General features: G+C 45.6%; 1 protein-coding gene across 8 annotated transcripts; it reads right to left on the bottom strand.

The window, feature by feature from the left end:
• Positions 1–15,931: 15,931 nt before the first annotated feature.
• Positions 15,932–61,354, bottom strand: Trit1 (tRNA isopentenyltransferase 1). Of its 8 annotated transcripts, XM_039110307.2 has the most exons (13): positions 61,083–61,354; positions 59,174–59,964; positions 34,156–34,218; positions 32,071–32,211; positions 27,339–27,437; positions 26,490–26,635; positions 23,960–24,102; positions 22,356–22,467; positions 21,902–22,014; positions 21,617–21,694; positions 18,778–18,887; positions 18,367–18,484; positions 15,934–16,761 (listed from the first exon to the last, which is right to left on the bottom strand). In XM_039110307.2, the coding sequence occupies exons 2-13, from the start codon at positions 59,345–59,347 to the stop codon at positions 16,592–16,594; spliced, it is 1,467 nt and encodes a 488-aa protein (XP_038966235.1). In that variant the 5' UTR covers positions 59,348–59,964; positions 61,083–61,354; the 3' UTR covers positions 15,934–16,591. The 8 variants fall into 8 exon arrangements, 6 of the variants coding, with proteins under 6 accessions (NP_001102146.1, XP_038966235.1, XP_006238866.1 ...); XM_006238804.5 differs by lacking the exon at positions 34,156–34,218; XM_063287985.1 differs by lacking the exon at positions 61,083–61,354 and having other exon boundaries at positions 59,174–60,070.
• Between the last annotated feature and the right edge of the window lie 10,528 nt (positions 61,355–71,882).

Below are 71,882 nucleotides of genomic sequence, written 5' to 3'. Positions count from 1 at the left end.
AGGGGAGTTCAGTAACTCTAATCCCCTTTTCTGCAGGAAAATCTGTCATCTCTATGTAGGCACCCAGTATGACAGGATAAACTGGGGAGAGGGAGCCCCCAAGGCTCGGAAATAACTCTCTCCCCCCCCCCCGTCCCTCCCTCCCTCCCTCCTCTCTCCCTCCCTCCCTTAGCCTCCCAAGTTCTGGGCTTACAGGTGTGAGCTATGAGAGATAAATTAATATTAACCCATCCAATCTTCTGAGCTCCAGGCAGGCCTTGGTCCCAGCTAAGGTATCCTTTTCAACTCCCTGCTCCCCCTTTCCCTGCCCCCTCTCCTCTCATTCCCTCCCCTCCCCTCCCCTCTCCTCCCTTCTTCTCTCTTCCCCTCCTCTCCTTTCCTCCCCTCTCCTTCCTCGATTTCCCTTTTATTCCTTTGCTTGCTTGTTTACTTACTCTTTGACACTCAGTACGTAGTCCTGGCTGGTCTGAAACCTGCTATATAGACCTAGATCAAACTAGCCTTGAACTCACAGAGCCCTACCTGCCTCTGCTTTCCAAGTACACATGCCACCACGTTGGCCTCTGGTTTACTTACTGGTTTGTTAAGGTAGGGTGTCATTTTGTTCAAACTCTCTGCCCTCCTCCTTAGCCTCCCAAGTACAGGGAACCGGCGAAGGCATCAGACCTGGCTCAGACTCATCCTTGACTCATGGGTCAGGTTCTATTCTTCCACTAGGCAAACAAACAACCTAAACAGATTCTTGCACTCCTTCTATTGCAACTGAACTAAAATTCAAACTACGTCCTACAACCTACCAGGCTTTTCCTGAATCTACACAGAGACCCGGAGTCTGCCTTTGACAAACTCCAGCATCCACACTGGTCACTGTTCTCCCTTCCTTCCTTCCCTCCTTCCTTCCTTCCTTCCTTCCTTCCTTCCTTCCTTCCTCTTCCCTCCCTCCCTCCCTCCCTCCTTGAACTCCTTCCTCTGGAAGAGCAGCCAGTACTCTTAACCGCTGAGCCATGTCTCCAGCCCCTACTTTCATCTTTCTATTCCTTGACCACACACCAAGATCGTTCCCACCTGAACACTGCCATGCCTACAGTTCCCTGTGCTCTGTGCTACTGTGTGGCTGATTCTTTGTCCGCGCTGACTAAGGCAGTGGCATTTCCTCACAGGGTCTTCCCCGCCTGTGCCTTCTGAGGTAGAAACAGCAACACACCCTGGCAGCTCACTGTCTTCCTGGCTTCTCCAGTTTTGCCTCCCAGGACTTACTGAGACAGTCCTGATTGTTGACCTGCATATTCTCCCTCCTCTCCATTGGAAGAAAGCACTGTCTAAGCAGGGGCCTAGCTGTCTCACCCTTTGGTGTTTTCCCAGCAGCAGAACTGAGTCTGAGCGACACAACCCAGCACCTCAGAGTAAGGCTTCCCACCTTCTACCCATGCAAATTCATGCACATACGGCTTCTCTGTGCTTCGTTCTCACCACATGCAAGACTGGGAGGATACAGTTCTTACCCTGTGGTGCTGTCACAACTGACCATGTTCTAACTTGTCATGGAGCAGGCACTCAAGATATGTGTATCATCTTGTTCATTATTAGTCAAAATCCATCCATAGACAGTTTCTTTTTTTTTCTTCCTTCCTTCCTTCCTTCCTTTCTTTTTTTTTTTTTTTTTTCAGAGCTGGGGATCGAACCCAGGGCCTTGTGCTTGCTAGGCAAGCGCTCTACCACTGAGCTAAATCCCCAACCCCCTTCCTTCCTTCCTTCCTTCCTTCCTTCCTTCCTTCCTTCCTTCCTTCCTCTTTCTTTCTTTCTTTCTTTCTTTCTTTTCTCTTTCTTTTTTTCTTTCAGATTTGTTCATTTTATTTATATGAACACACTGCCATTGTCTTCAGACACACCAGAAGAGGGCATCAGATCCTATTACAAATGGTCGTGGGACACCATGTGGTTGCCGGGAATTGAACTCAGGACCTCTGGAAAAGCAATCAATGCTCTTAACCGCTTTCTCCAGCTCCATTTATGGTTTTTTAAACTGCATTTCCCATCATTGTCTCCTTCTAATTCTTTGTAGGTCTTGTTTTCAAACCTTTCTCAGTTTTACTCGTGGTGGAAGACCACATGAGTCCATGTTATTTACGGAGTCTGTCTGCTCTGTTCTTTGAGTTTGTCTGTCTGTCCATTCATCCAGCCGGTCACTGCTTCCATGTGATCTTTCCATGTTTTTTCTTTAGTAACCACCTCCCTACTGCCTTCTAATCCTTAGTCCATTTGTCTACTCTTGCTTCTAAGTTAATTATGTAGCATCTTTCGAACCCTACTGGAAATCAGTCAGGTTTGTCATCTGCCCTTTTCTTCTGTGGCAGGTTTTTCTGAGGGAAGTAGCTGCTTAAAACCTTCAGGGAAGTCACTCATTTTGAAACTCTAAAGAATTCCTATCTGGTCTATAGTGAGGGCAAGAAGCCATCTTACTTTGCCCTCTCTGAGGGGTTTCCCAGACTTCAGTCTTAAAACCAGACAGTGGTGGGAAGAAAAGAGGATGAGTTGATGAGCCCACTTTCTACCTACAGGCAGCATCAAGGAACAGCTTGGGCCTTTACATCTCTCACAAAAGGAGGAAACCACATCGAATAGCTGTCACCAATAGCTCCTTCCAGTTCCATTTAATCTTAGGGAAGTCTCAGAAACAAAGGAAAAACTTCCTCTGACCCCAAGCCTCTCCTCTTCCCTTCCGGACTTCAAAGACACCGTCACCACCTCTCCTTTCTCTCTTCAAGCCACTGAAATGTGGCCACTGTTTTTCAACCCTCAGCTAGCCCTTCTCTACTCAAGGTTACTGCTGATGTCCTTGTCTCGAAAACCCTTATTATACTTGGTCTCTCTCCAGCCTCTTCCTTGCTGACTACTCCCCTCTCAGAACTCTTTGAGATGTTGTGTCTTTGTTCAAGGTTCTCCCTGGATGGTTCCTCCCCTCTCTATGCCCCCTGTTTTAGTGACCTCACCTTTCACAGCTCCAGATACAGTCAATCCTGCTGACTCACAGACATATCTCCAGATCAGAACGAGACCTGGGCTCAACCTGAATATCTGGTTCCTTCCTTCCTTTTGAAGATTCTCTCTTTCCTTTCTTTCTTTCGTGCTGGGAATTGAACCCAGGACCTTGCACCTGTGAGTCACTTGGCTAATGAGCTGCATTCCCAGTCTTACCTGCTAAGTACCTGAACTACCTACCTACCCCTTGCCTCTGGTGAACTCTGCCAATCTGTTGTCCACAGAGCTTCAAGTTATTTCTCCCATAAACCCAACTGGCAGTTGTAATCGTCTGACAGATGGCCTAGAGAACGCTCTACGACTGGTTCCTGCAGGCACTTTTCTACCTGGCTTGCTCCCAATATGTCTTAGATGCCATTTCTTAGGGAAAGTCTTCCCAGACTCCTCTACACAGGTCAGGTAAAGCCACAAGTGTTCCCTGATAGCCTCTCTTTAGCATTTATCACTGACAACCTCTCCCCACCCCCAAATAGTACAGAAGGCTGGAACTCTTTGAAGACAGGAATGGTCTTGTTTTTGACTGTCTAGCACCCAGAATGGTGAACTGCAAGCACTCATTAAGTCTGCTGAATACACAACACATTCCTAATTAGAAAGCTTTTATCTGTTTATTAGGTTAGACTCCCAGAATCCTCTACTCACCTCCGTGCTAGTTCAGTACAAATTAAGACACTATAGAAGAAAAATACCTTTGTTGGAGATTTATTCAAAAGATCCAGAGAAGTGGCACCATACAGTACAACATACATACATGCATGCGCACGTGCGCGCACACACACACACACACACACACACACACACACACACACACACACGCATGGCCAGGGCTCTGCACTGACTTGGTTCTGCTGTGGATGAAGCATCTGATCTCTCAGTGAAACTCAAAATGTGTCCCACTGGGGAGGTGACCAGACAGAGGGTCCTGGAGACCAAGATCCAAGTTCTATATAGAACAGTGGAATTCATCTGTCTTCTTATTAAAGGACAAAAAGCAGGGTGAATCTACAGATAAGAGAAGTCTAGATTTGGGGCCAGCAAGATGACTCAGTGGGTAGAGGAGCTTGCCACCAATCCTGATGACCTGAGTTCAATTTCCAGAACCTGAATGGTAGAAGGAGAGAGCCTATTCTGGAAAGCAATCCTCTGGCTTTCATATGAGTGTTAGACACAACCTCCCTGCCCAATGAAACAAATAAATATGCTGGGCATTATTGTGTCTGACTTTAATCCCAACACTTGGGAGGCAAGTTAGCTCAAGTGAGCTCAAGAGCAGCCTGGTCTACACAGTGAGCTCAAGAGCAGCCTGGTCTACACAGTGAGCTCAAGAGCAGCCTGGTCTACACAGTGAGCTCAAGAGCAGCCTGGTTCTACATAGTGAGCTCAAGAGCAGCCTGGTCTACATAGTGAGTTACAAGAGCAGCCTGGTCTACATAGTGAGTTACAAGAGCAGCTTGGTCTACACAGTGAGTTACAAGAGCAGCCTGGTCTACATAGTGAGCTCAAGTGCAGCCTGGTCTACATAGTGAGTTACAAGAGTAGCCTGGTCTACATAGTGAGTTACAAGAGCAGCTTGGTCTACACAGTGAGTTACAAGAGCAGCCTGGTCTACATAGTGAGCTCAAGTGCAGCCTGGTCTACATAGTGAGTTACAAGAGTAGCCTGGTCTACATAGTGAGTTACAAGTGCAGCCTGGTCTACATAGTGAGTTACAAGACAGCCAGGGCAACACGGTAAGACTGATTCGAGAAACAATAGTAACCAAAACAAAACAAAAAATAAATAAATAAATGCAAAACTTTAAAAAATTTTAAATGTGTGTTAAAACGACAACAAAAACATATCCGAAAATAACTGAACTACATTCTCAGTTCCTTTACGCACTGCCGTGGAAACACTGCAAGCTGTGAATGCTTTGAAGGAGAACAGTTTCTGAATTTGTGTGGGTTGTTGTTGTTTGTGTTTTTGAGACCGGGTCTCACTGTAGCCTCTTCTGTCCTGGGATTAAAGCCATACAGCAGCCTGCCTCACCTCAGAGAATGCAGTTTCTGAAGTATAAAGTTTGCTTGTACCCAGGAATGGTTGGTCCTGGCTGCACTGAAGGCCCCAAGGCAAGAAAATGCCTGGAGACCAGGAGATACGCTGGGACAATAGAGTGGGAGTGGGGCACTGACAGGAAGGAAAGGAAAAAACTGAAGGGAGAGAAGGGAGGGGTGGGAGGAGAGGATAAAGAAGAGAATAATTCTGGTTATAAAGGCTTAGAGAGAGTGGGGTGGTGCTTGTGTGTCAAAGGGAAGCCACCAGTTCCCATCCAACTTCACCTCATACAGATTAAGCAGAACAGACATTTTAGTTTTCACTAGGACTGGTGACTGATCCAACCCAGGGCCTCTCCAGACAAATTCTCTACCACTGGGCTAAGTGCTCAGTGTCTGTCTGTTTGTAAATTTTGAAATAGGTTCTCACTAAGTTGCCCAGCTGGCCTTGAATCTATTCTGTAGTCATAGTTGGCCATGATCTCCTGCTTCAATCTCGCAAATAGCTTGGATCATGGCCTTGTTACCACCAGGCCAAACTAGAACAGACATTTTTGAATCTACAAGTAACATTCATAAGGGAGTTTATGTCCCTCAACTCCCTTGGATTAAATACTGATGCTCAGACAGAAAACATGGGCATCAGGAGCCTTCATTATCCCATTTTTGGTGACACAAAGTCTGTCCCCAGCTTCATACCAATGATGCACTCTCCCGGGGCATGGCAGAGACGGAGTAAGCCATGGTAAACAAACCCCAGCTAACATGTGTTACCAAACCATGCATCTGTGACACCCGGGCTTCATTCTGTGTCACTGCTGTGGTGAGAGATCCAATCTCTACCACACTCAGAAAACTTCCCTCAGCCTCATTCTCATCAGTTACCTTCAGAGGGAGGTAATTCATTCTCATTCAACAGGCTTTCCCATTTGATCCCAATGGGAAGAACAACCCACACCTCTCGAGTTTAACCAGGGATGGACTTGGGACTCAGAATCCTGTGGTGGATGCAAGTGCTGGAGCTCTGTGGCCTTTGGGGCAACACTGGTTTGCATGGAGGGAAAGTGAAGCAGACAAACAGACACAGAGCAGAGACAGAACGGGCAGTGTCTGAGTCCTTGGTGGCAGTTGTTCTAAAGCCCAGCTGCATCAGCTGCCCTTGGGGAGGTGGGGGGACTTAGATGCCTCATTGGTCTTTGGATTCCATGAGTCAATAAATCCTCCTTTATACATAAATTTGTTCAAAGTGGCCTTTGGTTCTTCACAAGAAATAAGGCCAGCCCTGTTAAGTCGCTTAAATGCGGACTCTAGTTCTTCGTTTACACAAAGGTTTTTTGGGGAAGGGCTTGGGAGGTGAGTTGCTCTGTGGAAACACTACTAAGCCATACATTTGTAGGGAGTGATTATTACAGATATCTGATGGAGACACAGCAGAGCCGTCTACATGGAGTTTGAGTCAGCTTAGGCCCAGCACTGCTGCTAGACAGCAGGTCATATGCTCCCAGGTCACGGACTCCCATGCTCCCTGCAGACAGGGATTCAGCGGAGGTAGCCATTGGATCTAGCACCCTGCCCACTCTTCCAATCCTACGCACCCGCTAGAAATGACTGCAAATCTACTGTATTCATTTGGTTTCCGTGGGAGCTGCCTCATTTTTTTACAAATCAGTCCCAGCTTGGACCCTCTCCCTTCAGCTCCCCTCCCCTCACACTCTTCCAGAGAACCTGGGTTTGATTCTCAGCAGCCCCATGGTGGTTCACAACTGTACAATCCCAGGGGATCCTAGGCCTTCTCCTGGCTTTCTCAACCATTGCACAAGTGTGGCACATGTGCGTGCATTCAGGCAAAACATTCATACACATAAAATAAAAATCTTTAAAAAGTCTGGGATGGGGTGGGGGGACTTACCAGTTATCGTCTCAACCACTGGTAAGGATGATCCAGACCATTTAGCAGGTTGATTTTTGTGCAACCAACATCTAGCACTTTTTGGTTCTGCAAAGCCCACGTTCTATGCTATTAAACAAGTCCTCTCTGCCTCTTCCCTTGGACCCTGGTAGCCATCAGGGTCCTCCTGCTTCCACACTCCAAATACCTAAAGCGGAACAGTCTCCAGTCGTCTTTTATCGGCTGTCTTATTTCCATTCGCAGCATGTAATCAAAGTCCATTTACTATGTAGCGTATGTCAATACTTCCTCTGTAGGCTAAATATTCCACCATACATATACTCCATGTTTTTGTTTATCCATTTCCGAACCCAAGGGACACTTGGGCTGCTGCCTCTCCTGGCTCTTGTGAATGCTGCTGCTATGAAAGCAGATGTATGACTAACTCTGAGACCCTGACTTGGGGTTCTGAAATACATATTTGCAGTGGAGATGCCGATCAATGGTAATTTTTTAATAATATGTATGATATTTATGTGTGGTGTATATGCATGAGGGTGTACATGCCCGTCTACCAGAGCTGGAGGTAGGGTGTCTCCCTCTAGTGCTCTCCACTTTATTGAGACGAGCTCTCTCACTGGACAGTTTGTTGTTTTGGTTAGGCTGGCCCCCAACACTGAGTCATGGGCAGATGGACCTATCCCATTTTCACTCGGGTACTGGGGGATTTTAACTCAGGTCCTTACGCTTGTACAATAAGCCTTTACCCAGTAAGCCATCTCCCCGGTCCACAATTGTTTCTAATTTCTAAAGAGAGATTTGTTTGTGTTCATGCAGATGAGTGTCTACCTGTGCGTATGCTTGCCTGGTTACTATGGAGGCCAGAAGAGTGGGTCTCCTGGAGTTGAAATTACGGACAGTTGTGAGATGTGGGTGCTGGAAAGGGGCCCTGGGGCCTCTGTGAGAGTAGCAAGTGCTTTACCCATCTCTCTAGCCCTTCTGGCTTTGACTTCTTGCACAGCAGCTGTACCGTTTCACGTCCTCACTAACAGTGTACAAGCTTCCATTTCTCCACGTCCTTGTCAACACTCCTTTTTGTCAGGACACCGGGAACCCCAACAGGTATGAGGACTCTCTGGGTACCCAGAACTGTTAAGAGGTGAAGCCTAGGTTTGTTACTAGCAAACCTGCTTCTGCCCAGTAGAAGAAGCCTGTTTGAAGAAAAAGGGTGAGCAGATGGGTGAGGACATCTCCACAGCCATGAACTGAGTAGTGCGAGTTGTGTCTGAACAAAGTTGTGACCAAGGAAAGTTGTTTTTTCCTGGCTTTGACTTTATTGTAGCAGGGAGGGTCTTGACACTGGTCTCATTCACTGGGACCCAAGCTAGCCTCAAACTTTTGTCATTCCTTCTGCCTGAGGATCTTGATCGCCAGGACTAAAGGCACGCACAACACCAGACATGTTAGTGGCCCAGGGATAAATTCACCTCCGTACCTGAGCTTGAATTGGGGCTTAATTTGTAATCATGAGTCTTAATACAGTTAGTGCTCTAGGAAATTTTGTCATTTCTTCTCTTGGTTCCTTCTTAAAAGTAGATGCAGTGTAAATGATTTGTACATTAAAAAAAAAAAACAACCCAGGAGGGGAGTGGGGGGGGCGCTCTTATAGAAGCAGGGGGAGGGGATGGGATAGGGGGTTTCCAGAGGATAACATTTGAAATGTAAAAAAAAAAAAAAAAAAAAAACACCCTACAGGAACATGCTTAAAGAAGTACAGCGAAGTAGTTAGGACATGAGTTTGCCATTAGCCTATTCTGGCTTCAAATCCTAGTGCAACAAATGTTACTGGATGTTAAGTAAATGAATTAGGCATTTCGTAATATATATCTAATCATTGTTACATATCTTAAATATATAGTTTGGTCAGTAATACTCAATGAAGTTACAAAAATGTAAAGACTTGTTTAAAGCAAAAATAATTAAAAAACAAAAAACAAAACAAAACCTATCGGTGCTGGCAGCCGCCAATCATCCTAGTCCTTGGGAAGCCGAAGCAGGATCATCATGAGTTGAAGGCAGACCTCAGATGCTTGGTGAATTCTAGCCTGAAGTCACACAATTGCAGAGAGCCTCCAGCAGCAGACAGTTGTGGGGGCCTCGCCCCTAGAGCTTTTTCTAGTACCCAGCCGGTACTCTGCCAGCTTTCTCTGCTTGCTCATTCCTTTGTATGGTGGGGAACAGCACAATGGCTGGTCTGTTTAAGGGAACATTATGAAGTGCACATGTGTTTAGCCTACAACGCCTGGCACAGTGAGTGTTCAATGAAGGGTAGCCATGACTAGTGAGGCATGCCTTGCAGGATCCAGCCTGGCTATTTACTTACTGACTGACCACTACTGTTGCAGGTTGGTCTTGAGATAAGGATTCACAGCCGGGCAGAATTTCCAGTCCAGTGGGAGCAAGACAGTACAGGTGGAATGTGTCACAGTAGAACAGGGCCGCTGATCAGACTGGAGATGCTCACCTCACCTCAGATCCCAGCCTGCCCTTGACTGCTTCCCTCAACTGTAAAGCCAGTAATAGCAGAGGCTCCTTGGCTCCTTAGGGCTGGTGTGAAGACTGGGTTAGTTTGTGTAAAGATATTCAGGGTGGCGCGGGTGGTGCCTGGCAGCCAGTGCTATGTCAGTCCTTCCTGGTGTGCCGTGTGCTGTCTAAGCTGCTAGCTACCACACAGTGAGGGAAGATCATGCCAACAGTCACGGGAGCTTTGCTCTGAAACCTTCTGGTGTGTGTGTGTTTGTGTGTGTGTGTGTGTGTGGTGTGTGTTTGTGTGTGGTGTGTGTATAGTGTGTATGGTGTGTGTGTGTGTATGTGGTGTGTGTGTGTTTGTGTGTGGTGTGTGTATAGTGTGTGTGTGTGTGTGGTGTGTGTATGGTATGTGTGTGGTGTGTATAGTGTGTGGTGTGTGTGGTGTGTGTAGTGTGTGGTGTGTGTAGTGTGGTGTTTGTGTGTGTGGTGTGTGTAGTGTGTGGTGTGTGTAGTGTGGTGTGTGTGGTGTGTGTTTGTGGTGTGTGTGTGTGTGTGTTTGTGTGTGTGTGTTTGTGTGTGGTGTGTGTATAGTGTGTGTGTGTGTGGTGTGTGTATGGTGTGTGTGTGGTGTGTATAGTGTGTGGTGTGTGTAGTGTGGTGTTTGTGTGTGTGGTGTGTGTAGTGTGTGGTGTGTGTGTGTGTGTGGTGTGTGTTTGTGGTGTGTGTGTGTGTGTGGTGTGTGTAGTGTGGTGTGTGTGTGGTGTGGTGTGTGTGTGTGTGTACATATGAGCACATGTGCCCTTAGAAACCAAGGCTGTGGGTCCCTCTGTATAGGCTATATGGAGTTATAGGCAGTTCTGAGCTGCCTGGTGTAGGTGCTGAGAACCGAACCTGGGTCGTCTGTAAGACAGCTCTTAACTGCTGAGCCATCTCCACATCCCAAAGAAGCTTTTTCTCTAAGTAGAGGACAAGATCTCAGCCTTCAAGTGTGCACAAGTGCTTACTAGGCAGAGTAGGGGGCGTGGCACATCAAGTGAAACATAGCCAGAGCCATAAGCTGAGTGAGACAGGGAAGAAAACAGACCTATTCAAACGAGCAACCTAAGACACTGACAACCAAACATGGGAGGTAAGATGGAGGCACCATTTTTGGCCTTAAAGTGTTCAGTTGGCAAGTGAAGAGTCTGCCCTGATTGGTACTGAGAACTAACGCCATTTCCTAAGTCAACGTGTTAGCAGCATTCACAGGTTTCCTCCATAAAGCAGATAGATTTAATTCATACCTACTTCTGCTGGATGCTGAAGGGACAAGTGCCTGTGCTACCCACAAAAGGACTTCACTTAATTCTTCTGGTGCACCTTGGAATAGAGATAATTCCACTGTGTATATGAAGAGGCTATGTAACAATTATATAGAGAACAGATCAGGTAAGAGTGCATTCAGTTACAAATACGGTGTGGTTCCCCACCTTAAATGAAACTTGGGGTGGTCAAACAACAGCTCGGTATCCATGCCCCCCCACATTCCCTTCAGCACTTTGGTGGTTGACCAAGAACTTCACAGTCCCAGAATGACTTCATTATTCTACCAGCCAGAGATCAGAGATCAGCTCATGGGGCCTGTAATTTGACAAGTAAGAACAAAAGAGGAATGGAGGGCGGGAAAGGAGGGAAGGGAAGGGTGGGAGGGAGGAAGGGAGGGAGAGAGAGAGAGAGAGAGACAGACAGACAGACAGACAGACAGACAGACAAGAGACACAGACAGACTGGTCCCTAGCAAGTTACCAGAGCCAACTCACTGAACAAGCCTGGAGTCTAGTGCTGTGACACCGGTTTAGTGATGGCTACACACCAACTACCCAAACTTGCACTCCTCAGTTCTTGGCTTAGGACCTGGCTCATTTCTTCGGTGATTAAATGTGGCCATGAGTAAGTTCTAGCCTGTGGATAGCCGGGAGCAGCCTGGTAGGGGACCCATCTCCTGCCTCCCCTCCTCTTTTCCTTCCTCCACTGGTCTGGGACCAGTGATGACTGGCTTCAAGGACACAGATGAGGACAGTGTTCCAGAGGATACTGAAGCAACATGATACAAGGTGCCCGTGTCCCTGAATGACCATCGGGAGCAGAGCTGCTCCACTAACCTGGTCTGCACTCTTCAGAAAGGCTGCCTCAGAACCCAGAGCTGTTACATGAGAAAGAAAGAGCATGTTGTTCTTTAAGCCACTGTACTGCTAGTCTCTTTGTTACAGCAGCTTAGCCTTACCTTAACTAATACACTATGCCCCTTCCTTTGTGAGTACTTAGAATGGCTTTACAAACCACAAGTCAACATTGTAGAAAAGTTCCTGCCAGTGGCTACCACCTCAAGACTTCCTCAACTTGTATAAAGACCATTTAGTAACTGACCACTTACGTTAAGGCTTAGTCTCTATGCACCTAGCTCAATAAACATTTGACTATTTCTCCACGCTGGGGTCATAGTCACTGAATTCACAAAAGGTTAGTGTGTGTGTGTGTGTGTGTGTGTGTGTGTGTGTGTGTGTGTGTGTGTGTGAGAGAGAGAGAGAGAGAGAGAGAGAGAGAGAGAGGGAGAGAGGGAGAGGGAGAGAGAGAGAGAGAGTGTGTCTGTTGTGTTGTTGGCTTTTAACATGTTATGACCTTTTGGTTTTGTTGTGCTGTAGATCAAACCTGGGCTTCAAATACTGGGCAAGTGATTCCAGTAGCACACCAGACTCCACCCTTGTGTGGTTGTGCTGTTTAAATGGGAAATTCTTCTTTGTTAACTACAGAAGACTTGTGTAAAATAATTATTGAGCATTACCAAGGTACAAACCATGTGTATAGACCAAAAATGAACTTTTCCTGTTTAGGCTTCAAAAGAAATAATATATATCTTTTTTTTTTTAAGTATTTTTTTTCCTTTTTTTTTTTTTCCGGAGCTGGGGACCGAACCCAGGGCCTTGCGCTTCAGGGCCTTGCGCTTCAGGGCCTTGCGCTTCCTAGGCAAGTGCTCTACCACTGAGCTAAATCCCCAATCCCAATATATATCTTTTTTAAAATTACATTTTATTAAGCTAGGCAGTGGTGCACTTGGGAGACAAAGAAGGTAACCTGGTCTACAAAGTGAATTCCAGGATAGCCGGGACTACACAGGGAAACCCTGTCTTGAAAAAACATAATAAATACGTTAAATGAAATAAAATAAAATAAAATCGGGGCTGGAGGGGACCTGCTGGAGAGCCAGCTCAGTTAAGGCCATGTGTTGTTCTTACAGGGGGCCTGAGTTTGGTTCCCAGCACCCCCATGAGGTGGCTCCTGACCACCTGTAACTCCGACTCCAGAGGCCCTGACAACTCTGGTCTTCCAGGACATTTGCATCAAAGTGCGTGTGCAGACATAATTACAAGTAAACCTTAATCTTTCCCTCTTCTGCTGCGTGTGCAGGAATTCATCACCAAAGGCTCCCAGACAATATGGTTGGTAGCGAACTGAAGCGACCTGCGCCAAGCACTGCTTGTCTAAGGATTAGCTGAGGCCAGATGGTGCAGTCTGAGCAAACAGCTCCTGCCAGCCTCCACGGTCCTTCCTAGCTAGCCAGAGATTTGCTCCCTAGGTGAGGAGATACCCCAGGTTGTAGGTACATTTATTCACACAGATATTAGTCTGCAAAGAAGGGAGAAAGAAATGGGAATTGATATGTTTTCAAGGGTACATAGATAACAAATAAATCAATCCAGGCCTCTGATCTCAATACTTGGGGAACAAAAGCAGGGACAGAGAGGTTCCTTTTGAGTTCAAGGCCAACCTAATATACAGAGCAAATTCAAGTCCGTATGGGCTACATAGAGAAATCTTGTTTCAATAAATAGTTGTCTTATATTATCAAATAAAGATGGTTAGAAGTTCAATAGTTATGGTGATATGGCACATCCTCTGAGAGAGGTCAAAATAGAACAGACCTAGATAAAAGGGGGCTCTAGATTAAATCAATCAATACCTTTAATGACTTCAAACTGCTGGACGAAGGATATACTATGTTGGAAGACTCTCCCGGAATGTGAGGAGATGGACTCATTGTACCTGAGCAAAGGCAACCGGCCACATGGCAGAATGTAGGCTAGAATAAATGGGATATTTTTAGTTATATCTACTCAGAGAAGAGCCTAGCTATATGGCCAGTGTATTTTTGTAAATATATTTTGAGTGTGAGTCTTATTTCTGGGAGCATGGGGCTAGGAGGAAGATCCAGGGCCTAACTTCTACACCAGGTGTCCCGGCTTTGCTACCACTTGCTCTGTGACTCTGGTCAACCCATGTTCTGGTTTCAGCTTCATCTGCACGAAGGCCGATGAGTCTCTTGTGTCTGATGGAGACAGAAATTCTGCCCCTTCTCTGCCTGCCTTCAGCGAAGGCTGTTCAGACGGCAGCAGGGCAGTGCCTGGCTAGAGTTCAGCCAGTACTAGGGTTTTTTTTTTTTTTTTTTTTGGTTGGTATAGGAATTCCACCTCTGATCCTATCGTTTCTAATGTGAACAGGGCTCAACCACACTGCTTGAATTTAGCAGGCACTTGATAAAACCATTAGACACTGATTATTGGGCAAGGCAGGTGAAAACATTCTCACATTCCAACAGACACAGAAGTGAGTTTGGAGAAGTTACTTCAGATGGAAGGATTAAAGGCTTTTTGAGACAGAATTAGTAAAACTTGTTTTTCTTGATTGCTGACATTTTTAAAGCTCTAAAATATATTTAGCAACCTAAATGAAGCATTTCAGAAAACTAAGCTTCCTCTAAACACAGGCAGCTCTACACAGCACTCAACAGCTCGACGCTGCTGGCCTCGCAACCAGCCTAGCCCTGCCCCCTTGGCAGGGAGATAATGGACTGAGGTGCTTTGCACTGTTTGACTCACTGCTGTCCAGTGCACAGGCAGCCACAAATTTCGAAGGGTTCCTCTGCTTCTATTGTGTGTGTGTGTGTGCGTGTGTGTGGGGGGGGGGGGGCAGGCCAGAGAGATTACCTTACGTGTCATTCCTCCTAGGGCACCATTCATCTTGCTCTGGGTATACACACATACGTGGAAGAACTTCCTGCCTTTTAAAAGACCACCACTATTGTGTGGGTGTGTACGGCGTACGTATGTACACGTGGGAGCCCGAGGGCAACTCTGGGGAGTTAGCTCTCTTTCTCCCTCATTCAGCCAGAGCATCTGTCTGTGCACACCACACACTCCAGTCTAGTTGGTCAGGACTTTGGGGTGATTCTCCTGTCCGATGCTCTCGTCTCTCGGGAGTTGTGAGTTACAGATGCTCATGCTGCACCCACTTTTTTATACAGATACTTTTACCTGATAAGCCACCTCACCAGCCCCTGCCTTGACTTTTTTTAAAGACAGGGTCTCTCAGCGAAGCTGGATCTCACAGACTGGCTGGCTGGCAGGCAGAGCCCTAGAGATCGCCTTTTGCTGTTCTTCCCTCTCTGCCTCCAAGTGCTGGGGATTAGAAATCAGGTCCTTGTGCTTCCAGGGCAAGTGCTTTACCCACTGAGTCTCTGATCCACCACACTCCCACTTTACTGACTGTGCCTCTCACTTGTCTGCTAGCAGCATGTTATACTAGGCTAGACAGAGTAGGCACGAGAGTAGCAGAAAGATAATCCTGCTTCTGCCTCAGGAGATGAGATCAGAAGCATACTTTGTGTGGCTGGAGATGGCTCACCGGTTAACAGCACTTATGCTCTTCTAGAGATCTGGGTTTGATTCCCAACACCAAGGAGCTCGTCACAATCATCTGCAACTCGTTGCAGGTGTCAGAGGACAGACATGCAAGTGGTATGCAGTAGGAATGGCAGCAGGTGCCACCATGCCAGGCCTTTTCTCTGGGTTCTGCGGATCTAACTTGGGTCCCATGCCTGAGTAACGTGTAATTTACGGAACTGACTTATTTGTGTTGTGTGGGGTTGTTTTGGTTTCAATATATAGTCAAAGCTGACCTTGAACACATGATTCTTCTTCCATGGCCTTCCAAGGTCTGGGATTCTAAAATATTAAGTCCAGCAGAGATGCTCTTTTGCTGTTGTTTTTCAGACAGGGCTTCTCTGTGTAGCCCTGGCTGTTCTGGAACTCATTCTGCAGACCAGGCTGGCCTTGAACTTAGAGATCCACCTGCCTCTGCCTCCCAAGGCCTGGGACTGAAGGCCTGCACCATCAACCTGGCTCAAAAGGCTCCTCCCCTCCCTTTACACTGAAGTCTTAGCTTCCATGTCCCTCGGACTTCTCTCTACACCGGGGGATATCAGAGGTGCTCCTCCCCATCCCCCAAAGTTCTCTAATGGACTCTGGGACTGGTGAAGAGTGTAAGTGTTCCATGTACGGCTACATCTATGGTGACTGTGGAGTTTGAGAAACAGCTATCAATTGACAGTGCAGCATGCTGTACATACACTACAGGGCTTTTACAAATCTTTATTTACATTTCAAAGGAATCTGATTGTGTCTGCCCTAGATGGCCAGCAACGACGGCCACCATGCACAGGAGCAGCTCAAGGGACACAGATTCTTTCATTAGCCTTCACGATCCAGGTCACAGCCACCTCGGCCTGACCCCCTCTGCTGCAGATTCAGAGCTGGGGCAGCTCGCTTACTCATCTCTCTGGGCCACTCCTTCCTGCCGTTCTCCTGTCCAGAACTCCTGACTGTGCCTTACAATACTTCAGTCATCTACAAAAGCATCTGGAAATGAGACTATTTTTAGCCAGTGCCAGGGACAAGAACTCTCTTTAAAGGATGTACTGAATCTTGGTATTCACCACTAAAAAAGATCCTCAAGTAGAAAATGTGCAATCTGTGCCTCTTTCTAAAATAAAACCTTTAAGGTTCAAAGAAAAAAAAAAAATCCTACCCTGAGCCACATCATTACCAGACACAACAGGCACACGAGGAGCTGAAAGGCCTGCTGTTTCCTGTGCAGATCATGCCAGAGAATGAAAGAAGATGGTGGGGCTTTCTGCCCAGCGTTCCTCAGTCCAGGCGTGGAAGAGAGACACTCCCCTCCCTCCTGGGCTCGATCCCCACATCTCTGCAAAGGTCACTGGGCATGTCTCTCAAACACTGGCCTTTAGCTCTTGATCACGCTGTCCTGAGGATTCCCCCTCTTTGCGTTCCAGCTCACTGTCTGGTGAATTACTTTGGCTTCCTAAGGCACTGACAGCGTCCAAGTCCAACTTTCTTCTTTTCTTCAATTGGTGCAAGTGAGATTTGGATTTTGTATGTGCTGAAAAGACAAATACCAAATAAACAAAAAGTCATCAGGGTTTTCTAGAAATAAACAAGACAAAGAGAAAACATTTAAAGATAACTATACACTCTTTTAAACTGTTCATAAATAACAGAGTAGACACCTGTTTATCACTATTTGTTGAAGACAAGGTCTTACTAGGTAGCCCAGACTGACCTCAAACTTAGGCTTTTCCAGTCTTCACCTCCCAAGTGCACGGTTCTAGGCCCGGCTAAGCACTGGCTAAGGCTCTGTTGGGCAGGTTTGCTACATGAACCAACTGTCTTCTCACTTCTACCCGCTGACACTGTCATATAGGCTCGTTTTTACTATCCTCTCTGCGAAGACACCTCCTTAGGGAATGCCTAAGGAGAGGGATGACCAGGCTGATTGTTAAGCTTATTTCTTTACTTATTTGTGTGTATATATGGGTGGGAGACTTGTGGAAGTGGGAGGTGGCTCTCCCTTTACTATGTTGGTTCCAGGCATTGAACTCAAGTCACCAGGCTAAATTCTTTTATACATATTAAAAGCATCATTAAGAAAAAAACGGTTTCGGGGTTGGGGATTTAGCTCAGTGGTAGAGCGCTTGCCTAGGAAGCGCAAGGCCCTGGGTTCGGTCCCCAGCTCCGGAAAAAAAAAAAAAAAAAGAAGAAGCAAAAAAAAAAAAAAAAAGAAAAAAACGGTTTCGAAGTATGCGTGTGGCAGAGTTTAGAAGCTAAGAGACTTTATGTGGGAAGAAGAGTCAACTTTATTCTCTAACTAGAGCTTAAGGCAAACCTGGGCTCTGGGCTGCTCTCCATGGCAGCAGGGGATGGGAGCACGGACTCGACAGATGGCACTATAGAAGGCTCACACAGCCGAGCTCACAAAGGCTCCCCCCAAAGGACATTCGACAAATCGACCACTAAGTTTCCTTTACAAAGCAATCAGACGCCCTCTCTCTTCCCCTTTCATCATTATACGCCAACAACAATCAGGGCTTCTTCTGCTGCTCGGGCACACGGCCGTCCCCGTCTCTGACAATGGGGAGCATTTTGCCAGAGATGCCAGTTAATAGACCTAATCACTGTATGGGGTGATGTGGAGAGAAACATCTACTCTGATAGCCCAGTAAAGCACACTCTGAGCAGGCTTCCTGTGGCTGGGACAGGCTAGCTCAGGCTAGCTCTCACAGCATTTCTTCCCATCTTCCATCACAGTCTGAGCCACTCACCAGTTCAACGAGTAATGCTGAAAGAGCTGTGGGCCTGAGGACCCTATGATGCCCCTGCCTCCCGGCTGTGCTTCTGTTCCCAACCAGCTTGCAGGAGTTGTCTAATGACTTCATTTCTATCTGTCCCACAACTAAGTTCCACACAGGAAAGGCCAACAGACTTCTCTCGGTAGTTTGCTCCCCTTCTAGCTGCATCTGGAGGGTGATGGTCTTCTGTGTGTCAGGCTACATCCCTAGTCTAGGCGAGGTTCTCAGGAATCTGTCCTGTTACAAAGCTGACTCAACATTCAACTGTTAAAGACTAAGTTTTAGAAAGTGTGACTCCCCCCCACCCAAATATATTTCCCCAAATCCCCCCCCCCCACAGCCCCTCATCTGCACTCTACCTGCCCATTCCCGGTCCCCAATGATGATCCGGTCACAAAGGTCACACATGTGGTAACTTCTCTTGTTCTCAGTTTCACTGTATGGTATCTTCACTGGAGTGGCTGTAGGTTTGCTACCCTAAGAGAGCAACAGGGACATTCAATGCAAAGAGATCTGGGGACAAGTCTCTGATGTTAAAAGAGAAGGGATGTTCCCAAGATTCCTTTTTCATCCCCAGAGAGCAGGTGGGTTAACAGATTTTAGCAACAACCTTTCTGAAGTGAAAGCAAAACCAGCTCCAGAGATGTAACAGCAGTCAGCCCTGCTGCTCTGTCCCACTGGAAAGACACTTGGCTCACCAAAATAGCAGCGAAAGTGCCAGTAAAAGAAAGTACTTTGCAATCCCAACCGCCGGCCTCCTTAATAGTCACCTGGATGAAACTCTGGACTATACTGAGAGCAGGCTCCAGAACAAACTCCTCCCACTTGGAAACATCAGATACTTCTAAGCCATATACCGGGGGGACACTGGGACCAGGTCCTAATGATGACAAAGAAAAGTTGTGAGATGGGCTGGAGAGATGGCTCAGCGGTTAAGAGCACTGACTGCTCTTCCAGAGGTCCTGAATTCAAATCCCAGCAACCACATGGTGGCTCACATCCATCTATAATCAGGTCTGGTGCCCTCTTCTGGCCTGCAGGTGCATACATGCAGGCAGAAAGCTATATGATGTATACATAATAAATAAATAAATGTTTAAAAAAAAAAAAAAAAAAGTTGTGAGAACCTGGCCTATAAATCCCAATCTATTCTGTTTCCAAGACCCTTAAAATCCTCAAGCAGGACACACAGGGTCAAAGGAGTGACACTGTGCCATCTATTCATTCTACTACGAACATGAGCCATAGTCTCCAAGACCCATGAGCCGGACTCCCAGGCAGTAAGTATGCATGACTGTGTAAACAGGGACTTAGGTGCAGAAGCTTTAATCCGTAAGGAAATCAAAATGGAGTAACAGCTCTGGTGACCACTACGTGGGCTGTTATGATACAAAGACAGTACTTTAAAGAGGAACTAAGCTAAGAGCTTTGAGTGAGTGCTTACTCTACTAGCCTTGGGGCTGATCTAACTGAATCTCACCCTGCCCTCCATGCTTTTGAGGAGGGGCTCAGAGACTCATGTGGCCTGCCTGGCTCAGGCTATTCTCAAACTCACTATGTGCCTGAGTTTGGTCTTAGACCCCTGATCCTCCTGCCTCTCTACTTTCCAAGTGATGGGATTACAGCCATGTAGTACAATGCCAGGTTCCTCAACACCTTCTGTAAGAACCGTATGTAACGTAAAGGACGATTCAAACCCCACTCTCTGGTAAACACTTCTGAATGGACGTGGACTGGAAGAAGGAGGAAAAGGCATGCATCTGAGCCAGCCGTGTTGGAATACTTTAGTTTCAGTTGGCCTCTGCATCCCACAGACATACTAGACTGCCTTCTACAGCCAGGTGAAGGCAGGTACCTGAAGGCAAGAAGCATTGTCACGCAGACAAAAAATATCAAAGGCATCGGGATGCCAACGGCTGGCAGGTGCTGGCCTTTTGAGTGTGCCAACCACAAATAAGATTCTCCACAGACCGAACTGGCCTACACCTGCTGACCGCCACAAGGAAAGGTGAGACTAGAAGAGTGCAGGCAGCACCCACAGCACACCTGGCCTCAGTCAAGCTCTGCACCTGTTTCTAGGCCACTCTACATTTCCCTTTCTCCTCTAAGTCCTTTGTTGGGCTTCTGTGCCCCGTCTAAGCACCTTTCAACAAGTTCTCGGCTCCCAGCTGCTATTTCTGGCATGGGTCCAAGGCCAAGCTGGGGTGGGGAAGTCCCTCTGGCTCTCTGCCAGGCCATATCCCAGCAGACTAGTCCTGGCCAATCAAATGTGGCTCTTGACTTACAGGGCAGCTGTGCCTTTCACTCTGGCACCAGGATTGAGTCTGCACAGAATGAGGTGCCATTAACCCCTCCGGCCTCAGAGACAGGAGTTACTATGGCCTTATCACAAGAGGAAGTTCTAAATCATTACAAAAAGCTTTTGTTTCAGACTTACTGTCAGACATGGGAAGGGAAGTTGTACTTGAGATCTGTGGTTCTGAACATCAAGTTCAGCTAAGACTAAGATGGGACCCATCTATTAAGATAGGAGGCAAAGGGTAAACGGAAGGAAGTGACACCATACACCAAAGTGTACATGGTCAAAGGCACTGAAGACCAGGGGCAGAGGCTTCAGCTGGCTTTACCTGTAACTGAAAGCAGAACTGGCAAAAAGTAACTGGAGATGATTCAGAAGTGTATTTTACAGTGTTCACAAGAGAAAAGTGGAGTTTCACTACACTTAAAGTAATCTCCTTTTAGCTCATCAGCATACAACTGGGGGCTTGAGGGCCAATATGAATGCCAGGTAGCCCATGGCATAGCTAAATGAAACATGACTTCAGAGTCAGGCCTGTATTGGGCTCTCTTGCCTAGAAGCCAGGGGTGAAGGGAAGGAGAGGTACTTGGCTTTCACTAGGTCTTCATGTTCTTATCTGTAGAGACAATTACCTTCACCTTGAAGCCTCAACTCAACTATATACAGCACTACATTTGTGCCAAAGACGCAGCATGAGACTTTCTTCCCTCTCCCAGTTCTGTCCAAGTCTGGAAGTGACTGCACAGGCCTTTAATCCCAGCACTTGGGATGCAGAGGCAGGGGGAATCCTGTGAGTTCAAGTTCAACCTGGTCTACAGAGCAAGTTCCAGGACAGCCAGAGATACACAGAGAAACACTGCCTTGAACCCCACTCCCCAACAAAGTTCTGTCCAATTAAAGTTTCATTTGAAGCAATTCAAGTACTATGTATATGATCACAAAAATAAAGCAAGGAGAAGCATTTTACTTTGCTCTCTTTAGTAAAGAACACCAGACCAAGATGCACTTTAACTAGGGAAGTTCCCTGAAGATTTGTCTGCCCTCCAGGGACAACACAGAGGTCAGAACCAGCCCTACCCTACTCCGCTCACTGCTCTTACACTGCTCGCTCCTGCATCCTGTTTGTAGCCACCACCATCTGCGCAAGGAAGAAGAAAACTCTTCAATGGAAACTTGTTGCTCTTTTTTCCCCCGAGACATCACCAGAACACCCCCCCCAAATAATTATCTATGCAAAAGACTTTGGGGGCCAAATTCTTAGGGCAGATCAACATTCTGTCAAAAAGGATGAGAAGAAAATTGGGACTTACTGCTCAAAAAGCGGTTTCTAACCCATCGGTTCTGTTTCCGGGCATATCTCTTAGTTACTTGTTTCAGAGCCTCAACCCCTGCAAGATACAGCAGACACAATGGCACCTGGGTAAGCACTTCTTTCTGTTAGGAGTCAACACCCTCCCAGCCCACGAACAAAAGAAATAAGCACACCATTAGACTTCACAGATAACCATCTTGATTTTTAGCCGAGACTCTTCTAGCCTCAGCTCAGACTATCACCCGAGGATGTCCAGGGCTAGGTTACACATAGGAATTCACACCTTTCTTTAGAAGCTGGTTACTAGTCTCTGGTGTGCATTTCCCCTCAGTGGTCAGGTACTCGTGAAATTCCTTGAAGCCAATTGACTGGAAGATACCATGTTGATAGTCCTGGCTGGGAACAGGAGAGTGTCAGCAGTGAGCCACAGCCTCTGGAAGCCAGCAGGGGCCTTGGAGGTTGTCACTGACTACAACAGTGAGGTCCTGATCATTTATTGACTGGTCCCCTTCCCACTCCACCAGCGGCCAGGTTACTTCCTTAAAAGTAACTTCTGGAAATGTCTAAAAAAAAAAAAAAAAAGCCGACTTCCACTCCAACAGGTGGAATAACCGCCTTCAACAGCTCTTGCCATCGCGAAGGCAGAGGACTAGCAAGTAGATCCGGGGCCAGTGCTAGTCTTGTCTATGCTCTTGCAACCATGGGCAAGCAAAGGGGAACAGCAGGCAAATCCTCACCTATCTTCTGAAACGTTCTTAAGATTATAGCGTCTGTGAAAATCTCTCAGCTCTTCCAAGAGTCCGGCAGCAAGCATGTCGTCCACTCTCTTATCCAGGCGCTCATCTAGAACTTGAGTCAAAACAGCCCGAGAATGAGCAGTGCATGCTGGTGCCTACTACACTCACACTGTGAACTGACCAGGCTGCCTGCCACAAGGAAGGGTTTCTATCCCAATGAAAGGATTCCTCTGATATAAAGATTCCTATTGTATTTACCTGACCTTTGGACTGTGTAAGTGGACAGCAAAAAAGAACAGAGCACACGCCTTCCTGTTATTTGAATAGCATATAATGACAGCTGGAACCAAGGGCAGGCGCTTTACCGTGGACTACACACCCACTGCTTTTCAAAGTGGCCAAGGGTCCCCTGGTTGACTTTCCTTTTCTCTTTGGTTTTCTGAGACAGTGTCTTACTCTGTAGACCAGGCTGGCCTGGAACGCACAGACTCACCTCCCTCTGCCTCTGAGTGCTGGAAGTAAAGGGCATGTGCATTACCATGTCCAGTGTTTGACTTTCCCTAACTTTTGTCATAATTTTTTTTACCCTGTGTTATTTTCATCAGCCTCCTCAGGTGACCTCCTGGTACAGCTGCATGGTACAAGCTTTAACTGCCCAGGTGAGTGGGAGGCCATCATCACATAGGTGTAGCAACCAGACACAGCACTGCCATGAGGCAACGCCGATAGTTTATTCTGAATTGTGGTGTAAAGCTGGACTGTAAAAACATTTCATTACAGAAAAGTTAGATTCTTCCATAAACTTCTAACTGAGAATGACTCAAAATGAACTCTCCTCACAATTAGGACTGCCTGCCCTATCTGTTCACTGTTGCTACCTCTTGATGGCTCAGTGGTTAAGAGCACTGACTGCTCTTCCAGAGGTCCCGAGTTCAATTCCCAGCAACCACATGGTGGCTCACAACCATGTGTAATGGAATCTGATGCCCTCTTCTAGTGTGTCTGAAGACAGCTAGTGTACTCATGTAAATAGAATGAATAAAAAAGAAAGAAGGAAAGAGAAAGAGAGAGAGAACTCGCAGAACTAGAAGACAGCAGACCAAGGGTGTAGTTGAAACAATGTTTTCAAGCCTGGGCATTCACCACTGAGTGTTCAAGGGATGTTTGCTGGATCAAACAGTTCCCAGCACAGGGCAGCAGGATATTTTAGCAACGAATGCTATCAGGTTAGCTAGTCAATCGTCACACTCAGTTCTTAGGTCTAATGAGTGACCCAACCAGCAGCCAACCATGAGATCAGACAGGAAACCTCTGGCTACAGGAAACCTTCCTTCACTCTGACCTTTCAACCTTCTCAACAGCAGTCTCTTCATTCTGCACGTCTCTTACTGCCCTGCTCTGGTATCTGAAAACCGGTACTCTTCCCTGCTTTCCAGAAACACCTAAGGGAACAACAGCATGGGGCCAAAGCAAAAGGCATGGTGGCTGAGACGATAAACTTCGCAGCTTACACTAGTGTTCACTGTCAGCCACCAGAGGTTCGAAGCGCTTGACAGTAGTGTTCTTCATGTTGCCTTAGACAGACTCTAGACCGAAGCATTTACCTGCCTGGTCAGCATGAAGCCAGAGGATGCATGGGTTAGGGAACTTGAGAGGGCCTCCAAGAGGACCACCGCCTTCCTCTGCGTGTTGACGATGAAGGAATTCACTGTGAGAGACTCCTGTTTCTTCAAACACTTGCAAGCTCCTAAGTTGTTTAAAAAAAGGGGTGGGGTGGGGAACCCATTAGGAATATTCATTCTCAACTGGAATAGAGAAAGACTGTCTTGCAGAAAGCCTCATTTTTCAACTTCATGCATAAATTCCCAAACCAAGAAGCCCTGGCTTTACTCTAATCCCAGAGCTATTCAGAAAGGCACCTAAACTCTGGGTGAGAAATAACACTCTTCTTTTAAAAACACATTCTAGAATTAGTTAAACGGGATCAGAAATAACAGGTTTCTTCTGCACAAACAGAAGGAGACTCACTTTCAAGTGTGCAGTACAAGCTTGTTTGGGACACTCTGTACAAGCCAACAAGTCTGGTCTCGCTGGACAGCCTTTCCCACAGTGCCAAAGCATGCTGTACATCCAGCTCATCCACTTTCTTTTTAAATATGTCTAAAATTAATCAAGAACACTTCTGGCTAATCCAGCACACTCTCCTGGAACAAAGACTATCAAAGACGGAGCCCACACACTCCTCTCCTGTAGTCTGTTACATTACAGCACCAGGCAGCTGAGCTCCCAAAGCCACACAGTACAACCTGGACAGCTGCAACGTACAGCTGGAAAGCAATCCTTCCCCTCCTAACCTACTTCTGTTTCCTGAACACCAGAGGGACAGCCCTTGTTGTTCAATAGCTACGGCCACACAGAGACCATCTAAAGAGAAAACCTAACAGCACCTCACCTACTTAAGGGAACAGACTCCACCCAAAAGAGTGACAATAAAAGTTCCCATCTTCCCTACAGGAGAGACGCTAGAGTTCTTGCTTGGAACTTAGTGATTCTTCTTGAGACACAGTTCTCAAGCAGCATAAAAAATAAAAGTCTGGGGGCTGGGGATTTAGCTCAGTGGTAGAGCGCTTACCTAGGAAGCGCAAGGCCCTGGGTTCGGTCCCCAGCTCCGAAAAAAAAAAAAAAAAGAACCAAAAAATAAATAAATAAATAAAATAAAAGTCTGAACCAGGTGTGGTGGTGACCCCTTTAATCCCAGCATTCGAGAGGCAGAGGTGGGCGGATCTGGGTACAAGGCCTGGTTACAGAATAAGTTGCAGGACAACCAAAGAAACCCTGTCTCAAAAAACCAAAAGGAAGAAAGAGAGATCTGATCAGGAAAGGAGAGAAAAGTAGAGACAGACTAAAAATCATAGCACACAGAACTGTAAATGCAATGTTCACCACAATGTTCCTGAACTGCTAAAAGTAAAAGGAAAGGGTTGGATTGAAATAAAATGTGTGGAGTCTGACATGGAGGCAAATGCCAGATTCCAAGCGCTATTGATAAGAGAGGACTAGGAGTTCAAGGCCACCCTTGACTAAGGCAGTCAGGACTACATGACATCTTGACTCAACAAGAAAAAAAGATGCCTACTGAGTAGAATAGCATTTCCCTAGACTATCATTCTCACCACGGTGATAACGTCTTCCCGAGGAAGAAAAAACAGTTGGAATGTAGCCCTCCAAGGAAACCTGTTTGGGAAAAACTGTCTTCTTTAATGTAAAATTTCATTGGAAGAGGGCACAATGGGGTGGGGGCATTCCTAAAGGGCTCTTCTAAGGCAGAATAATGGAAAAGTATTAAGAAACACAGGTATTAAAAAATCTTTTGAGTAGAATACTCTCTAAGCTCCCAACACTAATGTTACCATAGCAGGTGATGTGTGTTGGTAGCACACAGTAAACCCTTCCTTAGATCGCCTCCTGTGCCAGACACGGAGCCGAAGAAAAACAAGGCAACATATGAAGTTTCAATTCCAAAACACTCTCAGAAAGCACATGGGGAGTTTATTCACCACTTCTTTCCCTGCTACAAAGTTTCCATGTGCAGAGGTGAGCTCACTGATAAACACCACCGCCCACTGGGAAAGCTACTGGGAAAGCCACAACCCAGCATTGCACAATCAAATTATGAAACTCAAGTCCTAATGTAAAAGAACTACATGCCAGAAAAATTTTATATGAAAACTGTTATACAAGCAAAGATCAAATAGAAAATGAAGCAAGATTACATAGGCCCTGGGGAAAAACAATACAGTACTGTGCCTTTAAAATGTAACAGCAAAGCAGAGTGCAACTGGTTATTGAGGGAGATGGACTGAGGCAGACTCAGGGCCTCCAAGTCACTGAACTAGAACAACAAATCAATTTCCACTATTACCAAGCCCCTCTATCACCCAGGTCAAACAAACACTTTACTGTCTCCACGATCTATAAAGGAACTCTGGGGCAATGGACCCAGGCTTTCTTGGTTCTTTTTTTTTTTTTTTTTTTTTTTCCCGGAGCTGGGGACCGAACCCAGGGCCTTGCGCTTCCTAGGCAAGCGCTCTGCCACTGAGCCAAATCCCCAACCCCGGACCCAGGCTTTCTTACCTGGCCACTTTGCGTTTGTCATGTGGGTGTAGCTTGGCAGCCATTTCTGGATCCACCTGGCTTAGCCGTTTATGGAGTTCATGACCATCTTCCTTTTCAAGTTCTACTTTCCGATCAACCGCTTTCCCAGTGCCCATCCCCTGGGGCTAGTACATGAAAGTTTACAAATAAATGTAATCCAACATTCAATAAACATTTAGACTATATAATGGGCAGGCATCTTGCTAAGCCTTAGAAATAAAGAACAGAGATGGATCTGAAGATCGTACCATACAGTGGGAAAGAGATCATAAACTAAAGTTTCCAATATGTGGGGTAAGTACTGTAAGGCCACAGTAAGCAAAGAGTGAGGGCACTTGCCTCTTAGGGAAGGACTGGCTACTCTGCTTGTTTAACTGGGCTACCACATCTAGTTTACACATTCAGCAATCTAGTCCACATTCCCTAAGGATGACCGAAGAGTAGGCCAGAACCGCCAGCACATTGCCATTGCCAGTCTTGCTCCACACAGCAGCACCTCCACAGAAAGGGTCAGTGCTGGACGTCTCTGACACATACACTATGCCGGCAGCCGGGAAATGCTGAGTCAGACAGATGTACTGCTAATTTACAGGGATGCTAATTAATCCACAGAGCCTTTTTCCCACACACAACCCCTACCCTTAGGCCAGCTTGGAGGAGTATACTTCACATATGGAGGTGGCATTTGTTCAGAATACTAAGTAGGAAAATTACAGCTGCTGACTGTAAGAAACAGTTAAGAGTCAACCTTCCTCCCACTAAAATTATTTAGCATGAAAATGAATGGGAAGCCATTTCTGTAGTGAGTTACAAGTAAACTAGACTTACCTTGGTAGTCACAAGAACTTTCCAGAGCAGAGACTCAATGTAATAATTGGTTCCTCCCACCACAATAGGAATTTTGTCTCGAGCAAAAATATCTTCAATGTAAACATTAAGAAAGTTATTTAATATCAATAAGTGGATACTGACTTATGTGGGAAGAAGAGTTTTAACAAGAAATCACAAAGGCCAGCACATGTATGCATACCTCAGGCTTCCACCCACTTATGCTTATGTGCACATGCACTTACATGCACACACACTAACAAGTATACAACACACACACACACACCCAAAAAAATGGGAAGGAAGGAAGGAAGGACGGACGGACGGACGGACAGATGGCAGGCAGGCAGGCAGGCAGAGGGGCTGGAGAGATGGCTCAATGGTTAAAAGCACTGGCTGCTCTTCCAGAGAATTGGTTCAATTCCCATCACCCACATGTGGCTCTCAACCATCTACAATTCCAGCCCCAGGGAATCGTCTTCTTCTGCCCTCCCAGGCATCAGCCACATATGTGGTACACAGACATATGCAAGCAGTCATACGACACATAAAATACGATAGTTAATAAAATTTTTAAAAGTCATGTATGTTTAAAGGGAGGAAGCAAAAGGCAGTGCCCTGTCTTCGTGCTTCCTGTAATTTCATGGAATCATTTTCCATTAGGCCTGGAGGGACTTCCATAAACCAGACCTAGTATAGGGATGAGAGCCCTGAGCTTAATCTGAGCATCACATAAATTGAGTGTGGTGGCACATATCTGTAATCCCAGCACCCAGGAAGGGGAGGCAGGAAGATTAGAAGTTCAAGGCCAGCCTGGGATATATGAGTCCTTGTCTCAAAAAACAAAACATGAGGGGACTTGGAGATAGCTTAATGCTGAAGAGTGCTTGCTGTTCTTGCAAAGGACCCAGGTTGAATCCTTAACACCTACATGGCAACTCATAACCATCTGTAACTCCAGCTCTAAGGGATCCAATGCCCTCATCTGACCTGTACGAGTACCAGGCATGCACACAGTGCACAGACATATATGTAGGCAAAACATTTACACACATAAATATTTTTTGTTTAAAAACAGAAACAAGAAAAAAGAAAACCAGACGTAAATTCATGATCACACCTGGTTCTAGAAATGTCTAAGGTCTTGCTCTTCCCAAGGATGCTCACCAAGGTGACACACAGTGTGTGACCTGGCTTTCTGAGGTAAGACATAGGCTAGTTCTCCCACACCACAGCTGTGAGTCAGAGTCTCCAAGACCTCACCAGACTTCAATTCTCATGGCAAGCTGCTCAAACTATCTGAGCTTCAGTTTTCTCATCTGTAAGACTCCAGAGTGTTTAGGAACATTAACTGTAACTGTGTCTAAGGCCTCTACTGCAATGCCCGAAAACCAGGAAGTACTCAATTTATTGTAGTCACGTATTTCTGCTTCTTAGAATTGATTCTCTTTAGAATTTCTGTTGAGCAGATAATTACTTGCTTTACCTAGGGCTCTGCTTGTTTAAAAAGAGTTGATTTTTAATATGCAGTTAATCATTCACTTGTTCCTTCTTCCTGCCAGCCAACCTGCAGTGTAGAACTAGATGGGGATTTCCACCAGAATCCTTCTAACTGGTAGGTAAGAAAGAACATACTATCATCAGAGGATTGCAGAGGGCTGGCACCGGAATAACAGCTTATAATCTCAGCACTCAAGATGCTGAGGCAGAATAATTCTATCAGTTCATGGCCAGCCTGTGTTACATAGCAAATATAGGACCAGCCAAGACTACACAGATCTTAGCTCGAAAAACAGACAGGGGCTAACAAGATGGCTCAGTAGGTAAAGGTGCTTTCCACCAAGCCTGCCGACACAAGTATGGGCTAGCCTTGAACTCTCCATCTTCATGCACTGGGATTCTGGAGCTCACTGGAATACTTTCAGTTTGACACTGTGACTTTTATGCTCTTAAGCAAACCTCGAATCTAGCCTAGAGCTAGTCTGGTGAAGTCGTCCTCTGCTACTACTCTGCTTGGAAAACGCCAAGCCCTTCCCACACTGTGTCACTCTTTATGAACATCCTGCCTGTCTCAGAATAAGACCTCATCTTTGGTGATAGCTGTCAATCTGAAAGGGATTCATTCATATATATCCTATCTCATCTGACAACAGCCCTGCAAAGTAGGCAGACTTGAAATTATCTCCATTTTAGTCTACCCATTTGATAGGTAAAACACTATCTCGTTGTCTGGATTTGCATGCCCATGATTAGTAAGGAAGGCAAACCTTTTCCATGCTTATCATCTGTGCTTGCTCCTATGTGAATTACACAGCAGGCCTGTAAGGATCTTCACATTCACAAGAGAGTCCTTCATTTATTAAGAACATTGGTCACTTGTTCCCTATTTTATAAACATTTCCCCCAAGTTTATATATGTCTTGTTGGCTCAAAGCTGGGTTCAAATTGCTGCAGCCAATGGCCTTCTCCCACTCCTAGGTGCTGGGATTGCAGGTGTGCACCATCGTGCCAAGCTGAGTTTTGCCTTCTAACTTCTGTAGTTACAACTGTGGCAAAACCCCACATGTATCCTGTAATTCTCAACATTTATATAATTTATACAATCCTTCTATGCTGATTGATGCATGTGGATACAATTTATTCATTTTTACCGTTACAAAGAACCTCTATGAGTAAAGCAAATTTTGTACATTCTTTGAGAGTAAGCATTTGGGTGTTTATTGCTATTAATGGCAAAATTTTGATGCATACCTATGTCAAACTGCCTGAACAGGAGAGTCCTAGGGCACATGCCTAGGGGTTCTAGTTTGATACGCCTTTTATTTTTTGAGACAAGTTTTCTCCCATGGGCTTGCCTAGAATTTCTTATGCTGCTGTGACCTTGAACTTCTGACCTCTTTGCTTCTACCTCCCAAGTGATGGGATGACAGGAACACACCACCATGCCCACCCATACAGCGCTGGGGATCACACTTGGGCTTTGTGCATCTAGGAAAGCAGCCCACCTGTATCTGCTGTTCTGATGGGCACCCTTACTGACGCAAAAATCAATCAATCTTTCTTTCTTTCTTTCTTTCTTTCTTTCTTTCTTTCTTTCTTTCTTTCTTTTGTTCGTTCAGAAACAAGGTTTCTTTGTGTAGCCCTGGTTGTCCTGGAGGCTGACCTTAAATTCAGAGCAATCTGCCTGTCTCTGCCTCCCAAGTGCTAATATAAAAGGTATGTACTACCACCCAGGGCTTCCATTCATTCTTTACCATTCTGAAATACATACGATAAATATATACATCCATTTCAACATACACTGAGTTTCTCATTGTTCCGCGTGTGCGCGTACATACGCACGCACACTTTTGGAATCAATTTTCTCCTTTTCTACTCTGGGATCTGGTGATGAAACTTGGGCCCTCAAGTTTACATGGCAAGTGTTTTACCCACTGAGCCTTCTCACTGGCCCCTGTGTTACAATTTCACCTATGGTATAACTGTTATTGCCCATACACCCTCTACTTAATGGTTCAGGATTTTTTTCTGTTACTAGGGATTGAACCTGGGACCTCATTCACTTATACTGGTCAAGAGCTCTAAGACTGGACTACATTTTCCAGTAGTTATGGTTTTGAGATAGTCTCATCAGATATCCCAGACTGGCAATGTAAGCATAATCCTCCTGCCTCAGCTTCCCATAGAGTTAAAATTATAGGTGTAAACCCCCTCACCAGGTTCCTTTGTTCTCAAAAATGTCTTAGTTTTATGCAGAACCATTTTTCAAAATCCTTCCCTACTCAACAATTCCTGTGAGGTTTTCAGTGACTTCATTATCATTGTAAGTGTATAATTTCATATCCCCATTCTATAGAGCAGAGGTCTGAAGCCCCATGCTGTGGGCAGTGTTTGACCTGGTAAAAACAACATGGTCAAAAGAGGTAATTTCAGACTTACACCATAGATTTTCTACTTCCAAACCAGTATCCCTGCCATAAAATGTTTTCCCCAAATGTCCCTAATATGTAGGATGGTGAAATGACCCAATGGGTAAAGGAGGAGCTAGCAAGCCAGATGACCTGAATTTAGACCCCAGGGGACCACATAAAAAGCCAGATGTGAAGGGCTAGAAAGATGGCTCAGTAGTTAAGGGCACTGGCTTCTTTCTCTCAGGACCCAGGTTTAATTCCCAGCACCCACATGCCAGCTCACAACTGTCTGTAACTCCAGTTTCAGGGAATCTGACATTCTCATAAAACATTCATGTGGGCAAAACACCAATGCACATGAAATAAAAATTAAAGTAAATAAATAAATAAATGGATAGCTGGAGATAGTGTATATATCTATAATCCCAGCAGCCATACTGATAGGAGACAGAAACGAGAGAATCACTTAGAACATCATTATGGGTCAGAATGCCTGCAATATACAGGATGATAAACACCAAAAAGACTTTGCCTCAACAAAAAAGAGAGATCTGACTCCTGAAAGTTGTATTCTGACCTCCACACACAGGACACACACATGTGCACACATACAATAAAAATACATAAACTTTAAAAAGAAGGAACCACACAGACCTCTTGTTGTAGTGTAGACTCTAACTTAGTAGATCTGGGGTGGAGCCCAAGGGACAGCATTTCTAATGAGTTCTGAGGGAAGCTTTACTGAGTGTAAGTGCCCTCGCTTAGAGTAAACCACCACTAGGAACCCTCCAGGGGTGGGTGCTAAGTTTCCTTAAGGATATCAGGGCAGTGGCTCTGTTCCTAAAGTCTACCACGGTGTAGCTGGTCACGAGTGGATCCACAAAGCTGATCATGTGGTGCCGGCACATCTTCTGCTCCTGGGCAGAGACCTTATTGGTGATGATGTCTAGCCCTTCATAGACCTATGAGGAAGAACATAAATGAGAGAGTCATCAGCCTCCACAGAATACACACTTGATGAGCAGAAGTGACAGTCTATCTCTCCCTCCAACCAAATACTTGGCTGACCCCAAGCAATAGGTCTAGCTTTTGTCTGGAAGCAAAACCAGAAGCACAAAAATGAAGTCAGAGCAAGAAGAAAACAGTGCTGTCTTGCTTGCCACACTGTAGCCGTTCGCCTGACTTAAGAGATTAAGGAGGTATGTAAATCCCTGCCAGGAAGGAACTCTCAAGTACCAAAGACTTCTCTAGGCATTTAAACAGCTTCTCGTTCCGCTCTTCAGTCTCCAGAAAGGAAAACATTTCTGCATTGCTCACAACTGCCCCAAAGGCTCGGCAGCTCTTGGACTTAAGCAGGGCTCCTGTCAGATTGTTTCTACTTATGAGAAAGTGGCAAGTCCACGAAGACACACCGAACACACGTGGATCCTCACTACTGCCCTGCTCTACTAGCGACATCATCATCTGCCCGGTGACTGCTCAGGTCAGCACTTAAAGTCTATATACCACAGGCAATGCTACCCTCGAGCTCTTGACCTGCCAATTCTACTAAAAGTGCAAGAGCTCCCTGTCTGGATGGAAGGGCTCACTCAGATGGAGACCAGATCTGAAAATACTAGTTTGGGAACAGGGATAAATGTTCTCTCTGTAATCACTGATTCTGTAAGCACTGAACCAACAAATAGCAAGTCCCACAGAGACCCAAGGATGTTAAAGGTGTTTTCCAGCTCACATTTCCCTTTACTTACACCAGTGTCAGGTAAGTGGAGAACAGCGCTATGGTTACAAGGAAGAGCCCCGGCGCCTTGCTTCCTCAGGTAACTCCTGGTTCTGCCACTTCCTGGCTTTTATTCTGGGAGTACAAGGGTACCAACTCCTCTGAACCCAATCCCTCTTAAGTGCACAGAGGTAATAACTCCTAACTCAGAGGCTTGTGAGGGCTGAATAACTTAATCCAGATAAAATGCACTTTGTTTTTACCTGGTACTTGCTAAGCATTGTGGCTCTGTATTACACCACTTTTCTATCGGACACTCAAAGTAAACTTTCATCCTGAGATCTGCCTTTAGAAATATCTTCTAGGGCAGAGGCTCTTTCTAATGCTATATACCTTTAATATGTAAAGATGATATGTAGATGGACCCCAGTAAAAGGGTCATTCAATCTTCCCCACCACTACCACCAAAGGGGTGGTAACCTGCAGATTGAGTACCACTGTTCTAGAGGCCGGGGGGGGGGGGGGGGGGCGCAAGTTTACACCCTGGCAGCAGAGGCAAGTAGAACTCTGAATTCTCGGCCAGCCTGGTCTACAGACAAATTCAAGGACAGCCATGTCTTTCAAGACAAGGAAGCACTGCCTTCAAAACAAAACAAAACAAACAAACAAACAAAACAAAAAAACACGTTAAGTGTAATTCTGACAGAAGGTAGTCCCAGAAGTAGGCCCAAGTTATTACACACAGAACTGCTTACCATGTGGTTTACAGTACATACAAATGCCAAGGATATCAGGAAAAACGAAATATTGACAGTTTAACTTGTATTCATGGAGTAAAGATTATAATTCACATAAAAATTAAAAAAATCAGGGCTGGAGAGATGGCTCAGAGGTTAAGAGCACTGACTGCTCTTCCAGAGGTCCTGAGTTCAATTCCCAGCAACCACATGGTGGCTCACAACCATCCGTAATGGGATCTGATGCCCTCTTCTGGTGTGTCTGAAGACAGCTACAGTGTACTCATATACAAAATAAATAAATAAATCTTTTTTAAAAAAAAATTAAAAAATCAATTACTAACGAGTTACATTAGTAAGGTTATCCTTTGTCTCCTATAGTATCAGATTAATTGGGACAAGACATAGAGGTATGGGTGAGCAGAACATGGTACACTCATTTGTAATCTCACCATTGGAGAGGCCGAAGCTGAGGACCACAAGTTCAAAGCCAGCCTGCACTGTATGGAGAGCTCCTGTCTCAAAGAAACAAAAACAAAAAAGGCATGAAATAAGGACTCCTGTCACTAGAAATCTTAGTCAGGCGGCTTCTTAATGTGGATTTCACAGAATATACGTCTACAGACTAGGTTTGCTGCAGTGTCACTGGGTCACAATCACACCGTACAGTGTTCTACGCCAAGTGTAACTATGAGAAAGATAATGAAGACCTGCAACACTGCCAGCTTCCAAACTAAAGCTAGATGACAGACCTGTCTGTCTGTCTGTCTGTCTCTTTCTGTGTGTCTTACTATGTGGCCCTGGCTGGCCTGGAACTTGCTATGTAGCTCATGCCCTGCCTCTGCCTTGCAAATGCTGAGGTTTCTGATCTGTGCCTCTGTGCTCAGCTTAGTGTTTGTTTCTTTAGGGTCTCAGGTGAGGCTGGGAGTGTGACTTAGGGGTTCACTTGTCTAGCAAGTGAGACAGGTCCTTAGCCCCACCAGAAACAAATAAAAGAACACAAAAAACAAACAAACAAACAAAAAACAAAAAACCAAATGCTGACAAGGATGTAAAGATGAGACTTTGGGGACACTAGTGTTCAGAAATTTCAAAGTGTTTACACTCCAAAGCAGGGTGGAGCGCTCAGGCTCTGGGCTAGCTCTGCAGTCCCAGCTGACATCACTGACATCACCATGGCCTCTAAACTGACCTTAATGACCTTTCTGCTGCCACTGTTGGCTGGAAACAGAGCTTACGCAGGTCCACTATCTTCCAGTGTGTGTGCAAGGGGAGAACAAAGGAAGTGTCTCAGAGAAACACATCCCAAGCAGTCTATCCCTTGACCACATCATGGATTCTTCCATCTGCACAACAAATTTGATAACCAACTTAAATCAACAAAATAGCAGCTGTACTACTGATGAAGCCACTACACAACCTTCACCCAGTGTCTAACTAACCAGCTACCCACCTCTCCAGACCCTCTCCCTCATGTCTCAACCAAGCCCTCCTGCACAGTACCTGTTACTCAGACTGGACAGTCATTCAGTGGAAGTGACCCAGGAGAGGGAGGCCTTGAAACATCGCTCCCTGAGGCTATACCACGCTTTCTAAGCAATAAGGAAGGCTGAGGTCAATATGGTCTTTTCTCTGCTCAGCATTGGCAGCTCCACCCAGGTCCACCTGCAGACGGAAAACTGCCATGCAGAGCATCCTCTCATGCTGCAAGGACTCTGCACCTGTATCTTCCAGGTCCTCTCCAAAGGCATCCATCGCTCAGTCTCTCAGCTCTTCCACAGTCCAGACGTGGCCACGAACAACACTTCTGTGAGTGCCCTCAGCCTGTACAGCAGCAGCCCAAATTCCTAGGCAATGACAGTGATGGCATCTAGGAGCTTGTGGGCACCAAACGCAAGACCAGACAGCTGCTGGACAGTTTGTCTCAGACACCTGCCTTGTCCTTCTTGGTACTGCCTATGTGCCAAGTGGAAGAAAATACTGATAACAAAAGCTGGAATTTCACATAAAATCTCCATGGGAAAAGTTCTCGTAGTAAGTAGTGAGAGATATCTTAGGCCAGGCATTTCATGCACACCTGTAATCCTAGCACTTAAGAAGTAGAAGAATATGATCACAAGTTTAGGTCAGCCTTGGCTACATAGAAAGACCCTGCCTCAAAACACAAAAATGAGCCAAGTGTGGTGGCATATGCCTTCAAACCCAGTAGTGGTAAGCAGACCTCTGTGAACTCAGGCCAGCCTGGTCTATGCAGGAGTCCCAGGCCAGCCAAAATTACATCATGAGACCCTGTCTCAAAAATTAAATGATATAAGGAGGGGAAGAGGGCAAGGAAAGAAACAGCAAACAACAAAAGGTCCCATGGCCTCTGACCTGACCTTGCAAGTCAGGATGAGGCAGCAGCTGCTGTCCTATACCTTCACTTTATGACCCCCACAGAGAAACTGAATGGCTACCAGAGACTTGCAACAGGCTCTTGGGCCATTGCCTCCAAGACCATAAAGCTGGGTGGTCCATACTCCGATCTACTTTCCTTGGTATCCCTGTATCAAAGAGAAGACCATGCAGGACACGCTGTGGTTCTCGGACTTTACTTACGACCTCACGCTGTGCAGGCTGACAGACAACCTACAGGCAACACTAGACCAAGACAGGTGCAAGGGCAGCTGTGGTCTGACATTCTGCGGCCTGCCAATGGCTGATCTCTGAGGTATAACAGTCCTTCCATTCCCTGCTCCGGGGACTAGCAACCTAAGTTTCCTGTATTTGTGAGGCTTGCATTCAATTCAGGGCCTGAGACCTACAGAGGGCGAGGTAAGGGTAAGCCCAACTTGCCCAAGCCTGGTTCTTTCAGCTACACCTCTGCTGGCTGCTGTCTCTCTAGACTTGCGTCCAGACATCTCCTGCCTCATCTGTCCTCTACCAAAGGGCTCCTTCATGGTCTAAAAAAAAAGTACTTGTTCCCATGAATCCTTCTCTCTGGGCCTGTTATACTTGCAAAACCATGTTTTTGTAGCTTTGATCATCAGCCTCTACAAATAAAACCCGATAGACAAAGACCATGAAAAAACCCAAAAGGTAGAGCCAGGGCTGGAGAGATGGCTCAGCAGTTAGAGCACTTGCTGCTCTTGCAGAGGACCTGGATTTGGTTCTCAGGAGCCATGGGGCAGCTCACAACCAACTGTGGACCCAGTTCCAGGGGATCCAATGCATTCTTTTCACTTCCTTGGGCACTTGGCACATACATGACACACACACAATCAGGGAGCTGAAGGCTCAGCTCAGTGGGGAGCAAGCACTTGTCTAGCACATCCTGGGTTCAGTCCTTAGTGCCACAGACAGAAAAAGAGGAACGAAAATAAAATAACAAAACCCAGAAACAAATTATTTTGTAAAATGCTATTTTGGCCCAGGTTTAGCATATTCATATCTCAGAAACTCTAGTCATGCTTAGAACTTTATTATTTATTTATGTCTAGGACACTTTTTTTCACCAGGTCAAATCAGACTTGTGGCTAAATGCTTTGCATACACCCTCGTGCGCAGCTTCAGTTAGTTTCACTGTGCTAATACAACAGTCAGTCTGGAAACTGAGAACTAAAAAGAAATCTTTCAAAGACAGCAAGCCTCTCTGCTCCACTTCCCTGCTCCCCTGGGAGCCTGGGATGGGAGCACACAGAACTGACTATGAGGGAGACCAGCTGATAGAGCGCTGGCCTACCATGAATGAGGTCATGAGTCAACTCCCCAGCACTACATAAGCGGAGTATGGTGGTGCAGGCCTGCTATCACAGCACTCTAAGACAGGAGAACAGAAGTTCAGAGTCATCCTAGACCACCACATAAGGAATTCAAAGCCTGCCTGGGTTAGAGACCCTATTTAAAAAAGAAAAAGAATGTGATAACTCGGTTTCTTTGTGACGTCTGGAATGTTCTTAAATTTTACAGTTTAGGGAGGAAAGATGATTCAGCAGGTGAAGGTGCTTGCTGCCTGATGGCCTGAGCTCAATCACTGGGACTACTGTGGTGAAGGAAAAAGACCCCGCAGGCCATCCTCAGACCTACACAGCCGTGCTGCATGCAAACATACGTGGTTCGCACTAATTCAAGGCTCTGAAGAATTTTTTTTTTTTTTTGGTTCTTTTTTTCGGAGCTGGGGATCGAACCCAGGGCCTTGCGCTTCCTAGGCAAGCGCTCTACCACTGAGCTAAATCCCCAACCCCTGAAGAATTTTTTAAACACTTAATTAGAGGTTTAAGTCGGTCAATTAGCTATCATAACTGACTTGTCACAACATACATTCAGTAATAAGCCCATTACATGTCAGACATGAAGGACGCAAAGAAGATTAAGAAAAGTTCCTGCTCTGATCTCAATGACTCCTGGGAAGCTGAGCAGAAGGACTACATGTTCAAGACCAGCCTGGACAACCTAAGAGGGACAGAGGTAGCAAGGAAGGAAGGAAAAGAAGAAACAGAAAAGCAAGATTGAGGATGTAATCAGTGGTTCAATGCTTACCCAACTCTTGTCTAACGCTCCCTACAAAAAAAGGGTTCCTAGTCTCATTGAAGTCAAATCTTAATTTAAAAGGGGGAGGGGGGCTGGGGTGGAGGGAGGCTATGACAGGAGGAATGTTGTGAGATCAAGACTAGCCTGACTGCACAGTGAAGTCTAAGATAGCTTGGGCTAGAGAGTAGGGCATTTTAAAAATAAAATGTTTAGGGCAGGAGAGATGGCTTACAGCAAAGAGAGCCCGCTCTGTAGCCATGAGGATCCAGCTGCAAGGAGCAGAAACACAGGGTGAGTGCGGCTCCCTCACTTGGTTCTTTTCTTCCAAGTTACTGACCCTTTAGACCTCACTTCCTTCCCACTCCACATCAGATCCTGAAGTCCTTCAACCATTCTTCCCTCCTCAGATTAGACTTAGCTAAAAGACCACAGCCTGGGTTTTACAGACCGATGCAGCCACCACCTGTCTTTTGTGATTGTTGCCCCCACTGTCCAGTACTATGTGGATGTCACTTACTGAGGTCACCTACCTGCCAAATACAACACCGCTCACTCAACTTTCAGAACCAGTTCCAGAAAGTCTAATACGCTACTGCTGAGCACTCCAGCGTGGGAACTGCTCTCCTCTGACACTCCAGTAGCACCATTTCCTCATCTCACTAGCCCTTCCTCTGTCTCAGGCAAGCCACTCATCTCTTAGCCATGCCTACCACATGAATACTGTTGACAGATGCCTGACTTTAGGCATGTGCCTGCCATTTCAGCAACCTCTGTGGATACCCTGGTGTCTACACTTATTTGTGCTGACAATTCCCAAGCCCACATCTGCAGTCTGTGTCTACCTTGTGGCACCAGACCTGTGGATGGATCTGAACATTTCCCTCTCAGTGAAAACTGTCCAGAGTACAACAAAGGCATTAACAGTACAGGGCTCTGACTGCCTGACCAAGGCTCCAGCTCTGCCACTCACTAGACATGAGCTTAGACAAGTTAACCCTACCGTGCCTCAGACTCTCCACTTACAAGTAAGGGTGATCTTACACCTACCCTCAGAATTCTTGTCACAGTGAGATGATTCACATAAACAAAAGCACAGCGACTAGGGCCATTCTTTAGAGTGCCAATAAAGCTTAGTCAGTCAACTAGCTAGGGCTATGCCTCCTTCCTCTATCACCATCATCACCCAAACAGGCCCCTGAAACCAGACATGCCGTAAACTGAGCCTGTCACCCTCTCCTGTGTCTGAGTGAACCACCCAGGTAATAAACCGAAAACTAGGATTCCTAGTCCCTGTTTCCCCTCATATTCCCTATCTACCTCAACTTTCATCCATGACCGTTTTTATTTACTTATTTACTTATCTATTTTTTGAGGCAGGGTCTCTGACTCTGACTATGTAGCCCTGGCTAGCCTGAACTAGTCTATGTAGACCAGGCTGGTCTCAAATGTTCAGAGATCCATTTGTCTCTGCCCCATAAGTGCTGAGAGTAAAGTTGTGTAAATTACCATTACACCCAATTCATACTAATTTTAAAAAATATCTCGGGGTTGGGGATTTAGCTCAGTGGTAGAACGCTTGCCTAGGAAGCGCAAGGCCCTGGGTTCGGTCCCCAGCTCTGAAAAAAAGAACCAAAAAAAAAAAAAATCTCACCAGGCCAGTGAGATAGCTCAGAGGGAAAGGATATTTGCCACCAAGCCTGGTGACAGTGTGAGCTCTGGGGGATGGGAAGGGAAGGGTGGACATATGCAGATGAAAGGAAGAAAATTCCTTTAAAGAATAATTGGTACCAGAAAGAAACTGTTTGATTTTATCTATTTAGGTTTGTCAAGACGGTTTCTGTGTGTGTAGCCTTAGCTGCCCTGGAACTCACTCTGTAAAACAGGCTGGCCCTCAACTCACAGAGATCCACCTGCCTCTGCCTCCTGAGTGCTGGGATTAAAGGAGTGTGGGTGGCACTGCTGCCCGGTTTGTCTTACTGTGTAGCCTTGACTGACCGGTGCACCCGATGTGGACCATGACCTCCTCCATCTTGGCTATGCATGGGGCTCACCACTGCTGGGTTACAGATTTAGGCCAACAGTTCCACCTAGAGACCTACTTCCTTTCACCAAATTAACTAAGCAGATGCTCAACAGAGGAAGTGCTGACCCTCAGCTGACGTCACTTTCTTAAGAGGTTAACTTTTGGCATTTACAACTACTCTTGGTTAGAAAGAATGAGTGTGCTACAGAATCATGGCAATCGGGCCTCTTAGCTTTATTTAGCAGAAATTCAGCTAAAGGACTGTGCAGCAGTTAACAGCCAGCACTGCTCTAGCAGGGGACCTGAATTCAGTCCCAGCATCTACAGTAGTGGCTCACAACACCCTCTCAAGTCCAGCTCCAGGGGACCCAATACCCTCTTTCTGGCCTTCAAGGGTGCCTGTGTTCACATGCCAGTGCATGTACTCACATGGACATAAGTACACATAATTAAAAGTAAATCTCTGAGTGATCTGTGTGCAGATGAAGATGCCCAGGCCAGGCCTGCTGTCCTATCTGATGGTTTACGTGGTATCTGAGGAGCCGCATAACTTGGGAGTGAGTGTCTGTGTCTGGGACGGCAGTTCTGTACACAGTGAAAAGGGGCAGACTTTAAGTTTTGGCTTCCTTACCCAGCTGGAGCCTTCATTTGACAGGTTAAAGAGCTAATTTTTACTTTTGCCTTAAGTTTCCTCATCTGTAAAGTGAAGATAATGAAGGCATCTACATTCTTCATTGAGTATTCTGATGAGTTAATATATGTAAAGTGTTTAGAACAGTGCCAGCAGACAGTAAGTACTACATTAATTGACTGACATTATATTTAATATATTTAATTACTGGTGATTAAACATGATTTTCCTTGGCTCCTGGAGGTGAGCCCCCTGGCAAGTGTTTGAAAGGAAAGAACCACAGTGTACCCGAGCAAAAGTGTAGCTGGCCTCGGAGGGTTGGCGGTCAGAGGGTGACTTCGGAAGTTGGGTTTTCTCCTTCTACCACGTGGTTGTCTGGGGGATCAAAACTCAGGCCTTCAGGCTTGATGGCGATTCGACAGCCTGAGGAATGAAGCTATTCTAAAAGACTGCTGTGCCCTTCCTACTGGCCCAGAGTCTATACTGATCTCTGAGGAACTGGAATTTCCCCAGAAATCTCATGCTGGGAAAAGGAAAGTGTTGAACCCTAGTGACATTAGATAAGGAACTAAGGAAGACACTTCACAGAGTTCTTGTCAGACCACCCAGCATGAGAGACTGGAGCTGAGACAGTGCTGCAACTCCACACCATGACCAGGATGTTGACCTTACACACTACTTAAACCTAAACGTTAGGTCAAAACCACAAAGATGAACAGGGTTGGAGTGAGATGTTACTGGACCCTTTCTTTACCTGTTCTTCTTACCAGTGTGGCAACAGTGAACACACCTGCTTTCCACACTGTCCACCTTGCTTGCCTGCCTAGCTGGCTTATTAAAGATGGGTGGTAGTATACACCTTTGACAGAGCACTTACTCGGGAGCTAGAGGCAGGCCGATCTCTGAGTTCAAGGCCAGCCTGATTTATATAGAGTACGCTAGGCTATATAGTAAGACTCTATGAATGAATGGATGGAATGAATGAATGAATGAATGAATGGCAGGTGTCTAAACCCAACGGTGAGGGATACCATGGCTCAGGCTCTATCTGACCCTAATACCTCCAACAACAGAAAGGGCTTTAGAGCTGGAGAGATGGCTCAGAGGTTAAGAGCACTGTCTGCTCTTCCAGAGGTCCTGAGTTCAATTCCCAGCAACCACATGGTGGCTCACAACCACCTATAATCAGGTCTGGTGCCCTCTTCTGGCCTGCAGGCATACATGCAGGCAGAAAGCTGTATGATGTATACATAATAAATAAATAAATATTGGGGGGAAAAAGGGGGCTTTAAACACTGAGACAATGTAGGAACTTTAAAGCCTAAAATATTTACTAATGGCTATCAACAAAATATTGACAGCTGCTGCTCTAAGCCCAGCACATGTTCCTATTCTAACATAGCCAAAGGGGAAGATGAAACCCAAAGAATCCAGTTATAGAGTAGCAGGGCTGAAAGCCAAGTTCAGCTTTCCAAGTACACAAACATGTCTACCAGGTAAGAGGAAGACCTCGGAGTAACAACAAACTGTACATTAAAGATACTGCTTTGGAAGTTTGCTGTCAACAGTTACTCACACACTTGCTAATTGCTGTAACCCAGAGCAGTGCTTTTGACACCTTCCAATGACCTTTGTGCCCCTAATGTACAGCACAGGTTCAGAACCACATTCAAGTGGTAAGATATAAACAAGGAGACAGGAAGATCGGGGAAATGGCTCTATAAATAAAGCATACAAGCAAGAGGAACAGAGTTTCAATTTCCAGAACTCACATAAAGGCAGTGCAGAAGTGTGCAGCAAAGATGGGACTCTGAGGACTGGAGAGGTGGCTCAGAGGTTAAGAGCACTGACTGCTCTTCCAGAGGTCCTGAGTTCAAATCCCAGCAACCACATGGTGGCTCACAACCATCTGTAATGAGATCTGATGCCCTCTTCTGGTGTGTCTGAAGACAGCTACAGTGTACTCATATATGATAAATAAAAAATAAAATATTTTAAAGATGGGACTCTGAGCAAGCTAGCTACCTAGAGGAGCCAGAATGGGCAAGCTCCAGGCTCAGCAGAGGACCCTGGCTCAAGAAGTAAAAGGGATGAAAAGACCCAACATCAACTTCGGGCCTCCAAACTTAACACACATATTAACAATATACATACTGCAAACACATATACATGCAAAGAAAGGGGGGGGGAGAAAGAGGGAAAGGAAGGCAAGAGAGTTGATAAAGAAGTCCTCACGGTCACCTGCAACTGCCTACAAGAATGTTCAGAGAACCTTGTGGTGGTTTGAATAAGAATGGCTCTGTAGGCTCATATATTTTAATGTTTGGTCATTAGGGAGTGTAGATGTTCAACAGAGATTAGATGTGGCCTTGTTAAAGGAAGTGTATCACTGGGGATGGGCTTTGAGGTTTCAGATGCTAAAGCCAGGCCCCCAGTACCTGTCTGTCTCTTTCTCTTTCTCTCACTGCCTATTGATCAAGATGTAGAACTATCAGCACCTTCTCCAGCATCATGCCTGCCTGGCATGCCATCATGTTTCCTGCCTTGCTGATAATGAACTAAACTTCTGAACTAAAAGCCAGCCCCAATTAAATGCTTTCCTGTGTAAGAGTTGCCTTGGTCATGGTGTCTCTTCATACCAATAGAACACTGACCAACAAGGATGGGAAGGAAAATCGGTAGGGTAGGGGAGCCCTAGCCTTTTTTTTTTTTTGAAGATCACTAATACAGCCTGGTCCAAATGGATCCTCCTGTGGAAGCCTCCAAATGCTGGGATTACAGATGTGAGTGAGCCCTGTAAATCCGCTAATTCAGAAGGATCTAAACATCAGTATACAATAGCTGTAAATTCTTTTTAAAAGAATATTAAACAGAGGAAGACTCCTCCATTGTTTGTGGGATTGCAGACTGGTACAACCATTCTGGAAATCAGTCTGGAGGTTCCTCAGAAAATTGGGACATTGAACTACCTGAGGACCCAGCTATACCTCTCTTGGGCATATACCTAAAAGATGCCCCAACATATAAAAAAGACACGTGCTCCACTCTGTTCATAGCAGCCTTATTTATAATAGCCAGAAGCTGGAAAGAACCCAGATGCCCTTCAACAGAGGAATGGATACAGAAAATGTGGTACATCTACACAATGGAATATTACTCAGCTATCAAAAACAATGACTGTATGAAATTCATAGGCAAATGGAGGGAACTGGAAAATATCACCCTGTGTGAGGTAACCCAATCACAGAAAAACACACATGGTATGCACTCATTGATAAGTGGCTATTAGCCCAAATGCTTGAATTACCCTAGATGCACAGAACACATGAAACTCAAGACGGATGATCAAAATGCGAATGCTTCACTCCTTCTTTAAAAGGGGAACAAGAATACCCTTGGCAGGGAATAGGGAGGCAACACATGTGGCCCATACATATACAGCCACCCAATTAGACAAGATGGATGAAGCAAAGAAGTGCAGGCCGACAGGAACCGGATGTAGATCTCTCCTGAGAGACACAGCAAGAATACAGCAAATACATAGGCGAATGCCAGCAGCAAAGCACTGAACTGAGAATGGGACTCCCGTTGAAGGAATCAGAGAAAGGACTGAAAGAGCTTGAAGGGGCTCGAGACCCCATATGAACAACAATGCCAAGCAACCAGAGCTTCCAGGGACTAAGCCACTACCCAAAGACTATACATGGACTGACCCTGGGCTCCAACCTCATAGGTAGCAATGAATAGCCTAGTAAGAGCACCAGTGGAAGGGAAAGCCCTTGGTCCTGCTAAGACTGAACCCCCAGTGAACGTGACTGTTGGGGGGAGGGCGGTAATGGGGGGAGGATGGGGAAGGGAACACCCATATAGAAGGGGAGGGGGAGGGGTTAGGGGGATGTTTGCCCGGAAACCGGGAAAGGGAATAACAATCGAAATGTAAATAAGAAATACTCAAGTTAATAAAGAAAAAAAGAAAAAAAAGAATATTAAACTACAATAATATGTAAATTATAAGTTTGTAAGACCAAAATATAAAAGAGGAAGGGGTGGGGAATGGGAGCATGTAACTAACTAAAACTCTAATGCACAAGCCAATACCAACTAGGTATATGGGAATATCTCTATGGGTTCCAGCTTTGGGGAATCAAAGTGGGATGATAAGAAGTTCAAGACGAAGCTATAGTCAGGGACGATAAGAAGTTCAAGATGTAGCTACAGTCACTTTGAGGCCTGCTTGAGTTGCATGAGACACTACCTCGAAAGCCAGAACCACAACACACTGACACACACACACACCACCAGCACCACCACCACCAGAACACCAAGCATAAGACCCAGAAAGGTTTTACAAATCAGTAAATATACAAATGAAAACCATTATATAGAGGTGAGCACAGTAAGAATAGGAAATTCATCAGGGCATAGTGGCACACACCTTTAATCCCAGCACTTGGGGGGCCCAGGCGGGCAGAGCTTTGTGAGCTGAGGCCAGCCTGGTCTACAGAGCAAGCTTCAGGGCAGCCAGGGTTATTATACAGAGAAGCAAGGCTCAAAACAAACAAACAAACAAACAAACAAACAAACACCTAACTAACAGAAAGAACAGAGAATTCAAAAGCAGAAAAACAGGAAAGGCCAATTACTCTTGAAAAGGTAACTGGTCCCATTAGAAAAAGGAGGAGGAGGAGGAAGAAGGCAGGCAGGCAATTTGTTTATGGAACTAAAAAAAGAAGAAGAAAAGAAAGAAAAAAGTTTCAAACATAGTAGTGATGTATCAGAATGTAACACTTGTAATTCACCAACAAAAAGACATATAACCATTTAAAAAATAAGCAGCCAAGGCTGCCTGGGGAGGGTCAGGCTTCTGAGTTTGGCAATAGCAAGGATGAAACAGGAGGATACCTACAACTTTGAGACCAGTCTGAGCTATTCAGTTCAAAGCTAGCCTAGGCTACCTATGAAGATCAAACAAATACAATGAAGGGCTACCTACCTCTCAGTGGGATACAGAACTTGCCTGACATGTATGAGACCGTGAGCTCCCGCACACTGGAGTTTATAGTTCAGCACTAGAGCACTCAGCTAGCATGGGTTCCACCCCCATCACTGGGGGAAAGGACAACAAAACCATCAATAGTCACTAGAGATCTAGAAATCAAAACTGAAGAACTGCATTTTAAAAATTAAACTTTACCTGGGTAGAGATCAGAAGACAATTTCCGAAGTCAGTATTCTCCTTCCATCACATGTGTCCCTGGGATCAAACTCAAGTGGTCAGGCTTCTGACCACTCACTGAGCCATCTGTTTGGACATAGTGTGCTTTAAAAAAAAATTTTTTTTTTGGAGCCAGGGTCTCACTATGTGACTGTCCTGTAAGTCACTATGTAGACCAAGCTGGCATCAAACTCAAGTGATCTGCCTCTGCCTCCCCAAGTGCTGGAATTAAAGGTCTGTATCAATACACTCAGCTTTAAATAACAGTTTTAAAAGAAAAACAACAAGTGTTAGAGACGATATGGAGAGACTGGTATCTCTTTACACTACTGGTGGGAATGTGAAATGGTGTGGTCATGTGGAAAAGCCAGAAAGTTCCTCACAGGTAAACACATAATTACCATATGACCTAGCAATGTAGGTATATACCCCAAAACTGGGAGTGCGGTGTAATTTAAAAAGGTACTCAAACTCATGTGCACACTTGTGCATGGCTTAACATAAACAGGAGAAGAGAAAGCTGACTGGAAGCTCCTGGCTGCTGGGGAAACTGCTTAATAGGGAATGGGACTTTTTTTCTAGGGTGAGAACGTTTTATAACCAGGTAAAAGTATTGGTTCACGTAACATTGAGTTATACCACAGAATTGCTCGCTTTAAAAGAGTTATTTTTATGTGGAATTTAAATAACCTCAATTTTAATAAACAACCCAATAGAATTCCCCTTAGGTCTGGGGATGCAGCTCAGTGGAAAAGCGCATTCCAGGCAAATATGAACCCAGGGTGAATCCCTGGAACCACAAACAAACAACAAAAAAGAGAGCACAGCAGACACAGAACTGTACACAACAAACAATACACTTGGATCAGGAAGATGGCCAGGTGGTAAGGTGTTTGTAGCCAAATCTGACCTAAGTTCAATCTCACATGATGGAAGGATAGGAGGCTGTCATCAGAACGCACGCACACACACGCGCACACGCGCGCGCGCGCGCGCACGCACACACACACACACACACACACACACACACACACACACACACCCCACAACTATCTAGGAAACCCAGGAACCTAGACTGCCACAGTGAATCCATCAATTATGTCGGTCATAACTAAAACAGGATGGGGACTGGGAATTGAATGTGGTGGCGCACACCTCTAATAGTGTTTGGGGAAGCTTAGGCAGGAGGATGACAGTTCTGACCAGCATATGCACTTGCAAGCATGCTTGCCCTCTCACACACACTTTCAGGTGTGAGCAAAGGGGGCTTATTACTAACTTGTGACTAGAAATACAGCTGCATACAGCACTGCAGCTGACAATTCTGGATCTCAAAGAAGTAATCACTGAGACTACTTTTCACATGATAAGTTACACTGAAATAAATATAAACAATGAGGTGATTTGTTCCCCCTACCAACTTCCTCACTTTCTAAAATAGGGTCTCAAGTAGCCCAGGCTAGTCTCAAACTCAGTATGTAGTCAAGACTGACCTGGAACTCCTATTCTTCTATCTCCACTTCTAGAGGGGAGGGGTTACAGGCATACGCCTATAACATCTGGTTTACTGTGGTCCTGGGAATGGAACCCAGAGCTTCGTGCTCATCCTAGGCAAGCATTCTACCTGCTAATGCTGCATCCTGAGCCAAACTGTTGCTTTCAGCTTTTTGTTTATTTGGGGTTTTCGTTATTGCATGTTTGCTGGTTGGCTTGGTTTTGGTTTTTTACATATTTTTTATTATCATGAGTGTGTGTGACATGTATGTACATCTGTGTGTGGTCAGAGGAGACTACAGAGTGTGTCTGTTTTGTTTCATCCAGCTTGTCCTATATCTTACATCACTATGATACGCTGAGAACTTGTAAAGTGTCAGAGGCATGAGCCAGGTCCTGATCTGTGGATGTGGACTTTGTCCACTAATGTCACTCCTCTGGTTCAGGATCCGGTTTAGAATACCACATTGTATTTAATGATATGTGTCTGTCCTTGGTCTCCTTGAGGCAGACAGTCTTCAGTGTTTCTTTATCGTCACTTCCTTGACTCTTGTGAAGGGCACTGGTCAGTTCTTTTCTTGAACATCCTTCCATTTGAGTTTTGGTTTCTGAGAACTAAAGTGGTGATACCATCCGTTCTCACAGCATTTCATCAGGAATAATCCACACGAGTTATTACTGATGGTGTGAGCTCTGCTCAGGAAAGACTGCATTTGTTTTGTTATTCTCTTTCCACACTGCTTTGCCCTTCCACTTCAGTAACGACAGCATCTTATTCAAACTCCTTAAAAATGAGTAGCCACAACTGTCCCTCATTGAATGGGAGAGGAATTACAGCCTTACTTCCTGAATGGATGGATGTCGGCAGGGGGGCTTGCAGAAAGATGCTAAGAACAGGACAGTGGTATTGGGAATGGTAGCACGTGCCTGAAATCCCAGTACTCTGGAGACTGAAGCAAGAGCACTGTGCATTTGAGGCTATCCTGGGTGACAGAGTTAGGCTCTATCTTACAAAACCAACAAAACAGTGGGTGAGAGTGGTTACCACAGAGCCTGATGATCTGAGTTCAAGCCCTGGAACCTGCAGAAAACCAACTCCAAGTCCTCCATGGACCTCCCCATATGTGCACTGGGGCATGTTTGTAAACACAAAATACAGATACACATACACAAAATAAATACAAATTAAAATTCTAGAAAGAAAGCTCTTTCCACAGCTCTGGTTAAGATGGTGCCATAGAAAGACAAGAAGCCTAAGAGACCAACTTGGTGGTGTGATGGGAATGCTCAACAGTTTCTATGGGCAAGGCTAAAGCTGATGGCAAAACTGGAAATCTCAGGAATATTGTTCTCATTGAAGGCTTAAAGAACAAAATCACAGTTTTTTTCTGAGAAACAGCTCTAAAAGGCATCTGAAACACCTTACCAAGAAATGCTTTAGAAGAGTCTTGGCATCTGACAATGAGATCATTACCTTCATTATTTCCAGACTAGTGGAGATAAGCTGGACAAAGTCTGAGGACCATTTGGCCTTTGTCCTTTAATACAATGCAAGTATACTACATAAGGAAACCTACAAACAGATGACCAGTCTATCAGGAAATCAAAATCATTGTACTCTTAAAAAACTCTAAGAAAAAAGAAATGTTTAACTGTTTCTGCCATGCAGGCAAGTGCTGCAGAACCCAGGCGGGCCACGCCTCTGACCCGCTCTCCACTCAGCTGCCAGAGTCAGTCTCACTTCCCTGATGAAACCCCAAACCTTCATGGTGTGGCTTTTAAGGGCTGCCACAATGTGTTCCTAGGGTCTGTGTTTTTAGTTTCACCTCCTACGACTGTCCCTCAAGAATCTTTTTGTGCCAGATGGTCACCAGCCATTCCTGAAAGTATAAAAGGATATGCGCTTTTAAGGAGAGAGCTGACAATGCAAAGGCCTTCATTGCAGTATTTTCTTTTTGAAAAATAATTTTTTGAGTTTTTTATTCTATGTTGTAAGTGTTTTGTGTGCATTTATGTATGTGCACATGTGTACTGGTGCAGGAAGAGGGCATTGAGGCCTCTGGAACTGGAATCAGAGACTGTGGTGAGCCATCTCTGACACTTAACTGTCACTGAAGCATCAGGGAGTACCTCAGCTCACAGCCTGAATCTCCAGCCTCCCCTGTGCTAGCCTGTGGCTTCCTATTTAGCTAGTAGTCACTTCTGCTTTCTAACATGGAGGGGTCTCCTTGCAACAGCAAAAAGGGACCATATATGCAGAACCTACACAAAGTAAAACTATATTTAACATGGAAGGAAACCAAGTGAGCTAGAAACCATCACACACACACACACACACACACACACACACACACATACACACACACGCGCGCACAGACAACCACACACTACATGAGTCAAAAACATCTGACATTTCCTTCTTGGCCTCTTGTCACGTTCAGTCATTTTAGAGACTGTGTCTGCCAGCTGTGATAAAGAGCCTCTGGACAGGCCTGTTTCTCTCCTGGCTAACACGCCTTGTGCCTTTTATCTGAGTCCTATGAAGCCTCTATGAGGCGGCCTCCCCTCTCCTTTCATATCCTTCCCCTGTGCCTCCCGGATCTCCCTTGAGCACTATCAGACAGGCAGACCTTTAGTACAAAACACTGTTCCTAAATTATGTCCCAAAAGCAGACGAAAAGAACACAGAGTTCCACATCTATTAGCTGACACAGAGCCTGCTGACTAGTCAGTCTGCCAAAAGCCGTTTGCTCCTCTCCTATAGCTTTGAGAAAACACAGCAAGAACTGTGCTCCTATGTCTGATATTGCCTCTCCCCAGGACTCGGAGAATTAAGGCATCAGAGATATTTCCTCTCTACAAACCCAGACAGAACGCTTTCTCTCTTCTTAGCCTACACTTGGCAGTCTCTAGTCTCAGGCAAGCAGTATACGTGTTCAGCAACCGCCTTTGTGTTTCACAGTCACTGAAGGTGGTGCACTCTGCCTTGGATTTGCATGCCAGGATGACAACCCAGGCTGAAAGGAAGACCTTCAGTATCGTCTTCCCGCACTGGATCAGACTCTGCAAATGAGTTTGAAGATCCAGATCCAATTTCCAGGTGTGCAGATGTCTTGCAGTATGATCTCTAGGCAGCTCTTTAATCTTTCTGTACCTCAGTTTTTCCATCCTGGAAAGCAGGGATTGTGTTACAACTGGCCTCACCCTGAATTCTGACTCTCACTGCTGAATAAGAATATTTGTTTCTATACATTGAGAAACAGTTGGAGTTTAGAAAAACCATACTATCAGTACAAGGAGTCGCTTCTGTCAGAGCCACACAGAAATGCATGAGAACCCAGAAGTAATCTCTAGGACAGAAAGCCCTCAAAGAGTTGCTCTAATGCCCCACCTCATAAATCATATGCCTAAACTAGAAGCAAAGCAGGACCTTAGGGTGCTAGATGCTCAAGCCACTGTTTATGAGGCTTGCAAGATGAAATCACCACTTCAGACCTGTGTATGCTATCTCACCTCAGTGCTTAAACGTAGCACTCACTCCCTCCCCCTTCCTTTTTTCTGCTGGGATAGCCTCATATTCATGGGAATCCCCCACCTCAGCTCAAGTGCAAGGATTACAGGCATGAGCCTCGTCACTAAAACACTTATTCAATGCTTATCAAAAAAGTATTTCCTAGAAAAGTTAGTGCCTTGTCAAGGTTGCCATGGAATCGCTCTGTCCTAGTTAGGGTCTCTACTGCTATGATAAAGCACCATGACTAAAAATAACTTGGAGAGGAAAGGGTTTATTGCATCTTATAAATTTCATGTCAAACTCCATCACTGAGAGAAGACAGGAACTTAGAGGCAGGGATTGATGCAGACCATGGAGGAATGCTGCTTATTAGCTTGCTCCCCGTTGCTTGCTCAACCTGCTTTCTTATACCACTAAGACCTAAGCCCTCAGACAGCACTGCCCACAGTGAGTTGGGCCCTCTCTCATCAATCAAGAAAATGCACCTCAGGCTAACCTGGTAGGATTATTTTTATGAATGGAGGTTCACCCCAAATGATTCTAGCTTATGTCAAATTGACAAAAAATTACCTAGATAGACCCTATGGTGAAGTTAGGACAAAGAACAGCAGTGCAGAAAGTACAACACGCAAGACAACTGAAAACAAAGGGTTAAGGTTCCAGCTCAGACAGAGCTCTTGCCTTGTGTGTACTGGCCAAGCTCAATCCTTACCACCATCAAGGAAGGAAGGAAGGAAGGAAGGAAGGAAGGAAGGAAGGAAGGAAGGAAGGAAGGAAGGAGGGAAGGAAGGAAATGTCTAGTTAGATTTAGTAGCTCAGTGATCTCACACTTCAGACACTGGGAGTTGAAGGAAGAAAGATTAAGGGAATGAAGACAGTTTGGATTATGAGAACCTATGGAAGGAGAGAGGATGGAAGGAAGGTTGACCTAAGACAGTGTTTTACAAGGGGAAATAGATTAGTGAGTATAAGTGCTTGCTGTGCAATCATGAGGACCTAGATTCAGATCCCTGACATGCATGTAAAGGCCAATGGAACAGAACACATCGAAACCCCAGCACTGGATGGAACAGAGATAGGTAGGCTCACTGGTTAGTCCATCTAGCAAATACCAGCAAGCTACAGGTTCAGTGAAAACTATTTAAAATATAGAGGGATCTGGGGTGGTTGTTAAAAACATTTGCTGCTCTTACACAGAACTTGAGTTTGATTCCCAGCACCCACAAGGTGGCTCACAACTGTCTGCAACTCCAGTTCTAGGGGATCCAATGCCCCTCTTCTGACCTCTACAGGCACTGCATGCACAAGGTGCACTGACATAAGCAGACAAAACACTTGCACATTAAAGCAAGCAAGCAAGCAAGCAAGCAAGCAAGCAAGCAAGCAAGCAAGCAAGCAAGCAAGCAAGCAAGCAGGGTGGTGGCGGCACATACTTTTAATCCCAGCAATGGGGAGGCAGAAGCAAGAGGATCTGTGATTTTCAAGCCAACCCGATCTACAGAGCAAGTTCTAGGATAGCCAGGGCTGTTATATAAATAAACCCTACCTCAAAACAAACAAATCCTTACTACATTAATAATTAAGTGGAGGGCACATGCTATTAATTCCAGCCCTCAGGAGACAGAAGCAGGAGTATCTCTGTGAGTTTGAGTCTACAGAGTCATGCACCCCCTCCCCCATCTAATCTGTGCTCATGTGAAACAAATTTTACAATTTTGTTGAGTTATTGGCACATTTCTAAATATAAACATCCAAGAAGCACCTCTAAATGAAATATTAAAATGTAAAAATAATAGTCATAGAGTCTAGCTACTTGGGAGGCTGAGGGAGAGGATCTCTTGTGCCCATGAATTTAAAATTAGTCTCGATAATATAACCAGACTCCATCTCAAAATATAAACCAATAAAAATAAATTACCACTCATTTTGGAAACTTGAAAAGACCTTCTAATTACCATTCTCCTCTCATCTGTCTTTCATCTGTGGCTGTTAACAAGGAAGTTTCCAGCAGACTGGGCTCCCCACAAGACTGAGTTCCTCTTTTGTCTCAATAAACATCCAACCTGATGCTAAATTCTATTTCTTAGCTATACCAAGTTTCAGCCTCTAATAACACATCCAGTGCCACTAGTCTGCTCAAAACTCCATCTGACACACCTTGACACTGTGAATCTCATTTCTGGTGACTTTTTAAACTATACTTATGGGGGAGGGGAGTTCACGTATGCCACAGAATGTGTATGAAGGTCAAAGGACAACTTTCAGAAGTCAGGTCCCTCCTACCACCATGCTGGCACCAGGGATCAAACTCAGGTCCTCAAGCTTAGCGTCGGGCACTGTTCCTACTGAACCATTTCAAGGGCCCTGTTGTTTTGTTCTCTGAGAAAGGATCTCATGTAGCCCTGGCCTCAAACTCACTATATAGCTGGGAATGGCGTGAACTTCTCGTCCTTCTGCCTCTACTGCCTAAGTGTTGTTGTTAGTTGCACACTGCCAACCAGGCTTCATCTTTTGAATCTTAAAAGATACATTTTAGATCCTGATCAAAATGTAGCATATTCCCATGAGGGATGAGTGGAATATGGGTTAAGAACCACTCTCTGTGACTGAATCCTACAGCTCTTGCATCATCTAAAGAGGAAATCATGAGACATACAGAGAACTGTGCTCAATAACAGATCTACAGACCGTCGGCGTATTTCCTGACCGTTAAGCAGTATCTGCTTTATGCAACTCAGTGTGAAGATTTAGAAGGTGTATTACAAAAGACTCAAGAGGGCACATCAGTTACTCTTACTGCTACTCTAGCAGAGATGAGGGTTCAGTCCTCAGCACCCAAGTGGCAGCTCACACCTACCTTTCACTACAGCTCTGGGGAATCTGAAGCCCTTTCTTGCTTCCATGGACATCCCTACACATCAAACATTCATGCACACAATTTAAATAACGAGAAGTAGCTGAAGCAATGGCTCAGTGGTGAAGAGCACTGGCTGCTGTTCCAGAGGACCAGGCCCGATTCCCAGAGCCTACCAGCTAGTGGCTCATAACCAACTGCTACTCCAGTCCTAAGGGACCCGATGCCCTTTTCTGATTCCACAAACAGTAGACTGTAAGTGGTGCACAAACATACATGCAGGCTAGTCCCAGCACTCAGGACTGAGAGGCAGGCGATTTACGTATGTCCGAGGCCAGCCTGGTCTATAGAGAAACCCTGTCTCAAAAAACAAACTACACAATTAACAACCAAAAAAAAAAAGAAAGAAAAAGAAAGAAAAGAAAAGAAAAGGGGTTGGGGATTTAGCTCAGTGGTAGAGCGCTTGCCTAGCAAGCACAAGGCCCTGGGTTCGGTTCCCAGCTCCAAAAAAAAAAAAAAAGAAAGAAAAAAAATGCAACCAAAACACCTAAAACCGTAATAATTTTAGTTTTTAAAAAAGAGTATAAAGCTGCTAGGTGGTGGTGGCGCACACGTTTACTCCTAGCACTTGGGAGGCAGAGACAGATGGGTCTGAGTTTCAGTCCAGCCTGGTCTACAGAGGGAGTTCCAGGACATCCAGGAATACACAGAGAAACCCTGTCTTGAAAAAGTAAAAATAAAAATAAAATAAAATAAGGGGCATAAAGCTAGGTGTGGCAGCACATACCCACAACCCCAGTGTTTAGGAGGAGAAGGCAGGGAGATGAGGAATCTGGAGTTTAGCTATATACTGAGTTTGAGAGCAGCAGTTCCAGGGGATCCAATTCCCTCTTCTGGCCTCTGCAAGGCACCGCATGCGCGTGATGCACATACATACATGCATAAAATCAAAATAAATCTTTCTTTCAAAAGTAGTACCTCCATTTGAGAAGCTGAAGCAGGCAAGACTGTGAGTTGAGGGCCAGCCTGGGCTACATAGCCTGGGCTACACAGGACTCTGTTTCAAAAAACAAAGCTTCTCCTCCTCCCACTGGGTAAAAACTGAGCTCTAGCTGTAAGAGAGCACAATGGTGAGCAAAGACAGACATGAAGAACTGGATATACCTCTGCATTCAGGCAACAGGACATGGACATTTTATTGCATATTTGCACTCAAAAGTTTAAAAAAAAATCAAAGATCAAAGATCTCCAATTGGGAGCAAGAGGAAATGTTATACACATCCAATATGTTATACATGATCTAGAATTAAAAGCAGTTCAGAATGCTCAAAAATCTTCTGTTTTTCATATATTAATAATTATCAAGGATAAAAGGAATTTAATTCTCAAATTCTAGTCACAAATGTACAATTCTGTATGTGAATGCATGCACCCAAGAACCAGAAGAAGCCATGGTGGGAGTGCAGGGGTCTGAGAGAACTACAGAAGAGGACTTAGAGCCTCCCCTTCCCCACAGGCTAGATCCCAGAAAACACCGAGGCTGCAGAAACCAACAGCTGCCACTTGTCCCTCCTCTGTGCAGTACCAGAGCCTGCTAGAGCCAGAGGGTTCTGAGAACTTTATTTTTCAGCTCCGCAGCTGGGCCAGCCAATCCACTTCATAAACTAACGCAGTCTCAAGCTTGGTCAGAGACGCTTGCTTCTGCAGTGGGCACCAGTCAATGCGGGGACTCATGAGTAACTGGTCAAAGAGCTGACAATAATAGACTGTTAACTGCCCAGCTCTGAACAAGACATCTGTATCAACCCCCACAAGGCTGGGCTGGGGGTGGGGCAGAAGGACAGTTAGAAGAGACATGGCAGGGTCCAGTAGCTAAGAGCACTGGCTGTTCTTTCAGAGGATCCAAGTTCAATTCCCAGCACCCACATGGTGACTCACAACCATCTGTAACCGGTCTGATTCCCTCTTCTGGCTTCTACAGTCACTGCATACTTGTGGTGTGCAGATATACATGCAGGCAAAACACTCACACACATAAAAGAAGGAAGGGAGGGAGGGAGGGAGGGGAATATGGTGAGGTGAGGTCAGCAACTGATGGGTGCTGGGTTGTGGCCACTGCTAAGCTGCCCATCCATCCTCATGCAGGCAGTGCTAATTGGACCCAGTAGGCGTGAATGTGGGAGGTCAGTGCTGGAAGGACCAGAGTCTGTCCTTCTCAAAACAGATTCTGACTCTCAAAACCAGACAAAATGGCGAGCAGCACCTAAGCAATGACACCCAAGGTTATCCTCTGGCCTCTACCCAACATGTCCACACGTCCACAGGCACCTGCACGTACACAAGCACACAAACACAAGATGTGCTCTTTGAGACTACAAGTATGGCTAAATGGTTGCATAACTGTCCTAGCATGCCCTCAGTTTGATCCTTAGCACCAAGAGAAAAAAACAAAAGGTAGCAAATTTAATGAAATCTTCTGTAAAACATGAAAGCTTTACCACACTGTCAGCACTATACAAGTTAGAGTGTCCTAGTGTCCTCCTCTATGACAAGGAACACTAATTTACCTTACACATAGCTATGAGGAAAACCCATTCCTGAGATTACAGTACCCACTATAGAGAACACCCAACCCTAGTTACCTGAACCAGTTTAATTACTTAAAAAGTCACGTAGGCTAAAATGATTTGCCAGCATAATGACTCATACCTATAATCCCAGCACTCCAGAGGCTGAGGCAGGTGGACTGCTACAAATCTGAAGCCTGTCTGGGCTATAGAGTAGGATCCTATCTCAAGAAAATAACAAAACAAAACAAAACAAACAAGATTACTTCAAATGTGAGTTTGACAGGGACCAGGTTTGCTCTATGAGGAATGATATCTGAGAAAGGTCTGAGCAAGGATGTGAAGCAAGCTGAGTTTAAGCAAGAGCAGGAGGACCAATCCAAAATGATCACATGTTCAGCACTCCTCAGATATCTACCAACACACTTCCCCTTGGATGCCCAGCAAGATCTTCCTGACTTGGAGTTTGGCCATTCTTCCAGGCCCCCAACTCTGAATCCTGCACCACACTTAGCTTCTTCTTTCTGCCACAACCAGAACATCTTCACTAAGCCTCACCAGCCCAGAATTATAGAACACAAGGACTGGAATGGACACTGTTAGTACAGCAACGCCTTATGAAAGCCCTGGGCAAGCGGCCTCCAAAGTCTCAGGGCAAGTGGCTATAATTACACCACACTGGAATTACATCATTTGCTTCTCCCAACCATTATGCACACTGCTTACAAATCCACGTTCCTAGCACACTGCTCTTATCCTGAATTCAGTTCCTGATCCAGAAGACTCTCTGAGACTTCCCTATTGAAGTCTCCTGACTGTCCCACACACATTCTTCACCATTCTAAGTCTGTCTTCGTGTTCCTTCCTACTGCATGCCTTTCCGTTCTTACTTTTTAACACTCCACCTTGTTTCACTTTGGTTTTCTGAGACCAGGTCTCCCTGTGTAGTCCTGGCTGACCTGGAACTTCCTATGTATACCAGGTTGACCTCCAGGACATGGCAGTTCTCTGGCCTCGGCCTCCAAAAGGATCGAGGATCACAGCGTATGCCACCTTGCCCAGCTTCAGGCTCTTCTCTTTTAAAATTCATATTGACCTGTTTGTTTTTTCAGTTTGTGTGTGTGTGTGTGTGTGTGTGTGTGTGTGAGTGGAGAGGCCATTGAGGTCAGTGTCAGGGTCTCCCCAGCCTCAGTATGTCTTTAGAGACTTTCCATGACCTTCACTGACTTCTCCCTTCTCAAGAATGCTATAGCATTTAATATCATGAAATCCAGCCCTTGTAGTCTCTTCTGAACCTGCCCACCTGCACAAGCTCTATAAATAGCTCTGTTCACTTATTAGCTCTGCCGTACATCAAGTTTAGCCAGACTAGCATTCCCCAATAGGAGTAGTCTTATCTGAGCGCACGTGCGCATGCACAGACACCCCCCCTACACACACACACACACAGCCACCATAGTTTTCACTGTCACCATATTTTTTTAACACTTGTCATAAGTTGTACTAAGTGCTTGACGTATCACATTTTATTTAATGATCACAAGGTTGAGGTAGTCATCCTAGTTTACCAGAGAAACAAAGGTATCTTTGTTCAAGTAGCATAAGTTGGGGGAAAAAAAAATCAGGCTGAGATTCAAGTTAAACTCTACCCCCTCAGCTGGCACAAAGCAGGCCGCACACACCCATTTGTTGCGGCATCTTACCTTTTAGTATACGCTGATGGTCTTACCATGGAAAAATAAATTACGAGGGTAGAAACCATGTCAGGAGCCTTACGAGGTAAAGTCGGGTAAAGAACTAACCTTTCAGGTTAACTGCCCCTTAGTTTAAGGTTCAGCACCTTTGAACATGCCTAACAGCTGTTGTGACCCTTCTCACATTCGCTCAAAAATGTCACCTACTGTCTAGCACGAATGCTCCTATGTCACTTCTGAGAGTCCTACCTCAAGGAGGACAAAAGGATTAAAAAACAAAAATATAACAAATGAACAAACAAAAACAAAAACCCCTCAGCTTCAGCCAATATTTACCACAATGACTGAGCTTCTGAGCCGCCTCCATGCTCTCCACTGTCACACTCCAATGTCTCACTTACTAAACACTTCTGCCTTGTGACTGTGAGGCAAATGACACTTCTTCCACTTTACAAATAAAATTTTCAAATACAGGGTACTGCTGATCTGAAGTCACGCGGTCAATGGCTGCCTCTGACTGCTCTAGTGCCCAAGAAGACACTCACAGGTGGCATCTGACTTAACTTGGTCTCACTGGGCTAGAATTAAAATTATGGCCAATTTTTGGAATAATTTACATTTATTGAAATTCACCGGATGTCAACCATATACATTCCAATATCTCTCCTCCATTTATCTGCAATGTGCCCACGCACAAGGTCGCTTCATCTCCCCAACCCCCAACATTTTTATCCATAAATGAAACTGTTGGTACTATCTACGAAAGAGTAATGGCCTGAGAAGTTACTCAAGTGATCACAGGACACATGGACATTGTCTGCTACTGGATGGGTACCTCGCAGGTGTGGGTTTCTTTCATCTGGATCCCCATATGCCTCGGGGTTCACCCACTAAAAGGTGTCCACGAGTCCAGGGCCCGCACGCGACCTCCAGGGTTCCCAGGCCTCGGGGTCAAGCACGCTGCCTTACCTGCATGGAGTCGGCGCTGACGATCTCGCCGCCGAGCCGCTGGCCTAATTGAAGAGCCAGAGTGGACTTGCCAGTGCCAGTAGCCCCGAGAATCACTACAAGTGGCAGTGTTCGTGGCAGGCCTCGGAATCCAGAGCTCACAGGAACCGCTCGTGCTGCAGCCGCAGCCGCCATCTTGAAGGCATCTGAGCATGCGCCGAAGCAGCTGTCCCCATGGCAACAGTCAGTGCGCCGGCGCGGATCTCCGGCTCGAACGGGGGTTGGGAGGGGAGGTGCAGAGGAGGAGGAAGCTGCGGGACAAAGGTACCAAGCTTGGGAGGACCGTGACGTAAGTGCCTTCGACTAGCTGAGATTAGCCCAATGACTTGCTTTCTCAAAGGAGAGATGGCAGCCCATCTAAAATATTTCTGTTACATTGCGTCCAAGCACCCAATTCTTTTTCCTCATAGCATTAATTCAAAGATAAAACTGTATAACTGGCGTCTGGTTTATTGTCTGAGTTCTACCACAGGTTGCTAGTTTCACAAAGACAAGAGGCGCACATTCTGACTAGGTCAATAGTTTATCTCCTTTCCCTGGCACAGGGACCCAATAATGATTAAATGGACAGAAAAACGACTTGCCTGTTTAGCGTTGGCTCTAGTAAGCTCAGAGAGTGGCATTCTTCAAAATCAGGTCTATCCAATTCTCAGTCAAGGGCACGGCTCTAATGTTTTAATTCCACGGTCATTTAGACACAATTAGAAAGCAGAACAAAACTCTCCATTGGCATAAAGCAGTCAAGAGATAGGCTAAAAGCAGAACAACAAGCAAGTGAACAAACAACCCAAAAACTAGAAGAAGGAGTGGGAGAAAAAAAAAAAAAAAACGGATAAAGCAGATACAAGTGAGGGAAAGAAAAATCAGAATCAAAGAAGGCCAAAACTTAAGATTCCACACACCACTTTAAGAAATGGCTTTAGGGGTCCAGAGAGATGGCTTAGCAGGTAAAATTGCCCGCTGCCAGATCTCATGACCTGAGTTCAATCTCCAGGATCCGCATGGTGGAAGAAGAGAGCAGATGCTGACCTGACCTCTGTGTACGCATGCGCACACGCACCCACACGGCAATGACAACAGAAGTTCACACACACACACACACACACACACACACACACACACACACACACACACACACACTGAATTTAAAATTAAGAAAGAATGGTTGTGGAACCAGAAGAACCTAGATTCAAATTCCAGCTCTCAGGCTTATCAGCTAAGAGCTGATTAATTCGTATCAGAATTAATTCCATTAACATCATTTTTTTTTCTCTCTTTCTGAAGATTGAACCCAGGGCCCCCTGGGGGCTGAATATACACTACGGCACCGAGCATACCTCAGACCCATCCTTCACCTCTTAGCCTCAGCGATTTTATCTTTCAATTCTTCTGAGAGTTGCCATAAGGAGAAAGTGAAATAATGTCTGGAAAGTGCTTGCTTCCAATGCACTGGCACATAACAGCCACCATTTGTTGAACAGTTTGTGTTATTATAATTGTACAATCCCATCTGCCTGCCTAAATAAGCAAGAGCAAACGCCTAAAGGCAGAGAATCTTTCAATAACGTGTAGTAAAGATACTTAAATACCCCTTCTGCTAACCTCTATCTAGTTGGGCAGTTTAAGGGGTCTGAGGATGCAGGTTTAGTGGTAGAGCGGTTGCTTAGTAAGCATGAGGCTCTGGGTTCAGTCAGCACTTGGGATGGGGGCGGGGCATAAGCGCATTTTCTCTGACATTAGTTCTGTCTAGCTCCCAGGTAAAGCCAGGACTTCTCGTGTGAGAGTAGTTTGATATGTTTTGTAATGTGGGTGGTAGCATGATGCAGGGGGAGGGGTGCCTCAGCATGGGCCCGATTAGGCACACACCTACCTCGGTACCATCCATATGATGGGTCTAGCATAAAATGAAGTTTATTTGGGGGGTGTGAGAAGGGAGCGGAGGCAAAGAAATAAAAGGGACAGAGAAGGACAGAAAGAGGGAGGAAAAAGAAGGGAAGAGGCAGGCTGGGAACGTGTGGAGGGGCAGGGGTGGGGGGACAGAGAAAGAGGCCAGAGAGAGAGAGAGAGAGAGGGAGGGAGGGAAGGAGAGAGAGAGAGAGAGAGAGAGAGAGAGAGAGAGAGAGAGAGAGAGAGAGAGAAAGCCTGAACAGTCTTTTATAAGTGAGCCAGACTCATACCTTGTCGTTGCTGGGTAACTGTTGGGCGGAGCCTAGGAGAAAAGCTAACAGAGTCCCCAACACACCCAGAAATCCAGAGTATATCACTGGCCTACCCAGAATGACTGCCATTATATTTTTCTTCACTTCAATCTCCTTAGGCTAAATGGCCACTCTCTCAGATCTAGGCTAAACCATGTAGCTACGTATATTGTTTGGGAGGACTCCCGTTCCTAGTCCTCGGTTCCTAAGATCTCCTTTACTCAGTGCAGGCTATTTTGATGGAAAGCCTTGTTCTCTCTAATTTGTGGTACCCGCCTGGGGCTGAGTTTAAAATGGAGATGTGTGGCCACATATCCGGCAGACACTTTCACATGATGGTTGTTAACTGTAGAGCCTTTGCCTGGAGACTTTCAGAGGGTATGGTTACCATGGCAACCACCAGAAAGATGGCAGGCTGGAGGAATGAGGTACATAAAAGAGAAAGGGGAGGCTGATTTCATGATGACAGTCTGACGATGACAGACTATGCTCACTCACAGATAGGCTCGCACTATCCAAGTCATGACCAGGTGATTGTTACTAGAGAAAGAGAGAAACAGGAGGGAGGAATTTACCACCAAGAGACCAGAAGAGGTAGAGGCTCGTTACCAAGGCAACTGGAGAGAAAGGAATGAAAAAAAAAAAAATAGGGCTTCACCACAGCAGCAGAAAATTGCTTCTAGCCAAGCAACACAGGGCTGTTACTATAGTAACAAGGAGAACAGGGATCCTGTAGACCGTGGGGAGAATTATCACTGAAATGCTGAGCTGCAAAGACTCCTAAATCAGAATGGAACCTGTGGTCCAAAACAAACGAGGAGACGGAAGGATCCTGCCGAAAGAAAATAAGGGCATCTTAAACCGCCCCCTCCTTGGTTTGTAGCTCTACTACAGTGGTCTTCTGACCTCTGAATTATACTAAAAGCAGTTCCTGAAAGATATCCTGTAATTCAGAATTCTAATCAGAGGCATCGTGTTGGAGGGAAAGCCAGGGAGTGCGTATGACCAGGAGATAAGTACGTCTGAAACAACAACAGAAGCCTTCCGACAGATTGCAGGGTAATAAGGAAATAAAAAGAAAGCACACGGGGGGGGGGGGGGAGGGTGTCCCAGGTATTGAGCTTGACCCCTCTCTTTCATGAGAGCAGGTGGGAAGGAACTCACTCCATTTTGAAAAGGTGCTCCAGAGAAAAAAATATGTATGTCGCTTAGAGTGTACGTACATACCCCAGGAAGAAGGCTGTTTCAGAAGCCCACCTCTAACATACTTCATGCATCGTGCTCAGACTGTTGCAAACAAAGAAATCCTGGAGGGTTTTTGTTTGTTCATTTGTTTGTGTGGTGCTGGAGAAAAAACCCTGGGGGCGGGGATGACCATGTTTTCTAGGGAGGTACTCCACTACCAAACTAAACCCTCTGCCAAGAAATCCTATTTTTGGTTGTTTATTTCAGAAGCAGATTCTCCTTATTTAGCCCAGGATGGTCCAGAACTCAACATCCTCCTAGCTCTGCCTCCCAAATACTAGCATCAGCAGCATGAGCACCATAAGAGGCTTTTGGGCATTTTCGTTTTAAATTGGGGGTGGCAATAGACCCAGTCTATAGTCCCAGCATTCGGAAATCTGAGACAGAAGGATTATCACCAGTTTGAGGCCAGCCTGGACTACATAGCAGGTACCAAGCCAGCCATGTTTGCATAGTAAGACATGGTCTGAGCACCCATCCCTATCTTCCCCCTAAAAAGAGAAATCTTAGTTTCCAAGATAGGTTGAATGTGGAAGAGTACATTAAACGTTTAGGAATTAGATTCTAGGAACACCAGGTTACTTGAAAGGTAGTGATTCCCTCTTACCTTTCTGAAATCCCAAGGATAACCAACTAATTTTCACGATGTGTGTGTTTTCCTGGAGAAAGCAAGTAAGTCTGACTCTCCGTGTACCTTCCGCATCATCTTTAAAAACAAAGAATGGGGGGGCTGGGGATTTAGCTTAGTGGTAGAGCGCTTACCTAGGAAGCGCAAGGCCCTGGGTTTGGTCCCCAGCTCCGGAAAAAAAAAAACAAAACAAAGAATGGTACTCGGGATTCGGTGGGCATGCAGAAATAGCAGAAAGAAGAAAAGCGGGGTAGAGAAAGAAAACGATCTGTGAGTACTCATTATGTTATCTCCAGTTCTCCTATAGATTAGAAGTGTGTGTTGCATGAAACACGTGTGTGCAAGTGTACATAAATAAGTGTGGAGGACAGAGGTTGACATAAGGTGTCTTCCTTAGTCACCCTCAAACTTTTTTTAAAGGAACCCCAGGAATCCTCTGCCTCTGTTGAGTTACAGGCACATGCCACTGTACCCAGCTTTTTATGTGGATTCTGGGGACCTGATCCCAGGTCCTCATGTTTGCACAGCGAACACCTCCTGACCAAACCATCTCCCATCCCCTAAATAATCTATTTATTTGGGGAAGGGGGAGAGATAAGAAGGCAAGAGATGAAGCCATTAGAGTAGAGGGTTCATCTAAAGCAGACCATGTAGAAGACAGACATTTCAGATGAATTCTGGAAGAGACTGTGGTGTTCAGAGCAGAGAAATGACCAGGCCATGGGAAATGTGAATTGTTGGTCTTCAAGGTGAGAGAGCAGGCTCAAGGCAAACACACTGGGCATAGTGGCACAGGCCTGTAATGTCAGCACTTGGAAGGCAAAGACAGAGGCAGAGGCAGGCAGATCTCTGTGAGTTCAATGCCAGCCTGGTCTACAGGGTAAGTTCAGGCTAGCCAGAAATACATATGAGACTGTCTTAGGGTTTTACTGCTGTGAACAGACACCATGACCAAAGCAACTCTTTTTTTTTTTTTTTTTTTTTGTTCTTTTTTTTTTCGGAGCTGGGGACCGAACCCAGGGCCTTGTGCTTCCTAGGCAAGCGCTCTAACACTGAGCTAAATCCCCAACCCCCCCCAAAGCAACTCTTAAAATGACAACATTTAATTGTGACTGGCTTACAAGTTCAGAAGCTCAGTCCATTGTCTCCAAGGTGGGAGAATGGCAGTGTCCAGGCAGGAATAGAGCAGGAGGAGCTGAGAGTTCTACATTTTTCTCCGAAGGCCATTAGGAGAAGACTGGCTCCCATGTGGTTAGGAGGAGGGTCTCATTGCCCAGCCCCACAGTGACACATTTCCTCCAACAAGGCCACACCTACTCCCACAAGGCCATACCTCCTAATAGTGCCACGCCCTGGACCAAACATATCCAGACCACCACAGAGACTCTGTCTCAAACCAAAGGTGGGGGTGGGAGGGCATTAGCTTTTTAGTACAATCTAAGATACCCTTCAGTGTAATTCAATCTTATATACCCCAAAGAAAAAGTATTTCCTGTGGGAAATATTTCATAATAAACTTAGTACCGAAATTTGCATTTAATTTCTAGAGTTCCCATAACAAATTACCATAAACTGGGTGACTTGAAATGAGAGAAATTGGGGCTGGGGATTTAGCTCAGTGGTAGAGCGCTTACCTAGGAAGCACAAGGCCCTGGGTTCGGTCCCCAGCTCCGAAAAAAAGAACCAAAAAAAAAAAAAAAAAGAAATGAGAGAAATTAATTTTCTTATGGTTCTAGAGGCCAAACATCTAAAGTCAAGCTATCGGAAGACCCCTTGTGTCTCAGTGGGGAAGGATATATAGTTTGTCTCTTTTTGCTTTCTGTAGTTGCCAGCAACCCTTCATGCTCCTTGGTTTATGGCCATATAACCCTAATTTCTGTCTTTTTCACATTAGCTGTTTCCCCTCTTTGTATCTGTCTGAATTGCTTTCTCCTTAAGACAGAAATGAAGCAGAATCACTCCAATTCAGTTACTTCCGAGTCTTAACTTGAGGACACCTGCAAAGTTGGACACCTTTATTTCTAAAGAAGGTAACACAGGTTCAGTCTGGTCCAGATGGGTGGAGTACTCACAGTCGTTAGATTGTTTTCTGAGTGTTGTTTGCACTAGGGATGGGCCTGTTGAAATTTGGGATGCCATAATTGCTCAAAATAAACAAAAGGAAGAAGAGAGTAGTACTCCCTTTGTTTTTGAGTACGTGTTCCACCAAGTGGAGTCTTGAGTTTGCTCCAGAGCATACCAGAATATCCTCAGAGACAGCCTGTCAGCCCTGTAGGAAATCTGTACAATCAGGGTGGTAGAGAGTCAGGAAGTACAGACCATCAGAAAGACTTTACCACTCTAAGCTCATAGGTGTTTCAAACTCTCTCTCCTTGTCACTCCTCTTTCTGTCACCCTTTCTCTTGGGTGACATTCTAGGCAGCACACATCTTTATGTCTTTGTGAGTTTCAAACCTGTGTCTTCTATTGAAATCCTTTAAAATTTCATACTATGCCTTATTTTTTCATTGTGCGTGCATGCATGTGGGTATGTGCTATGGTGTGTGTGAGGAAGGCTGAGGACAGCTTTCAAGAAAAGTTGGTTATCTCCTACCACGTGGATCCAAGGGCCTGAACTCAGTCCTCAGGTCTGGCAGTAAGCGCCACTTCACTATTGAAATCTTTTTTTTTTTTTTTTTTTTTTTTAATCTTTTGAGTCTTGATCTTCTTTCTATGTAGCCCTGGCTGGTCTCAAATTCATGACAACCTAACTGACTTGGCCTGCTAAATATTAGGTCAGACCCCTCCAAAAATTGTATTTTCCTATTTTCAGCTTTCTGCTGGGAGCTTCATTTCGGGTGTCCCCATCATCTCAGTCTTATTGTTCTCCAAACCACAGTCAGTTTTCAGTTTCTTCCCTTGACTTCCCTATCCCCCACCCCGTGTGTGTGTGTGTGTGTGTGTGTGTGTGTGTGTGTGTGTGTGTGTTATGCCAGAGCTCAGTGTGTGTGTGTGTGTGTGTGTGTGTGTGTGTGTGTGTATACATTCTTCTCTCCTTTAGCGTTTTCTCTCTCTCTCTCTCTCTCTCTCTCCCTGTCCCCACCCCCACCCCCCAGTGTGTATGTGTGTGGACGGCTTAGGACAGAGCTGAGAACTTGATGCTCATTAGACTCCTATTGAGCTACATCCCCGGCTTTGACTTCCCTTTCAAAGACTTTCAAGTGGATGTTTGCTTCCAACAGGATCCCCTCAGAGACCTAATGTGACTCTAATTTGTCAAAATGAGAGTGCTGAGCTGGTAAACGGTACCAGACTGCTCCTCTAAACCTAGATCTAGTGCAAACTTCCCAACTGCTTCTTGATCCTCCCTCGTCCCAGAACATGCTCCTCTCCGAGTACATTTAAACACCCACTACCCGTGCAAGGACGTTATGTGGGGGGATAACCACTGGGATCCCTTTCTCCTTCTGAGTCTGCCGGCCTTATCTGTGACCCTATGAATAGACTCTTGAACAGTGTGCCTGGCCAGTCTTATGTCAACTTGACATCTGAGAGGAAGGAACCTCAAATGAGGAAATGCTCCTGTAAGCCTGGGCTATAGGCACGCATATAGAGCATTTTCTTATTTAGTGTTTAACAAGGAAGGGCCCGGCCCACTGTGGGTAGGACCACGGCTGGGCCAATGGTCCTGGGTTCTATAAGAAAACAGGGTGAGCAAACTATGCTGAGCAAGCCAGTAAGCAGCACTCCTCTGTGGTCTCTGCAACTGCTTCTGCCTCCAGGCTGCTGCTGGGTCTAGAGTTCCTGCCTTGGCTTCCACTCAGGGACTGTGACTCAGGAGATATGGAAGCCAAATTAACCCTTCCCTCCCCAAGTCGCTTTTGATCATAGTGTTTCGTCACAGTCATAGCAACTCTAAGACAAACTTCCAGAAGGGAGAAAACAGAGCCTGCTGCACCCACCCATTGCTGCTACCTCATGGCAGAGGAGAGCCTAACTGCCCGGACCAATGCTCCACTATGAATCATCTCCAGTAGCTTGCTTGCCTGTTAGCAGTACACATTCAGGATCCGACACTAACCTTCTGTGGGTGGGGAGACACACAAAGGTTTGAGAACCATTTTTTGAGCCAGGCCTGATGAGGCAGGCCTGGAATCCTAGCTTCACAGGAGGCTAAAGCAGGAGAATGATTCGCAGATTTGAGACCTGCCTGAACAACTTGGATGGATCTATCTTGAAATAAAAGTTTTAAAGAAGAGTTGGCCAGATGGCTATCTCACACACACACACACACACACACACACACACACACACACACACACACACCTTTAATCCCAACACTCAGGAAGCAGAGGCAGGCAGATCTGGCAGAGTTTGAGGCTAACCTGGTCTACAGAGAGAAGTTACAAGACAGTCAGGGATTCAAAAAGAAATCTTGTCTCCAAAAAAAAGAAAGAGAGTACCAGGCACGGCTGATCACCCACCTGTAATCCTAGCACCTTGGGAGGCTGATGCAGGAGGATCGCTGCAAATAAAATTTGATCTGATAGTTCCAGGCTAGCCCAGGTTACTGAGTGAGACCTTGCCTCAAATGGATTAAGAGTCCAGATAGATGGGGCTGGGGATTTAGCTCAGTGGTAGAGCGCTTACCTAGGAAGCGCAAGGCCCTGGGTTCGGTCCCCAGCTCCGAAAAAAAAAAAAAAAAAAAAGAGTCCAGATAGAATAAATGAATGGAGTCAGTTTGCTATGTGGGTTGAAGGCACCAAATGCTCTATGAGGGTACCATGGAGGGTATAAAACAGGCTTCTGGACATAGAGCTTCTGCCTTCTGAGGGCGCTGGATGCTGGGGGCCAGTCAGAGGCACAGGCCTTTGCTATCGCCTTTTTCCTCAGCCTATATCACTCACTCACGTTGGCACTCCTTGAGCGATGGTTCACCACCACTCAAGTGAGGCAAACTGCACTAGTGTGGGCAAACTCAGTTATGAAATCTTCAGGTGTGAGGAGGTTAGGGTGCAGGGTGTGTGTGTGTGTGTGTGTGTGTGTGTGTGTGTGTGTGTACGCACACGCGAGTTACATTAGAGACTGTGTAGAGGCCAGCGGTCAGTTTCCCTCAGACACCGTCCACAGGGTCTCTCCCTGGGACCTGGGTCTTGAGGATTAGGCTAGGCTGTTTGGCCCTCCGCCTGTCTCCACCTCCCCCACTGGGATTACAAGCCACCACGAATGGCCTTTTGCTTTTAAATGGGTTCTAAAGATTGAGGCTCAGATCCCCACACTTGTGTGGTATGTGCTTTACCCACTGAGTCATCTTCCCATTCCTTGCTGGAAAGATTTCTCATTTTGCCCGTTCCTCTACCCATTGCCTTTCATATTGACTAATCTGGCCTAGTGAAGGTGGTGCTCACTTTTCATCCTAGCCCTCAGGAGGCAGAGGCTGGCAGATCCCTGAGTTCCAGTCCAGCCTGGTCTACAGAGTTACTTCCAGAACAGCCGGGGCTACATAGAGAGACCCTGACTCAAGGAGGTGGGGAAGAGACCAATTTGTTCTCTAAGTGTGGCCTGATTAAAAAAAAAAAAAACTTAACATGTATGAATGTTTTGCTTGTATATATGTATGTATGTATGTATGTATGTATGTATGTATGTATGTATTTATGTATGTATGTGCACGATATGCATGCATGCCTGATGCCTGTAGAGGTCAGGAGAGTCCCCTGGGACTGGACTTACAGACATTGTGGGCTGTCATGTGGTGCTGGAAATATAATTCTGGTCCTCTGGAAGAGCAGCCAGTGCTCTTAACCTCTTGAGCCATCATCTCTCCAGTCCACTCAATTAGCTCGTTTATATGGCTTCGACAATACCAACCATTTACTGAATAGCTACCATTCTTCACAACAACCTAATTAGAAAGATACTATTATTCTTACTTTTTTCAAATTTTAATAGTTAGGAAAATTGGAGCCAGGCAACGTCAGTAACTTGCCAAAAGTCATACAGCTGGAAAACTGCAGGGCCAAGGTTTGGAATTGAGGTCCATCCGTAGGGACTGAGTGGCCTCTTAACTATACTTTCCCCATCAAGTTTAAAGACAATCCAGTATTTGCCAGGCTCCTACTAGACCCTATTAGGCCCCTGGCGCTGGGCCTAATCATTTAATAGCACACCTGATTAAAGACTTTAAGAACATATTTACATTTCCTTGCCAAGAGAATGGTAACATTAATACAGTTGATCCCTTTGGCAGAGTAGTTCTAAATAAACAGACATTAACAAAAGGCTGCCCACTGGGTTTGCAGTAGCAAGGACCATGGTAAGGGAACTTTAAACTGACAGTTTGGATACTTTGCTCGCTCCTACCTAGTCACTCAATCCTCAGTGGTTTCTAGTTATCTTATCCATAGAAGGAAACCTCTCCAGCACTCCTGATCCCGTTCCGCTTCTAATGCCAATGTTCCGGAACACGGTTTGCACCTTTGACCAATTCAAATCAAATAAGATAGTCTATCACGTCTCAATCCCTCCCACACACACCCCCATAACTGCTAGTTGGAGCAGGAGTTAAGCTTTCCCCTTAGCCTGGTATTGCTGTCTAAAGAGGATGACCCACTTCCTATGTCGAGTGCAGCTTTTCCACGGCCCCTCGATGCATACATACCAAGATGGGTGTGTAGCCCTGTAGGTATCCCGTTCAGAGGCAAATCTAATTTGTAGGAACCACTCTCTGAAATCCAGGAATAAACTCTTGGTTATTTTCAGACAAAGACAGAGGTAGGAGTTTGTAGAAAGAACTAGGAGGGAGCTTAAAATACTTCACATTCCAGAAACTCCCTCCCTTCCCCCAAGGAGGAGGCCTTATTCCCACTCCTTTCTCGGCCAATTTGACTCAGAGCTAGCAGCTGGTAGTGTGTGTGAGTTTAGATATTGACTTTGCTGCCTCGGAACGCTCCACTTTGCTTTCCAGGAAAAGGGGCAGTCACTGCCCACTGCTCTCCAGGTTACTGTAAAGACAGAGATCTGCAAAAAAGCTAGCTTCAACAACTTTCCCCTGGGCCCTCATCATTCTACCAGTGTCAAGGTGTGGTGGTGGTGGTGGTGGTCGTGTCATCCTACAAATCAGTCTCTTGACAAATGGCCTCCGAGTAGCATTTAACTCAAAGGTTTCAGGTCCTGGGTGCTAGTCCAAAATGAATAAAAAAGTCATTGGGAGTTTTAATTTTGTCTTTTCTTGTGTGCATTAGTTGCTTTGCCTGCATGAATATCTGAGAGGATGCCCGGTCCCCTGGAACTGGACAGTTGTGGGCTGCCCTATTGTTGCTGGGAACTGAACCCAGGTCCTCTGGAAGAGGACCTTCTGAGCCATCTCTCCAGTCCCAGAGAGTTTTAAGAAAAGCAGTCTTTGCCAGGTGTGAGTGCATAAGCCTGTAACCCCAGCACTCACAGATGGAGGGTGTCAGGAGTTTAAGGTCTTACTTAACTATACCGTGAATTCAAGACCAGCCTGGGCAATCGAGATCTTGTTTCAAAACAACAACAACAACAACAACAACAACAACAACAACAACAGTATCTTGGGGTTGGAGAGATGGCTCGATGGTTAAGAGCACTGGCTGCAGGCTGGAGAGATGGCTCAGTGGTTAAGAGCACCAACTGCTCTTCCAGAGGTTCTGAGTTCAATTCCCAGCAACAACATGGTGGCTCACAACCATCTGTAAAGAAATCCGATGCCCTCTTCTGGTGTGTCTGAAGACAGCTACAGTGTACTTATATATAATAAATGAATAAATCTTAAAAAATAAATAAATAAATAAATAAATAAAAAGAGTGCTCTTTTTCCAGAGGACCTGCAATCGGTTCCCAGTACTACATGGCCGCTCACAACTGTCTTGTGACTCCAGGCCCAGGGTGTCTGAAGCTGTCTGTGGCTTCTGTGGGCCCAGACACACATGTGGTATAAACCATACATGCAGACAAATATTCATACCTATAAAATAGAAACAATACATCCTTAAAAGTTAAAAAGAAAGAAAAGTTTTATGGTATGTCTTCTTAGGTTCTAGGTGTGTGGCACGAAGGCCCAGGGAGAGGCAGCCGGAGGGAAAGTTTATTTGATAAGAGATCAGGCTTGTGATTTTCCTCTATGACTTTGGGCAAGAAAACATACTGAGCCCTGGTGCCATACAGCAGCTACTGCTTGCTTACCAGGCTGAGGTAAAGATCACCTTGGCAAGCTGAGGAGTTAGAAGCTTTTTTGTTTGTGTTTGATGCGGCCTAGGGTTGAACTCAGAGATTTGCACATTCGAGGCAAGTGCTCCACTACTGGGCTAAGTCCCAAGGCCCAAGAGAAACTTCCAGAAGCTTCTTGACCCTGTTCAGGCTCCACAGACATCTAGGCATCAGGCAGGCAATAAGACCCCAAGTGTAAGGGAGAAATAGTGGAGACCCAAGCAGCTTTCTCTAACCATGATGCTCAAGGCCTCTGGAACAGCAACTGTTCCCTTTCCCCAGAGGGCATGTTTTAAGTAAAACTATCCAACCCAGTCCACAGATGTTGCTGTGTGACAGGCCGATCATGGAACATTTGTTCCACTTTTCCCCAGAAAGGGCCAGGCTACTT

The sequence above is a fragment of the Rattus norvegicus genome, chromosome 5, assembly GCF_036323735.1.
Source record: "Rattus norvegicus strain BN/NHsdMcwi chromosome 5, GRCr8, whole genome shotgun sequence".
Lineage (NCBI taxonomy): Eukaryota > Metazoa > Chordata > Mammalia > Rodentia > Muridae > Rattus > Rattus norvegicus.
This window is presented reverse-complemented; position numbering and strand designations above follow the sequence as displayed.

Coding starts and splice junctions, on each gene's coding strand:
- Trit1 (XM_039110307.2), bottom strand. CDS start 59,347: ATGGCGGCTGCGGCTGCAGCACGAGCGGTTCCTGTGAGCTCTGGATTC. Junction 32,212..34,155: donor CAGCTTCGGCCTCTCCAATG/GTGAGATTACAA, acceptor TCTTCCTCATAG/GTCTATGAAGGGCTAGACAT. Junction 26,636..27,338: donor AAGTTCTTGTGACTACCAAG/GTAAGTCTAGTT, acceptor TTCATGTACTAG/CCCCAGGGGATGGGCACTGG.